The 72,089-nt window shown below is 46.6% G+C and overlaps 1 protein-coding gene and 1 long non-coding RNA gene across 2 annotated transcripts; one reads left to right on the forward strand and one right to left on the reverse strand.

Moving 5' to 3' along the window:
- The first annotated feature begins 10,052 nt into the window (after nt 1–10,052).
- On the forward strand, nt 10,053–23,088 carry LOC142764683 (uncharacterized). The gene is made up of 3 exons (XR_012883838.1): nt 10,053–10,100; nt 12,387–12,466; nt 22,964–23,088. It is a non-coding gene; the product is annotated as an uncharacterized LOC142764683 (long non-coding RNA).
- wg (Wnt family member 1 wingless) lies at nt 13,426–47,462 on the reverse strand. The gene is made up of 3 exons (XM_075865220.1): nt 47,187–47,462; nt 22,937–23,205; nt 13,426–15,005 (listed from the first exon to the last, which is right to left on the reverse strand). The coding sequence occupies exons 1-3, from the start codon at nt 47,395–47,397 to the stop codon at nt 14,496–14,498; spliced, it is 990 nt and encodes a 329-aa protein (XP_075721335.1). The 5' UTR covers nt 47,398–47,462; the 3' UTR covers nt 13,426–14,495.
- Nucleotides 47,463–72,089: the final 24,627 nt, after the last annotated feature.

Here is a 72,089-nt window from a genome sequence, read left to right on the forward strand (position 1 = left end):
CTCGCACGATGTCGGAGCGGCTCGTCTGCCCAAACGTGCGGCGGCGTTTCATTGCCTCCGTCGCTCTTTCTCAGAAGGTTTCACAGTAAATGAGTAAAACCGTGTGGCGGGCGAGTTTTTGTAGGTGCAGAGCACCCCACCCCAGATGAATTATTAGACATCCCTAGACGTTTCAGCCGCCACACTAACGAGGAACCTTGCCATTTTCTAACCGAAACAGAAAAGCGAAGATCATCGTACCACACGTACAACGACGCAAATGACAACAGTGGTCTTCTGCTTACTTTACCGAGAGTGATGAGCAAGTAAGCCAACTATGGCGCTTACGTCGGTGCGCAAAATACGAATAACTGGAGAGCCACATAAACACTCAGTCGACAGGTGGGTGTCCCAACCATACAAATTGCTTACACTTTTTACTCTTTCCGCCACGTGGGCGTCTTCCCTAAGACAGAGGCCGTGGACAAAGGGTCGTGGGGTTCACATATGCGTGAGTGGGGTCCGATGGTTTAATGGGTCGTCGACGCCGTCGCATACCGTACTGAAGTTCCATTTTCGAAGCTCTCTATGTATAGGCGCGGCGTTGTTGTCGCTCTGCAAACTCTAGTTCGCGTGACTCCCCAAAAATGCACTGCCGAGGCTGGGACGTCAACTTCTGTACTCTCCTGCAACAACCCAGAAAAGAGGAAGTCCTCCTTTCCGTAAAAAAAGGCCCATAAGCACTCGATCTTGACTACCAAGTAGTGCTGGTGGGAGATTTCTCCTGTGCATTGTTGAACAATGGGAATGAGCCTGTCCAGAGTTACAGCGCCACCATTCGTTGCTTTAGCTACCTATATATACGGGGTGGCCAGAAAACAGTCGTGCATCGCAAGCAGTCGGCGTTTAGGGGCGAAGCTCTTTAAGCCACGGTCGTGCGTCGCTTATTTATGTGGAAGTAGTGGAAGTAGTGGAAGTAGTGGAAGTAGTGGAAGTAGTGGAAGTAGTGGAAGTAGTAGTAGTAGTAGTAGTAGTAGTAGTAGTAGTAGTAGTAGTAGTAGTAGCAGTAGTAGGTAGCCCGCTCTCATTCAGTCTTTGGAATGTCCGCTGGATGACAGTACTTGCACATGATGAAAAGATGCGAGATGGTCGTACTTGGAGTGTTCACTAGATCGACGGACGGACGGACGGATGGACACACGCACAGACGGACGGACAGACGAATGCACGCAGGGAAGGGCGGACGGATAGACGTACAGATGGTTGCACGAACGGACGGAAGCATGGATGGACTGACATATGCTTCGCCCCACTCATCATCATTCACTCCGTGGATAAGCTGCGATTTTTTTTAAATTAAGAAACTCGCTAGCAGACTCTGCCTGCGTCGGCGTAGACAGGCGAACGAGTGGCGCAGCTTAGAATATTAGGGGGAGGGGGCGCGCATGCGCAATGGTGGTGTAAACGCCGCGAGGAGGGACATCAAGTGGAGAGAGGGGGAGCGAGCGTAGACTAGCAGATGCTGCCTGCGTTTGCGTTGCGAAGCTAGAGTGGGGGATGCGTAGGAGAGGAGAGAGGGGGAGGGGCGCACATGCGCAGTAAATGTAGTCACGCCGCACACCACATTGAAGTCAGCCATATGATGCTTCACATCTAAAACACTCAGGTTTGTTCAGAAGTAGCGCAGCGATCTTTTCCACCCAGGAGTGGCTCCTCTGGCAGTGCATATAACTAAATTTGCATTAGAAACAAGGCACAAAATAAGTGAGCCATTGATGGGATCACATTCTGCAATATTATTTACGCATGGTTCATTCCAGCCCTATATTATAGGCATAAAAGAGTATTACGTTGTGCTAGTTGGTGCATAGCTCAGCGAAAGAGTTGCATAGCTTAACGGAAGACAATGGGAAGCGTGTTAACTTGAGGTTGCTGTTACATATTCATAATAAAATAAAGAAAACCCTAAAACAACAGACAAGACGTATGAAACACAAGTGCTGGCAGATCATGTCTTACACCTGTTTACTTTTTTTTCCCGTTCCGTTTGCGCCACGGTCGAACTTGAAGTTTATTTTGCTTCCATTACAGAAACAACGTGTTTTCCTTGCGGGTGGCCTAAAGTACGCCGGTGCATGCATCCGCGCCGACACGCATCTTTAAGCTATCCTGATACTCGAGCTGTTGCGTGTTGCAGTATGTTGCTTTGTTTTACGCAGCACTCGCAAAACTTGCATTTATGCTTGGGTGTTGTCCCTTGTGTCAAGTTTGAGCTGGCGTTTTAGTTCACCCGCAACATAGGTTGCCCTATGTGGCCCGCACCCTTGAATTTTGAGACGTTCGTTAAACTTGAACTGCATTCCAATAAATACTTCATGTCTATTCACGACCGAATCACTGTAACTTAAGTGTGCGCTCTTAAAAAATTGCAGAAAGCTTGTAACCACAAGCAAAGAGTTATAGTAGGAGCTGTTACTAACTTTTGTGAGCTTGCAGACACTTAAAGGTCGAAACAGCTCTTTTGCGCACTGTTACTAATTTTTGCCATGCAGCTCTTTAACGGATTTGTAGAACAAAGCTTTGATGTAATTATTACGAGCGTCTGACAATTTATTGCTATTACGGGGATACGTTCAAGTTCATTGAGGCGCTATATGTAAGCTTATGCCCAGCTTGGGTCTTGTCTATTAGGCCATGTTGAGATGGTATTATGCAAAGTAGACATAACATATTCTTTGTAATAATATTTGATTTAAATTCCCACGCTGCGTTATACTCCAGCACCTAACATAATTGTACACTGTCTAAACAAAGAGGTAAATTTAAACCATTTATTCTAAAGCATAGTCGTCCACTTCAGCACCAGCACCAGACGTACCACTATGAGGGCTCCTAGAAGCACTTGCAAGCTGAACGGGTCGTGTGGACTTGTCGTTGTGTGAGATGATCAGAGTCTATCAATTCAAGCTGGCGCTATGCGGTGAGTGATGCAAACACGTCATTACTTCCGAACAAAGTTTGTTGCCTTTCGCCGCTCTCTATAAGTAGAAATAATTCACTCCTTACCTTTTTACCCACAATTGTACGTTATTATTAGGCTAGCCGTAGATGTAATTACCATAGTACGTATATCTGACTCCTGCCTGAGGACCACTACAATATTTGTCTACCAGAGTGTTAATTGCTACTCCAAAGCACCAACAAAATTGGATACTTCCTTAACGGCAGCGCCAGTCTATTTAGCAGTGGAAAATTTTCGCGTTTACTCTTCACGCACTCCAGCCGCCCACGACGTATACGCTCAACGTAACAACCACATAGAAGTATACCCGATTGGTTCGCAAAACAGGAGCACGCAACTCGTCAGTTGCCTGGAAACGTCAAATAGGAGTGCGATCACTCGAATTAGCGAAACTCCGCTGCATTGAGGACTCTTTGAAGCCAACAATATCAAAATTGAACGAGACCTACAGGACGAAGTTTGGAAAGAATAAACGCGTGAGAAGAAGGGTCATCCAGGGCACTAAGCCAGCCTAAGCTCGCAAGGCCAGAGGTTCGAAACTAGGCCGGTGTTTGTTCTTCTTTTAAATGTAACTTGTGTTAAGGGGGGGCGGTTTATTTTGCGTAAATGAGTCGCACAACAATGGAAGGACATGTCGTCAACTCTCATGTAACAGTGCTATAAAGCAAAGCTCTCCATAGATCCGAACCTGTATTAGCCTTTTCTAAGTGGTGGCGGAATCTTTCACCTCGATTAATTTCTTCGCTCACAGATAGCCCTGACTCACATATGGTCTCCAGGCTATGTCTCTATACCTAAGAAGCCTAAGACTACAGGGTCGCACGCAGCCCCTCGTGTTATAGATGAGAAGCGCTTACTTAGCTCAATTCTAAGCTCGACAAATGGCACAACCGTGAACAAGAACGCTTCTCACTTCGAGCAATCCGCTTGCCCCCGTTTCCCGCTACGCCTATTTTCCAATCAAGTCCGTCGGGCTCCGCGCATCACTGCGCACGCAGAACAAAGCACTCCCCGTGCGCGCAGTTCACGGCTCCATCCTCGCGCGCGGCTCGAATCGAACTCGGTGATGAAAACACAGCGGAGAAAGAGAGGGGAAGAAGAAAGGAAATGTCGATGAAAGCCGACCACTTTGGAAGGCGCTCATTCCTGCGTTAGGGAAGCGAATGAAGAGCCTGTGCTCAACCGACGGTCGCCGCTGCAGGATGACACAAAAGCCCCCGCGGGTGAAGAAAGCCCACAAGCAACATAACCCCCTCATCGGTTTCTTTCTGTTTCGACTGCACTGCTACCACGCGGCGGCGACGGCTGCAAAGCGAGGGGGGAGAAAACGCCGCGAAGGGCAAGAAACAAACAAAGAAACAGGGACTCGACTGTAAAAACAAGAAAGCTGGCAGGTATAGGTGTATATATATGGTCGGAGGGAGGGGGGGGGACAAGCAATTGGGGGGAGATAAACAGCACTTCTTCTCGCGTCGGCCGGCGTTATCGGTAATTTCCGACGCCTTCAACGGGGGTCCGACACCTCGCGCGGCGGGCAAGCCGGTTCATGCGCGCCTCATGCCGCCCTGTGTGGCCCGCCGGAGGTGTCCCCCCTCGCCATCCCCGCGCGGCAGTCACGCCTCTCGCGAGGCAATCGCCTTCTACCACAGTGAGCGCAGTTCCTGTTGTGCTGGCCGCGCCGCCGGTGGTGTTGCCCGGACACCACTCGAAGAGGTAAGAATGGGGGAGGAGGGGGGGAGACTAATAAATTTTCCCGCCTGCTCTCAGCCCCCGGGCAAGGGCGGTTATTAGGCAGCGGGCTTCCCTAAGCGCCCGCCGAAATGGACGGGGCGGGCGGCATCGTGCGCAGAGAAGAAGCGCGCCTGCGTGTCGTGTGTGTGTGTGTTGCGCTTCTGTTGCTGCTGCTGGCCGCGGACCTTGTACAGAGGCGCATGCATTGCCCGACGAGCTGCCCCGGGCTCGAAAATCGCTGATGTGTCAATTCTGCGGCTGACAGGAGCGAGACCCGGCCGGCCGTCCAGATCGGAATGCTGTCGAGGCGGCCCTGCCTTTTCGCCGTGCGCTTGTTCCCTGCAGTGCTGTCCGAGCGAGGCGGTGGAGAGGGCGACGCACAAAAACGCAACTTGTCGTCGTCGCTTGTCCGTGTACAACGTGCCCTTCGTATGTACTGGCACGAGAGTCGAGGTGGGCGCTGGGACGTTTCTGAGCAACGACTTCGTACGGAATTTGAGTGAAGGCCGTTTCAAGAAGTCTCGCCAGATCGCGCTGTGTGAGACGGTGCGCGTAAACCCGACCTGCGAATCAAAAGAGACGTCAACCACGACGCTCTGGGTTGATGTTGCCGAGCGTGTCCCAGACAGTCGCGATTTCTAGCTACACTTTATCTGCCACTGAATAACCTACTCATCGTACTTCTTTCGCTCGTACTTTCCCTGTATAAAACGTATTCAAGTGGTTCTCACAAAGTGTCAACAGCAACAATGTGCTGCTACATCTTTCGCAATTACTTCATTAGAAAGCATATTTCATTACGGAAACTAATGCAGGCAGAGGAGGCTGGTGGGAAATCACCTTAGTAATTACTGAAACGCAATATACTTCTATTATGGTAATTTTCTCTAAAATTTCATTATATATATATATATATATATATATATATATATATATATATATATATATATATATATATATATATATATATATATATATATATATACCACTTACTCAGCCACTATACCACTTACCACTTATACCACTTACCACTTATATATACCACTTACTATATATATATATATATATATATATATACCACGTACTTCGTACGTCATCTGCAATTCTAATTCTTCGCTTATACGTTTATACGTTTACCTTCAGCAACAACTAGCTTCCCAAATTTTCGTTGGTCTTCGCTGACTTGCGAAGCTGCGAGACTCGAAAGTTACCATGTATGCTCCCCGGCGGGGAGGATGATGTCCCGTGGGCCCAAGGTAGTGCCGCGTCTGGGTGCTCTCTGAATAGCAGTGCTTCCTTCTTATTGGGGCTCGGAGAAAGCCAATGAAATGCAGACAGAGGTTGGTGATGTCTTGGTATCGACGTCTGGTATCTATGGCAACGCAGGCTCATTTATGGAAACGCTGAGTTGTACGTAGCAGTCGATTTGCTGCCGACTCCTAGTGATATATACCTTGAATGTATGAAGATGTGACTGGCGCAATTAAATTTAAGTTAGACTGAATGCTTCTCTGTAAACCTTCAATCGCCTCGTTAACAACCGACTTCGTATTTGTCACTTTCTTTACGCTTTGGCTATAACATCACTTAACGTTTCACCGAAACGATCATGTTCAAAGTATAGAAATGATTCAGATTCAAAAACTTCGGCTCAAAGGAACATCCCCGCTTAATCTCACTTATGACAGCAAGGCTGATTTAGCTGGCCGTCCACTCAATGTTGTGCAGATATGGAGTAGTGATTGATACCCGTCTGCCTGGTGTCACTCACATTCAGAAAAAAAAAAACGTACTTCTAGAATAAAAATAATATAACATTAGCAATAATTTCCGATAGGCTACTGACGTTTATCACTGTAAACAAAAGCTGCGAATCATTGCAGTTCTAACGATATTACGCAAAATCTTCCTTTAAAGCCAATTCATGAAACATTTTGGCTAACGCCATCTGACAGACCTAAACGACGCGCGATATAAATTAATATGCTGCCTACGAAAGTAAGCGAGCGATCCATTTTAACAGTACACATATAAGGCAAGGACTTTGTAGAAAATAAAGGTTTTCGTTCGCCCTATGGAGCGCACATGACACGCACTCAATCTGAGCGAGAATACTCGTAGCGGTACTTACGGTGCACGGCGGGAGTTCGCACAGACGAAAGGTAAAGGCGAATGTGCGAGCCCCTCTTTCCCCTCCGCTATGTCTGCACAACACATTTGCTGAGCCGTCTCGCGTGATCCAAATGTGGAGCCGCACTCGTGTGCTGGCGCTTGTTCCTTTGAACAGCTTTGGGAACAACCCCACAAAACCAACAGATTACGAGAGATGCCTTCAGCAACTTCGACTGCCCGGTGTTCTTGAACGTCCACTGAGATGCCCCGATACACCTAGCATTTCTCATCCACCAAACGGCGACCATCGCTGCCGAAATCGAACCCGCGACTACTGAGCCATTCGCGCACATCCACACCATGAGCCATTCGTGTTTGGGTGTGTGAACGTATGTGCCTTGTGTTCGCGCTCGGAGTAATTTTGAGATGATTACTGGGTCAGCAGCCAAGCAGCATGAACTCATGGATGCACTAATTTGTCGCGGTGCGTGGGCTCGTCTCTCGCGCATGATTTCATAACAAAACTCATGGCCTCGTTTTTTCCGTCACTCATCACCACTGCGGTGACCGACTGCTCGCCTGAAAGTCGCGGGATCGAATCCCGATCGTGCCGGCTGCATTTTAGATGAAGGCGAAAACGCTTGAAGCATATTCGCATATATTTATGTGCAATTCCGGGTGGTATATAATTTTCTTGAGGCCTTCACTGCAGCGTCCTTAATAATCAAATTATGGTTGCGGGACGTTAAACGTAAACAATAATTGGTTCTTTTCATCGTAAAGCTAGAGAAAACGCAGTCACTCGCATATGTGGCGAGTAGAAAGATGTCTTCAAGTTAGTTCACTGCGCCGCGAGAATTTTGTGTGTGTAGAATTATGAAATAAAAAAAAACAATATCGGTATGCCTCTCATAGCAACAGAAAGTTAAGCCTATATAGTTGGTGAGGATTTATCTTTAAAGAAATTGCAGTGCTTTGCGAATGCTGTGGAGACGGCGAAGCCGATATAGCCCGTCCTTGATCAGGCTATATCGTGCTTCTTTTCAAGTTTTCCAGTTGATTGGCGCTAAGCTTCGGTCTTTCTTGCGCGAACTACTCGGCGACGACATGCCCTCTCTTGCTCTCTTCGACGCTGACGGCGGGCGGCTTCTTCACCGGGAGAACGAGTGATGTTCACTATCTGAACACTGCGCTTCGCCGCCACCCCGTCGGGTAGCGCTGCTCAAAGGTTCGCCCGCTCTCCGTCGCCTGCCGCAGCAAACCTTCGCCTCTCTCAGAGCGGCGCAGCTTTCCATTTCTTACTATCTCCCGCCAAAATATGAGGTCACGTGATCAGCTCTACGCCGAACCCGAACATGAATGCCTCGACTAAAACAGCTTCTGTCTGAAAAAAAAAAAAGTGAGATGTGCGAGCGTGCTTGCAAGAGAAGAGAGAGGGACAACTCGGCAGGCTCGTTCACAGCTGCACGTGCCAGTCACCTAACCAAGTCAGTCGCAAAGACGGTCGCAAATTGCCGTGGTTGCAAAGCGACGGCTTTGGATCAGTTCCTCGCTGCTCTATTCTTCAGCCGCGCAGCTGTAGTCGCAAGCCACTGAACCTTTCAGATGCTTGGGAACAGGACGTGAGGGTCACTTTGCGGGCCAATATCAATGCGAGCATGATGCGAGTTCTCAGAGGCGATGGGTCGAACGCAGGCGTACACGGCGGACGAGTCGCTTCCGAGTTGCTTCCGAGTCGCCAGTCGAACGTGGTCACGCGACCATTGCTAGTCGTGAGTTGCCGCGGTGATGTAACGGTGCTCGGCTGCTGACCCGAAGGTCGCGGGTTCGACCTCGCATTTCGTTCGAGGGGAAATGCTGGAGGCCCGTGCACTTCGAAGCACCTCGGGTAATTTTCGGAGCTCTCCACTGTACGGTCATAATCTGGCACGATCATAATCATAAGCTGTCAAAGGGACTCTTGAGAAGCGCAAACTTTGGGGGCGAAGGAATGCGGCACACAAGGCTGGAAAAGCGCTCACGGAGCATCGAGTGCGCTTGACAATGACTCGGCTGTTTATTCGCTTCCTTTAACATGTGGCAGCAGATATGTGGGACAGACCGGGCGCGTCTCAGGGAGGACGCGTGTACAATGTCAAGGTCACGTGACGCACTGCCGAAGCTGTAGTTGTACATCATGATTGCAAAAACATGTGAAGTACTTTCACTTCTGCCAACCAAAAAAATGTGAGGAATGGTTGAAGCAGCTGAGTTGGCCAAGGATGGTAGCCAGTGCATTAGCGTGCATTCCATTGCAGCGTCAAAAAAAAAAAAAAAAGAATTTCAATTTTAGGTGTACCGCCTTATAGTGCCTTGTGATTTCATACCTTTCATGTTTATGCCCCGCCGCGGTGGTCTAGTGGCTAAGGTACTCGGCCGCTGATCCGCAGGTCGCAGGATCGAATCCCGGCTGCGGCGGCTGCATTTTCGATGGAGGTGAAAATTCTGTAGGCCCGTGTGCTCAGATTTGGGTGCACGTTAAAGAACTCCAGGTGGTCGAAATTTCCGGAGCCCTCCACTACGGCGTCTCTCATAATCACATGGTGGTTCTGGGACGTTAAATCGCACATATCAATCAACTTTCGTGTTTATATATTTTTACGTAACTGTTGATGAGCTTTTCACTTTGGGGAGTCGTTGTTTTGTATAAATGTGAAGTCGCGCGGTTATTATTTCTCGATAAAAATTTAGTCACAGTTTAGCGTCTCTCTCGTCATTGAAGTTCGCGCTAATGGAGTGCCCTAACATAGTAAAACGATGAATTTATCTAGATTGAAAATGTGTTCTCTGAGAACTGTAATGTTGTTAATATTATCAGCATCAGTTCATTATTAGAGGGACATATCAAGGTCAAAGTACTATATTTGTTTCGCGCCGACACCTGCGTATGTGACATCACTAATTTCAAAGCGGGGGATGTCACGAAATTGGCTCAGATCCCGAAACTTGTTATTTTGAGGCTCTGGCTCTATCAGCAGACATTGTGTTTCATTTGTACCTAAGACGAGCTTAGTGAACAGTGTCAAAATTTATGACGTCCAAAAATTTGGCGTCGCCACCCACATTTTCTTTTTGCGTGTTTTCTCGCTTACCAAGTGTCTTCTCGCGGTGAGCGATTGTGTAAGGGTACTTTACTAATAAAAGAAAATTTGTTTTTGTTTTCTCTTTAGATGTCCTTTTAACGCCAACTGAGAGGTCCACTGTGTCGGAAGAAAAGGTACGCCACAAAACTTGTCTGCGCATGCTCAGATACGCTAGCACCATCTATCGGCGGGGCACATGCGCAGGTATACGTGCGAACCAACTGTTCGACCATTTCATTCCTTCTTTATACGCTAGGCAATCTGTGGCTGTCTCATCCTGTGCCACTTTCAGGGGATATATCCGGCGTTTGTGTTGGCTGACTATCACTTGTTGCATCAATGTCACCACACCTCATAGTTCCTCCCGTGGTGTATTAATTCGTCCGTTGCCCTCTTTACTTTTTGCAAGCATATCTGCTTTCAATATCAGTTATTTGTACATCAAACGGTGGAATAAAAAGCAATTGTAACGAACAGTTCTAGCATAATTTATTTTCAAAGCAGGTGCCGTAAAGGAAAAGAAGCAAACAAACATGAGACAAGTTTTACTATACAGAAGACCGACAGCGATTTATCAAACAGCTACAATTTCTTATCCGGTTTTTTAAGAAGAACGAGCAGCAAAGCGTGCAGTCTAAAAAATAGATAAGCACTGATGTCTACGTCACCGTATCACGCATAAACGTCAATAAGGCTCGAAGTTGTTTAGATGTGAGGAACATTGTGCACGCATAATTATATCATAGTGCGCATGTAATTCGCATAAAAAAGTGCGTGAAGACAGGTAGAGGCGCCTTGTCTGCCCGAAGGAACATTCAGCCAAAAGTTTAAAATAGGAACAATCAACGAGCGAACGGTAAAAGGCGATACAATCATGTCACTGATGGCACGTTTTGGGTTCGCGACACAATTCACAAAACAAGAATAAGTTAGGCGAGATGGGGATCAAGTGGTATCCTTGATCTACAGCAGATGGGTTGATGAAGTGAAACGTGACGTACATGCTTCTCAACATACGAGGCATGCGTAGTAGCTTTGGTTTGTTGAATCTGGCATGAAGTGGTCTGTACGAAGTTGCCATCAATGTGTCGCGTGACCCAAACTTAAGCAGTTCTCATTGTACAATGTGTTAAGAGACACTAAAGAACAATGACCTGGTTTATATTGGCAAAATGCACTCTGAGAACTATAATACCATATTTTCACAATCACAAGTTCATTATTAACGGAGAAGATCAAGGTTGAAGTTTCATTTTTAAATTTGACGCCAAGATCTCCGCGAGTGACTTCCGACGTTTCAGAATGGATACTTTGTATATTTCGTATTATTGTGACGTTGGAGTGATGAAATTTTTCGAAATTTCATGTGCTAGGTCATTGGCACTCGCAAATAACAATGCATTTCATTTTTTATTGATCAGAAACTACTTGGGATCCAGCCTTCAAAATTTATGACGTCACTGTGTTTAGTGCGGCAGTCTCGAAGTGGCGTCTCCACTTTCTTTTCATGCGTTTTATCGCTTACCAAGCGTTTTCAGGATTGTGAAATTATACTTTACTAATACGCGAAAAGTGTTTTGCTCTTTAATGTCCCTACAATATTCTCCAAACAGCTTTCTTGGATTACTCAGCAGTGCTTATTTTCATACAATAAAACTAATATTTCAATACAAATAAATGTTCTACTCCACGTAACAACAGTGTCAAAAAATTTGCATAGCAAATTTCCTCAAATTATGTATCTACTGCAAGGTTTCTAAAAAAAATATTGCATGTACATTTATGGCATATACCTGATGCCACAATATATGACGTCGTTTGTTTCATTCAGTACGCAGTTTATACTTTGTTCACGCATTACTTGAGCGTGATGTCGTTGTGAGCATGATCGTCACAACTATGACCTTACACTTCAGGCACTCGTGATTTGTCACAGAAAGTCCGAAAGGCCATAGATCACTCCTGCACGAAGAAACTGAACATTTTCGCCAATGAGGCCAACGGTGCTTGATTCCAGGGCATTTGAAGAGTGTATAATGAAAAGGGAGTCGTATGCCTTTTATTTTTCTCGGGAGGCAGGCACTCGGTCGTGTATTGCATGCTGCTAAAGAGAGAGAACGATAAATGAAAACGACTACCAATGAATCGGAAGAACATTTACAAGACACAGTTGAATGACCATACTGAATATGTACATAGTATAATCTTAATATTAATAATCAAAATAAATTAACTCGCATGCATCCGAGTAATGATATACTGCACTGCGTTGAATGGGTCTATCGAACTGCGCCAGTCAGTTCGCGTCCACTTATACGTGTACTCGAAGCATTCCTCACATTGTGCGATGGCTGCGGGTTATTACGAACAGGGAATAGCAACAAGTCATCGAACACGAAGACGATTTGATTCTATTGCAGCGCGAACACTGGGCTCAGCGAGCAGCGATGCTTTCGGACTTCACCGCTGAGCTAGGAAGTCCACTTCTCGGCAAGCACAGGTGAGTTCGCAACATTTGCTCGCAACAAAACATGTCGCCAGCCGCTACGTCAATCATCTACCCTCTTTGTGTGCTACTCGGTCATCTTCACTTTTATTTTTTATGCTACATTCGACTGGTCGTTTGGGAGAGCTCCGATTGCGTTTGAAAGGGTTGATTTTGACAGATTCAAAGCTCTTTGACGAGAGCAAAGAAGTGTGCAAAATATTTGTATTCTCCCTGATCATGCTTTTATGCGATAATGTTACGGTAGCAACATTTAGTTGTTATTTTACGTAACGTCTTAGCGCATGTAGCAATGCAGCTTTAATCTGCATGTGTAGATCGTCATTTCCCAACGTCGCCAAACATATGTCTATGAACAAGGGGAGGGAGAATGATTAGCACAGGCCCATATAAGGTGTCATGGTGTAGCATGGAAATCGCTATATATCCGCGCATGCTGCTAAAGTCTGTCTACAAGTATCTGCTCAATCCTGAGATCTGGTCTATATTGGCGGAAATGGGCTCTCGAAAACGAATCGGGATATGTATTTCAATTTGTGGATCGAAAAAAAAAATGTTATGACGCAAGCTAAGGAGTTGATGAAAAATAGGAGTATTTAAAACATTTTAATGCTACAATGTACATCTAAAAAAGGATTCATTTTAGTCTCTTGAACGATAAAGAATTTTTATGGGACACAAATTACTTTTTTGATTGTTCTTTGTTTCTTTTTGCGTAAAGATTGCGATGTATGTAGGATTGACATTACGTGAAGAAATTCAATCTTGTACATTCTGCACAAAAGAAATGCCAAATGTTATTCGCATGCACTTTGCTCTCTGAATATATGAAGAAATGCCAAGTGTCACCACTTGGCATTTCAATGATATATATATATATATATATATATATATATATATATATATATATATATATATATATATATATATATATATATATATATATATATATATATATGTGTGTGTGTGTGTGTGTGTGTGTGTGTGTTTGTATATGTGTGTGTGTGTTACGGAGCTCTTTATGCATAAACATTGTTTGATATTGGCCGGCTAATAATGCTTCCGATATGCAGATTGGCTAGCATCTACTCTAAAAAGGAATTCTATCTTAAGGGCTTTTTTTTATGCGTATGCGGCGACGCTGTTTGTTTCAACAAAACTCATCCGGACTTGTTGAATGAAAAAAAAAAAAACATCGGTCACGACGCGCGCCTTCTGAGCATGCCAAGTGGTGGCGTGCTCCCAAATAAGTTACGCCTTTCCGCAAAATTGGGTCCTCCTATATAAATATGCTGGTAATAAACAGATGGCACATCATTCCCCCATGCTTCACAATTTGTAACACAAGTGCACGGCAAGCGAAGGGGAAGAAGAAGAAAGCAGTTTTCAATCTTCCTGGGAAGCACCCCCTTCACAATTTACCCCACTTGGTCCATTATAAACACAAACTGTCACCAATTCCTTGTCACACGATGTGCATCGGCACATGCCACAACAGCTCACCGGCCAGGTCTGTCGACAACAATCGCGCGCATGGACGAAAACAGTCTTGGTAACATAAAGCTTGTAAACGAAGGTGCACGCCAAGAAGCGGCTTTCCACTTTCAAGCTGTTCCACCAGGACAGGCGATGGAGATCCACAAGTTCAGAACACGTCACCGTCACATGGAGTCGTATCTGGAGGTCGCGGTGACAAGGAGACCAGAAGAGCAAGGCGACAAGCGCATGCGCCTATTCCACAACGGGCCGTCTAGGCGCAGCCTTTGAACTCAATCAAGGAGCCCCTTCATGCGCCCACCAGTCCACACCAGAGAGAACTTTACAACATCTGTACTGACCCAGCTTCGGTCATCCACCATAATTACATGAGCTAGTTAAGCCACGCGTCAAATGCGTCTGATGGGTCTTAGCTAGCATGCGCGCAGCTAACAAGTGGCATGGACGTGTGTAGTAACTTTCATGTAAAGCACTCTGAAGACTCGGCAGGCCATCGTCCTCCCGTGTCTGGCATTGGCGGGTCGTTTCACAGGCACGTATGGACGGTGCGGCGAACCTTGCACACCTTGCACTTGACCTGACAGCACCAATGGAACGTGCAGGCGCAGCGCTCCAAGTCCTCGCGGACCTCGGTCCGGTGACCGCGGCCGCAGCACATGAGCTCGCAGCCGTCCACGCCGGCCGACGACTCGTTGCAGTGACGGCCCCGCGTGCCGTGCACGCCGAGCCGAGCGTTGGGCACGCAGAAGTCGGGCGAGTTCTCGAAATACACAAGGTCCTTGCGCGACGGCGGCCTGTGGTCCGGGTAGAAGGGCTTCAAGTGGAACGAGCGCGGCTGCCCCTTGCGCCGGCGGCCCCGGAAGCCCCGGATGTTGCCCTGGTTGCTGAGCAGCACCCGCGATGCGCCGTCGAAGCGTTCCTTCAGCTGGTTGCCCACGTCACGGAACAACGGAAGCCGCATCCAGCAGGTCTTCACCGTGCAGCTGCCGGACATGCCGTGACACTTGCACTCGCGCCGCGTCTCGGTCGTCACCTGCTGTAAAGCGAGGAAACAGATCGACAGTCAGGAAAATGTTGAGGGAATAAACGACATTGCATCGTATGCAGTCCCACGCAGGCAGCGCATTGACGTATTCGTGGAGGGCAGCAACTAACCATTGTGTTTAAGCCAGGTTGAAGACGTGGCCCTGGTAAGGCTCAGAAGGACCTCGCCACCACGCATACGTCTAAACAAAAGCTGAATAGGCCGTATGTTTGTGAACTTTAATGTACAGAAAACATATGAGACTGAGCGGTGCACCTCTACTAATCTTGAAGGCAATGTCTCACGGACAAGGCCGACATGTGAGTTTGCCACTGTTGAAGACATTGCAGTTTCGGTTTCTTTTTTTTCCTTATTTTGTGAACCATTCGTACTTCATCTGTTATTAGATACAGCATTCAATTATGATAATCTGCACTCGCTTTTAAAGATATATGCCATTGCGTCATTTATCAGGCACTTTTTCATAGCATTCATGGTGTCATTGGGTTCATTAACTTCCCAGCATGTTCACAAAGTGCTTGCCGATCGGAAAATGCAGTTACTACATCAAGTAAACGCATTGCATCATTACCATCCGAAAGATAACTTTTTAAACCCATGTGTGGGACAGGTTACACCACAATAGGATAAATAGTTAAACAAGTTATATTGAATGAATCAGGCAATGAATGAGGGAAGCTCGTTTATTTGTCTCGTTCGCTTTTATAAATGGAAGTGAACCAGGAATTTCGTAATCATGTAGCCACAAAGCGGTAAATACACTGGCCCATGCATGAAAAAGCTCGTGTCTTTTTTTCCTAATACCTCTTTTTGGGGGGAGGGGGGGCGAGAGAAGATCTGCTCCACGCTCCACCATGGCCTTCATCGAACACCCGATTCACCTCCTCCGTATACAGAGCAGTCAGGTGAAGTGCCCACCTTGTACAGTTCCTCAAAACTAGCTTCGACATGCTCGGAATGCCAAACCGGCAGCGCCCATATGCTCTCATTGCGATAAGGTAAAAGCGATGATGTTCGCTGCAGGCGGCCAGACTTGTCTTATTCATCGGACATAGCACACCACAACGCGTCCAGACTACGAACGGTCAAGAAGGGCCATTCTGAAAGTGCGTTACGACGCAATGTATACCTGACGCAAGCTGTGGCACAGAAAAAGGGAGAAAAGAAAAAGCGGATAGGCGTCGTGTGCATCCGTTTCTCGTGCATCGCATCAATCACGACAGGGGAAGGAGGGCGCCCTGACGGCCAGTGTTTCGCCACTATCAGTCATACAGCCGGCCATTAACGAAGTTCGGGTCGCGAGGTGACGCTTCCTCGATAAAAGAAAACGCGAATGGGACAAACGCTGACACCGGCTCGACACAACCGAAGAGCTGTTTTGTCAAGTTAGCCCTGTAAGGGGGTCTCCGGAGACCCATAAGGTCCCCCACGAAGAGCGTGACTCCGCCACTTAGTTATCTCACAGTCCAAGCGGCCTTCCTCTCGTTCGCTCCTCGCATTCCAAGGTGAACGAAAATGAGAGAAGGAAAACAATTAATGGACACAGAAGGAAGAACCAAGAAAGTCGGCGACAACACGTCGCAGCAGAAGAAGACGCATTACTCCCACCCACACAACCACTTACGCAACGCTTGTCATCGACTACAAGATGACCGCAGAGGGGTACAGCAGGATGGAGGGATGCAGCTACAAGTTCTCTGTACAAGGAAAGGTCAGTGACAGCTCCTCCCAGGAATGAAAGATAAAAGAAAGAGCAAAGGTGACGGCAAAGACAAGACAAAAAGAAAATGGAACGTCTGCGTATGGCATTCCTTTCGCTTGCAACCCCCCCCCCCCCCTCTCTCCCCGAAATCACCCGCGTTCCCTTCGCATCTTGTGCCCTCCACCCCGATGCGTTCCTTGCGAGTCTTACCGTCCATCGCGAAAGCTGAGAAAGGTGACCTCCTCTACCTCAAACGGATCTCAGTGATGGCGCCTAGGCCCACATGCGCGCACCAAAATACAGCACCGCGAACTCAATACTGCCGAGTCCAACAGCCACGTCTCAGCGTTCCCTTCACCTACAGTTTATTTCGTGTGGTCTGCACTGTCTCTTTTCTTCCTCACCCACATTGCGGCCAGCCACCGTGTCGATAGAGTCTCTTCAATTTAGCGACTCCGTGTCGTGCGAGGGAGAGTAGCAACCTGGCGAACGACGACGAAGGACCAAACCTGGGGAGTCAGCAAAACAAGACCGAGTGTTTCTCCCCGCTGCTACCTCATACAGGAAAAAAAAAAGTTAGAAAGAGCGCTGTCAGGTGCGTGTAGGAGAACCAGAAAGACGAAATATTAAAGACCGCGAAAAGTCCTGAGTGAAGAGGAAAGAAGAAAGGGGAAGAGAGTCCAAAGACGGGCCTCGATGCGAGTGGGCAAGAGCCACCCGGGAGCAGGATTTCGGTGACACATTGAGTTATGGCCGCCGCTGGGCCCCGGCGGTCGGCAAGTCCACGGGGGGTTCGCCAGTCCGCGCTTTTCGACGGGGTCCTCGCTTCCGAAACCCAATCCGCGATTCTTCATGGCCTCGTGGCGCGAGAGGGGGGCGCCTAAAGAGCCCCCATTTGGAGTCACCCTGCCGCGCCGCCGCAAGACGTGCGCTGTGTTATACTGCCCTGGCCCGTTCACCGTCGAGTGTGAAGGCGGCATAGAAACCTGTTCACTGGTTGCGCATCAACGCGGTCGTTGCGCACGGCGGACGCTGTCGCCGACGCGGCGGCCAGAGCTGTGTCAATGGCAAGCGCGCAGCCCAGCAGTGGCGTAGCCAGGGTGAAGGAAAGGGGGGGGGGGGTTCAAACCCCCCACCAAAATTTTTCGTGCGACCCCCCCCCCCCTCCCCTTCGCCCGGCCATGTACCCACCGCTCTTTTTTTCTTCGTGACTTCGCGCTGACACGATTTAGAAACTAAGCGGTGCTACTATCACAATATCGTTCTTGGGCACTTTTAGAGTGAATAATGTCTGCATACGGAAAAGCGTGTCGTGGTGTTCGTCAAGGCTTTGATACTCCGAGATTTTGGGTAGGATTCACGGTCGCGAGCGTTTTAAGTTGGCTCGGCGACGGGATTAATGCTGCAGCGGGATTAATTAATGCTTGCCTTAGCTTTGCCCTAACTGCCTTAACTGAACTTGCCTTAACTGACATGTGTGCTAAAAAGGCACACATGTCTTGCTCCTTCCTGATCTTTAAATACACCAGCAGCCAGGAAAAGATTTCTTGCCAGTGAGGTTGGAACTTCAGTTTCCGCTGAATAACTGAGGAAACGCTGTAGTTAGCGCCTGGTTTCCATGTCATTAGCAAACGTCGTCTATAGTCTCGTCTTGTTGCAAATCCTGGCGTCTTGGCCCATTAAACACGCAAAGAACAATGCCGTTGTCGGGAATCATGGCTTCCGTGCATGCATAATCTCCGATCGGTTTTCAGGAGTTCTTTCGGCACCTGAGTCGTATTCAGGCAGCGCAGAACTACAGCTGGGAACTGTTTCTTTGGTTCCTGTAGCTTTTTTGCCAGTTGTCGAGTCGGCACTGGGAGAAGCGTTGCCTTTCGTGAAATAATCATTAAACGTTAACTTACGGCATTTTGGCGGTGTCATCGAGTCTCATAAAAAGACGCAGACTGACACAGAGCACGAACTACCTAGCAATACGTGTAGGTGGTGCATTTTAAAGGGGTGACTTCGCATTTATAGGAAGCAACGTGCTCAGCAAAGTTCAGGCAGTGACACTGAATGCGAGGAACGAGAACTTCACCGATTATACATGTCGGTTGATAAAGTTCTGCCTCGACTACTAGCGCTTGTTTCTCCCCTGGTGGAAATATTCGTGGGTATACATTTTCCCCGCTTCCCTTCAGGGGCTGGTAAGGTCACCCTTGTCCAGTATATTACAGCAACGTGCTCAGCAAAGTTCAGGCAGTGACACTGAATGCGAGGAACGAGAGCTGTACCGATGATACATGTCGGTTGATAAAGTTCCGCCTCAAACACTAGCGCTCGTTTCTCCCCTGGCGGAAGTATTCGTGGCTATACATTTTCCCCGCTTCCCTTCAGGGGCTGGTAAGGTCACGCTCGTCCAGTATATTACTCTCTGCTCGAAACGTCTCGCGTTTGTGACTGCGCTCCTACGGAAGGCTGGTAGTTTCTTTTGCATTGGGATCCAATACCAGAAACGTGAATGAACGCGAAGGAATCAATGCTAGCATGTGAAATTCCCGTGACTCGCATCAGAACCGACAGGCACAGATGGTGCACAGTAGCCTAAGTAAACTCGTGCTGCATGCGCTGGCAGTTTTCGTCGGAGTTCACGCGTTCTCAGAAATTGAATATGGTGCACTGTGATCTGAACAAGACCTGAGTTCGTTCCTTCATCACTGGTAAACCGATCACTCGGAATTTGGTGTGGTGGGAAGCTGCTCTTGTTCACGCCACTGTAAGTGCTTCAAACACGAATGGGCGTACTGGTTAGAACAGTGTATACATATATGTATGCTGCGCGGTGAAATATTCTGTACAGTTCTGAATCTGATGACGGAAAGAAAAATGACGGCTGCAAGTTTGCAAACAATAGAAGACACCTTGCCGCAACACTATCGTTTTAGGAAGAAGAGCGACGAAAGCTATGAAAAAAAAAATCGAGAACATTACGCGTCTTTGCGCATATTTAAGTTCCCTATAGCGCATATACGCAACATAGATGCAGCAAACCAGCTATTTCTATATGAGTAGGCGTAGTCCGGTCCCAGCTGCATTTTCGATTGAGACCAAGTGAACATTTCTCAAGAACGACTACTTTGCCCTCGCTCATTGCGGAATAGAACCCCTCTACGATTCGAGTACTTCATTGCTATCAAAAGTCACAGTGCAACTGTAATGTCAACCAAGGTTGCGAGGAAGTCTGCCCAAAAGATAACGTGAGGGAAATCTTGTTGCCAACGTGCAGCATAACTTATGACAAAAAAAAATACTTATTGCGTATCGCAAGCATGCTTCAACGCGCGCATGCAGTACGGAAAATAAAAAAAAAGATGTTCACTAAAAGCTATAACTGTGACCAGGTCTGCTTGACATATGGAGCCTAACATTAAAAAAATCATTCCCATAGGCATGCAGTCACAAGCATCGTCAGTAAGAAATTCGCTCAGCATAATAAGCGAAACCAAAATGCAATTGTGGATGTACAAAAACATTCTGCGTGTCCCTCTCATTCCACTTTGTGAGCGGAGTCGTCCTTGACTTCTGAAACGCACCTCGACTCGACGAGGACGCCATCTATGCTTAACAGAGATTGACGATGTCTTCTCAGATCGGGCGGGTCGTCGCAATGATGCGTTTTCTAAGACTAGTTCATTCAATGGCGCCGTTGATTCAGAGGCCATTCAGAGGCCGTTGATTCAAATGGCCACTGTACCTGTCGTTTACTCCTTCCTTATGCGATTACTTCACAGTTACATACTCTCTTCGCAAGCATACGCATAAGGAAGGGGGGAATCTCATCACTTTCACATACATGTACACAATCTGCTCAAACTACCGCCGATAGTCACGTCAGAGAGGAAAGCTGATGCCGCCCCTGCAGCCCTGGCCTTCCTATGGACAGATGAACATTCGTTACGACCAAACTTGACTACAGTAGGAGTCACATTGACTGATAAAACACATTGGTCGACTTGTACTACTGGAAGCGCCTTGAACAGAGGCATGCCTGTGGGGTTAGAGATCAAGTCTGCATGTGTCGTGCCCTCCTTTTTGCACCAGTTGTGTGTGCCCTGTTTACCCACCACAGCGGAACCTATTAGCACATATCCGCACGTCGCCTAATTTCTGTTAACGGCATATCCCGTTTCACTTTACGTACATTCTTGCGTGCCTCTTGTTTTTAGATACCGTGCGGGCTCTCCTTAGGGCGGCCTTTGCCAATAAAAGTCAATTTCCCGTGCCACGAATCCGATTTAGTTGTTATGTTTTCTCGGACGTGCTTTAGCTATAGTGTTAGGCTTTCGGCTCCCACTTTCTCGGAATTACTAATTGCTCAATGTCTCCGAACGACCGACAAATGAAGGAAGCCCATTTCATTTGATCCGTCATCTACTCACCGGCCTTGTATAGCCGCTCTCCTAGTTGATTACCTGCTGACTAGCCGGTCAATGAACAGCCGATTTGTAGGCGCAAAGCTCGTTAGCATATGTGAGCAGCCTTCGCTTCAACCCGGCTTAATTGGTGAGTAGCACGTTGAACGGCATCGCAGTCATAGAGTTTCTCAAAATTAACTAGAGGGCACTCTGGCGCTGCGATCGTTCAGCGACCATGGGAATGATGGGTAGTACACACATTTGCCATGTACACACATGGGTAGTTTACACACGCCGCCCGCAAGTCTTCGTACTTGCGGGCGGCGAATCGTACTTGCGGCTTTGTTTATTACTGGTTACGGTTTTGTTTTGAAAGAAAGAACAAATTCTTTTGAACTTAGGGACTTGATTCGAAATAGTAAGCTTAAATGAATAAGGTTGTGAAGCGCAAACGGTGAACATTTGCTAATTTATGTTTTCGTGAAGAAAAAAAACAGCTCCAAGCCACACGAACACACACGAAGCCAGAAGCAGGCCAGAAGTTCGAAAATTAGACAAATGTGTGTACTACCCATCATTCCCATGCTCGTTGAAGCGCCGTGTGTTGCAACTCCCATTGACACTAGCGCCAGAGTTCTCTCTAGTAAGTATTGTGGGAAACTATGATCGCAGTGGTCGTGCACAACGGTTTTTCAGAGCCGCGCATGCGTAAGTAAGGTACCAGGTGCTCACATTGTGGACACCGCGACTCCCCATAAAAAATGGACAGATTAATCTTTATCACTAAACGAGAGCCTTTAATTTTTCATCAAACACAAAAATGGACCGTCGGCGTCCCTCGGCCTCAACGCGAGCGATGTAAAAGATCATCCCGTGATGACGTAAGCTTGACGTCACTAATAAACGATTTTTGGGACGTCACCTAATGACCTAAAAAATGGCATCGTCACTTTCAGAGATGGGCCGATCACAGAGGCAGTGCAGAAGCTGGTAAGGTGCAGAAAGCATGCAGTGCCTCCGAAACAGTGATCCGAGAGGGACGTGCAGTGCAGAGGCACACACGTGGTGGTTCCTTAGCTTCATACAAGTAACCCTCGCTTTTTGATGTTACGCGTTTATACCATGTACGACACAACGCATGGAAACATTACATTCGAGCGCAGCCTGATGACTATCTTTTCTGTAAGGCAAGCAAGCTGCAGAGAGAAGCAGCTTGCTAATGGAATGGGGAGTACAAATACTCAAGGTTACCACATCGTCCACATTGTATGTACATGCGCGGTGAAAAAAGAAAAACAGTTAGCGAGCAGACAGATAGATAATTGAAAGAACTGTAGTAATGTCCAATAGGTTGCGCTAGTGTCTGACAAGGTGAAATTATAGACGTAGCTCGAACACATAATTATTCGGAGATTAAGTGTACAAAAGCTTCACATTCATTCTCTTGTGCTTTACCTACAACATTACTAAATGAAACTATTTGAGGTGTATGCTGAATCAGAACTTTGCATGTTCCCTTTTAACAATATTTTAGACGCAAACAGCCTCGATTTTTTTTCCCTGTTGCGCAGCAGCAATGTTCGATCCGCTTGGAGGACATTGATTATGTTTTCGAGTGGACTGCCTCGGTGTTTTACTTTAGACGTGATGTGCAAACAGAGTGGAAGATCAGGAACAGAAGAAACATTTTTGTACTCCCGTTCTTTCTGCTTGCGCATCACGTCTCAATTGTGAACCAAGAAGTCTGCACGGAAGTTTGGCCTCGGCGATGTACTGTGGGCGTGCATGTAGAAGAAGGCGTGTTCCAAACTTTACCCACGTACCAGCCTGCCGGCTTCGTTGTTGTGCAGGTTGATGACGAAGCGCAGGTCCCTCCCCCTCTCGGCGGCGTCGACGAAGGCTCGCGCGAACTTGTAGCCGAAGTGCACGTTGTCCGAGCAGCCGCCCCACTGCCAGTCGAGCCCCGAGGGAGGACCCCGCTGCCGGTAGTCGCAGGTGCAGGTGTCGATGGCGCCCTCGCTGCACGCCCGAGACACGGCGTGCGCCACGCCCGCGCTCGTCACCGCGTACACGAACGCCGTCTCGCGGCAGCCTGCGAAAGCAGACGCACTGAAAACGCTGCGGCACCTACAAACACGGAGCACTGCACAGTAATCGACATGCTCGCCATGCTTACGCCGTGGGTCCGCCTAACTTCACTCAACGTTCACTTCATTGGCCTTGGTGTTGCTTTGAACCGTGCGTACAACCAAAGCGCCTGTGCATTGCTTCTTTTATATATGGATTGTTTTTTGCTTTGCATGAGTGTAAGAGGATATTGGTCTACTCAGGTCAAAGAGAGAGGGTGTGTGTGTGAGGGGGGTTCTGGCTACGCCCCGGCAAGATGATATAAATATGTGCACTTGAAATTCTGTAGGTAAATAAAAGAAATAAATGTCTTCCTGTGCCGTTTTCTTGGAGAATTTTCAGAACGCTGTGTTGAAAGTGCCAAACCAGTCCAGTCCAGTGCCAAACCAGCGAAAGTTTATATATATATTGACATGTCGCCTTAGAAGACGACATTAACGAAGTGCGCGCGGGGCACTGGCGCTGTGGCACGAGCGCGAGCCTGGCGTCGAACGCTGGCCAGGAGTGACTCCAACGCCTGGGCTACGCTTTTGAACTTGTTCACGTTTCCAGTCCTTTAATAAATCGTCTACAGTCACAAGCGGCTGTACAGACGTAACAGTTGGCGACGAGGAAGACTGGATCGACTCATCGGCACTCCACCGACGTCAAGGAAATAACATGGCGACGCCCGACTTCGGTCGGCTACCCGAATTCAGCGGCAGCCCCAGCTCCTGGAGATCCTGGTATGGGAGGCTACAGTTCTTCTTCGAGGCTAACGAGATTACGGACGCATCGAAGAAACGTGCTCATCTGCTAACGCTGTGCGGGGAACAGACTTATGACATCGTCTGCGCCCTCGTTCAACCCAAGCAGCCCAACCAAGTGAGCTACGAGGACATAGTCAAGATGCTCAAGGCTCACTTCGATCCACAACCGTCTGAGGTCTTCTGCAGGGCACGATTCCAGCGACGTGACCAAAAGCACGACGAAACGGTCAGTGATTACGTCACGGCGCTCAAGAAGCTAGCAGCAGATTGCAATTTCGGGACAAGCGCAGACACTGCAGCGAATCCGACAATGCTGCCTATGGACGTCATGCTGCGTGATCGTTTCGTTTGCGGTCTTCGGAACGAGCAGGTCCAGCAACGGCTCTTCGCAGAAAAGGACTTGACGTTCAAGAAAGCTTTCGACCTTGCACTGCGAGCTGAAAACGCCATCGAAGACCAGAAACGCGTGAAAACCGAATTTAAAGAGTTTCACGAATCCTGCATAAGCACATGCAAGATAGACAACCAAGGTCACTCTAGTGCCTCTGCCCAAAAGAAGAAACAACGCTGTTGGCGTTGTAACGCGCTACATAATCCGGACACTTGCAAGTTCCAGACAGTCTCCTGCAACTACTGCAAGAAACGCGGACACATTGAAAAAGCCTGTCTGAAAAAGCGGAAAGAAGCAAAAACGAGCAACAGCATCGAATATCCCCAACAAGGAACTTCGACAGCTGCCTCAGCACCAGTGTCGACTCAGCAGGACTCATCAGACGTGGCCCTTTACGAGCTCAACACCGTAACCAACGCGTTCAGCACACAGAAGGTCATGACTCGGCTACGCGTACATGGCAAGTTCTTGGATTTTGAAGTCGACTCGGGTGCAGCCTGCACACTCATCAGTGAGGTCACGTTCAAAGCTACGTGGACAGATGATCGACCACGGCTTCAGACCGACAACATGCTCCTACGCACATGGTCAGGACAGTCTCTTCGAGTTCTCGGATGTGCAACGGTGATTGTTACGCACGGAAACAAAACCATGACACTACCACTTGTTGTCATCAAGGGAGCAGGTTGTAACCTCCTTGGACGAAACTGGTTTCCTCACCTGGGTATACAGATCACGGGCATCAATGATGTATCCGGCGATGAACTTGTTTCGAAGCTTCTCGACAAGTACCAATCTGTATTCGACGAGGACATATCAGGACACATCGGTCCAGCGGTACAACTAGACCTCGTGGAAGGAGCGAAACCAAAGTTCCTAAAAGCACGGCCGGTTCCTTTCGCGCTCCGGTCAGCTGTAGAAGCAGAATTGGATCGACTGCAAAGTCAAGGCATAATCGAGCCAGCACAGCATTCGGATTGGGCAACGCCTCTCGTACTGGTTCGAAAGAAGAATGGCTCGTTGCGAATATGCGGCGACTACCGTTGCACAGTGAACCAGGTATCAAAGAAGGCAGACTACCCACTTCCCTCAACTGATGAAGTGCTCAGCCACTTGAGGGGAGGCAAGGTCTTCAGCACCCTGGATTTAGCACAAGCGTACCAGCAACTTCACGTGACGCCAGAGACAGCAGAGATATTGACCCTGAACACGCTGAAGGGACTATACAGGGTCAAGAGATTGCCTTTCGGAATTTCTGCAGCCCCAGCCATTTTTCAACGTTTTATGGAGACAATGCTGTCAGGCATCACAGGCGTGTGCGCATACCTAGATGACGTGATCATCAGTGGGAAAGACGCCACGGAACACGCCGAGAGACTGGAAGAAGTGCTGAAGAGGCTACGAAACTACAATCTGCGCCTCGGAAAAAACAAGTGCTGCTTTGCGGTGCGACAAGTTTTCTTTCTGGGACACCGAATCGACGAGACAGGCGTCCACACAAACGAAGAGAAAGTTCGAGCCATAACGGACGCTCCAGCACCAAACTGCAAACAAGCGCTTCAATCATTTCTCGGAATGCTGGCTTTCTACGACAGATTCTTGAAGAACAGGGCAACAGTTGCCAGCTGCCTATACCAGCTTCTTCAGAAGGACGCCACGTGGAGATGGGAGACAAAGCATCAAGAAGCCTTTGACAAGCTTAAGGCATTGCTGCTCAGTCAGACCGTACTGGCACACTACGACGAACAGAAGGAGCTTCTTGTCTCTTGTGATGCTTCACCATATGGCATAGGAGCTGTTCTGTCTCAACGTGATGACCAGAATAGAGAGGCGCCAATCGCTTTTGCATCTCGGACGCTAGGGCCGGCAGAACGCAAATATGCTCAATTGGACAGAGAAGGCCTTGCTGTGGTGTTTGCAGCCCACAAGTTCCACAAGTATATTGCGGGAAGAAAGGTGACTTTCGTCACTGACCACCAACCACTGCTCGGCATACTGGGTCCACAAAAGCCAACGGCTCAAGTCCTTTCTCCACGGATGATCAGATGGTGCATCAAGTTATCGGCGTATGACTACAGCATAATCTACAGGCGTGGCAAGAACCATCAAAACGCGGATGCGTTGAGCCGTTTGCCATTACAAGAACGTCTCGATGAACCCTGGCCTCCAGGTGACGTACTATTGTTCGAAGCGTTATCGAGACCTCCGTTGACTGCTGCCGAGATAGCACGCCTGACACAACAAGACAGCATCATGCAGAGGTTGTACAAGGCAGTGCAGGATGGTACAGTGGAGAAACTCACTGGAGATGAGTTTGCTCCTTACCGACGACGAGCGACCGCACTAGCACTACAGCGCGAGTGCATCACAAAAGAAAACGAGACCCTAGATGCCCCTTTTCTTCTACATGATATGAAGGCGGCAATGGCTAAAATGCGTAGAGGAACAGCCCCTGGTAAGGATAAAATCACGGTCAAGACGCTGGCAAATTTGGCCGATCCTGCGCTGGCACACCTCTTGGAATACATCAACGCCATCTGGAGTGGTCGGATATCGGTCCCTTCAGAGTGGAAGACATCACTGGTCACATTCATTCCCAAACCGGGGAAGCCAGTAAACATAGACAACCTTCGCCCCATCTCTCTAACGTCTTGCGTTGGCAAGTTGATGGAGACGATGGTGCGGGACAGACTTTCGGAATATCTTGAACAGAAAGGGGCTTTCGCCCCTACCATGTTCGGATTCCGTCCTCACAAATCGGCACAGGATGTACTCCTGCAACTACACCGAGAGGTCATCCAACCGGTGGCGATGAAACATAACGACAGGGTCATCCTCGCCTTAGATCTGAAGGGGGCCTTTGACAATGTTAAACACAGCGTCATACTCGAACACCTAAGCCTCACTAACTGTGGTCAGAACACATTTAATTACGTCAAGGACTTTTTATCGGACAGAGCCGCCCTGCTCCGCATTGAAGACTCCGAATTCGGGCCGTATCAAATGGGTACCAGAGGGACACCGCAAGGGGCTGTTCTCTCCCCCATTCTATTTAACGTCGCAATGATGCACCTGCCACGTCAGCTGGCGGCCATAGAGGGCATTCATCATGCCCTCTATGCCGATGACATTACGGTATGGGCAACTCAAGGGAACTTAGGTGCCATTGAGACCAGTCTGCAACAGGCTGCCGAAATTGTACACACCTACGCGGCGCGTTGCGGACTCGAATGCGCACCCAACAAATCCGAATTCCTTCACATTAGAGGCATGCCTAAAGACAACACAGATATCTCCATCACTCTTCCTGCGGGCCCAATCAGACGAGCGGAGGAGATCAGGGTCCTGGGCCTATACATTCACCAGCAGCTCCGGATTGACACAACATTGACGAAATTAAGGAAGATAGGAGACCAGGTGGGTCGCATGATCCGCAGGGTCTCCAACAAGAGGGGGGGACTTCGGTGCACAGATGCGTTGCGGCTAGCGCACGCTTTTGTCACCAGCAGGGTCATGTACTCCGTCCCTTACCTCTCCCTCCGCAAACATGAGGAAGAACGAATCGAGGCAATCATTAAAAAGACAATAAAGCGGGCTCTTGATCTTCCGATCTCTACATCCAACAGCCGTCTCAAGGCATTGGGTGTGATTAATTCATACCAAGAGCTGAAGGAAGCCCATCTTTTAAACCAGTACACACGGCTAGCCCAAACCAACTCTGGCCAACGCCTGCTTGCACGTCTGCACATAAGACATGATTTCGAACAACAGGAACGGGTCAAAGTGCCAGAACTGTGGCGCACAGCCCTTCTGGTCCGACCTCTACCCACTAAAATGGACAGAGATGAACACACAGCGCGACGTGACGCACGCGCTCGGGCGCTGGAACGACAATTTGGACAGAAGCCAGGTGTGTACTACGTGGACGTTGCTGGCCCCACCTCCAAGGGGTGGTACACGGCGGCTGCTATTCACGAGGGCACACAGGTGGATGGGCTAACCTTTAGGGCGTATTCTGTAACACAGGCTGAGGAGGTCGCCATTGCCCTTGCGGCCTCTCACAGTAATTCCCGGTATATTATCACGGATTCGCGCCGAGCGTGTCGTAATTATACAGCCGGGTACATATCACCGTTAGCCGAGACAATACTGCGCAACTGCATAAGAGACACGGACCCTCATCCGAAACGCATTATATGGACACCGGGCCATCAGGGATTGCGGGGAAATGAGGCTGCAGATGCGGCTGCCCGAGCGCTCATTTCCGGGCTACCTTCGTCAATGCCGATGGAGACCGATGAGGAGGGTTACCCTCTCCTCCGATATAAGGAAATTCTTTATTATTATCGGGAAAGTCATCGCCGCTACCCTCCCCCCGCACGGGGGTTGAAGAAAGCAGAGGAGCGCATTTTGCTTCGCCTCCAGACGAATACATTGCTATGTCCTGCCATAGTCAAACATTTCGACCCTACGGTCACAGGACAGTGCCAGCACTGTGGGGAGGTGGCAGACACCTACCACATGGTGTGGGCCTGCCAAGCTAACGCAGCCATTACTCCTAACCCAAACCCTAGGCGAGAGGACTGGGAGGCGGCCCTGCTCGGCTGCTCAGACCTTCAGGCCCAGCAGGCCTTGGTCCAGAGAGCCAAGACGGCGGCTTTAACCAATGGGGTCCCGGAATAGAGACTCCACCTAGTCTGTAGGGGCCTCTACAGAGGTCCTACACCTCTCTTTTGTAAATAAATGTTTTTCACCACCACCACCAGTGCATCACACTTGGATCCCGAGTGATCATACCGAGCTCAGCACGATCCCGTGTTCTGGCACTTCTGCATGCGGGTCACAGAGGCATGGTAGCCATGAAGAAGTGCGCAAGGAGCTACGTATGGTGGCCCGGAATGGACAAGGTGATCGAGGAAACGGTGCGACAGTGCCGTGAATGCCAAGCAACGCAAAAGAGCCCACCCAAAGCTCCTATTCCTACGTGGGACCGTCCCCAGACAGCATGGAACACGGTGCACGTTGACTTCGCGGGGCCACTACTCGGACGCACCTACTTAGTTGTTGTGGACGCATACACAAAGTGGGTGGAAGTCCGGCACGTGACACAAGCAACATCCGCGGCTGTAATCGACGTGCTCCGAAGCCTCTTTGCAACGTTCGGCATTCCCCGAAAGGTCATCTCCGACAACGGAAAAGCATTCATCTCCAACGAGATCAAGCAGTTCTATGCGTCGAACGGCATACAGGCTGCAACCTCACCAGCATATCATCCGGCAACAAACGGCCAGGCAGAACGCTATGTGGCGGAGCTGAAAAGAGCGCTGTTGAAAGATGCAGACAAGTCCATACAGTGCCGACTTGCAAGATTTCTGTATCGGCAGCACACGACAATACACACTACCACAGGTATGACACCGGCGAGAGCGATGTTCGGACGAGAATTGCTCTGCCCTCTCGATCTTCTTAAGCGGGAGACGGATAAGCGAAGTCCTGAGAGCCAGGAGGCATTGCAAAAATCACGCCGCTTCGCTATAGGCGATAGAGTGCTTATCCGGCAGTTTTTGAAAAAGCCAGATTGGATTGAAGGCGAAATACTGCGCCGCGTCGGACCACGATCCTGGCTTGTAAAAAGCGACCAAGGAAAGGTTCGGCGTCACCTCAATCACATGAGGAAAACGAGTCAGACCAGACAAACAACCCAATCGCGGACAGATTGGAGCGCAGCTGACGATCTCTTGGACGCAACGCCAGAAGAGACGCCATCGAGCTCAGCTGCTCAACCGCCTGAATCGCCCGAGATGCAAGATCACACTCCCTCGCAACCGTCGACGTCACAGGCAGTGGCCACTCGGCAACTGCGACCACCAGAGGTTAGGCGACCTCCAGACCGCTATGGAGACTTCGTCTAAGGGAGGAAGAGTGACATGTCGCCTTAGAAGACGACATTAACGAAGTGCGCGCGGGGCACTGGCGCTGTGGCACGAGCGCGAGCCTGGCGTCGAACGCTGGCCAGGAGTGACTCCAACGCCTGGGCTACGCTTTTGAACTTGTTCACGTTTCCAGTCCTTTAATAAATCGTCTACAGTCACAAGCGGCTGTACAGACGTAACATATATATATATATATATATATATATATATATATATATAGTATAAGGGCAAGACGTGTATACCTAAAGGCTCGTTTTTCTGTGTTTTGACACCATGATAATGAAATCTAACAGACTCCTAGGAGGGAGAGCCGCCGTGATAGCTCAGTGGCTAGATCATCGAACGCGTTATTCGAAGGTCGTAGGTTCGATTACTGCTCACGGCAAGTTATTTTCTCACCCACTTTTCTTTCTTCTTATTTAGATTACATTTGCTCTAATATCTTCGCCTATACATTCCTTGGCATTATTGTCTCTTAGGTATATATATATATATATATATATATATATATATATATATATATATATATATATATATATATATATATATATATATATATATATATATATATATATATATATATATATATATTTGTGTGTGTGTCTACAACACACTGATAAACTGATAAAAAATTAGAGGACGCTTGAGCTGCACCTATAGGTTGCGATAGCGGGCTTCGTGCACATCATCGCCTTGTCAATTGCTTCTCGTTTCGGGGCATGCCTCAACCGTGCCCCGAAGAATGAGCGTAGCATTGTCCGTTTCAAAGTATGATTGAATGCATATGCAAGAAGAGCTGCTAAGTGCCCAATACGGCAGAGTTAATTCTATGACGTAGGGCAACACGCCAACCTATGCTGCTTTTCTTACTTTCTTAATGGTTCAGCTGCTGCTGATGATCAAATATGTCTGAGCATTGTGCACTGGGTTGGCCTTTAAAGCACATCCACTCGTTGCTCAGTTCGTATCTTTTGACGCTTGGCACGATTCTGCCACGGAATGCATTGAGGAGACTCCTCTCACGACATGACACTCATATACTGCGTGTGTTTCAAAGCACTTTCAACAAATTTTGTGGCTCTGGGGTAAAAAAAACCTGCTTGGCACACAGACGGCCTGGATTTGATCCCTACTCGTACAGGAAATCTGTATTATTTATTTTATTTGCGTTTTTCTCGATTTTAGGTCACGGACGAGGTGATGAATTTTTCGCTCACAACCAACGACGCCATCGCCGACACCGGAAATTCTCTTTAAATTCTCTTTAAAGAGCGAAACGAGCTCTTTAACGCTATCGCGTACTGCGCGGTAGCGTCATCGACGCTGGCGGCTGATCGCGAACAGTGGAGCACGAAACCGAGGCGTCCGGCACGAGTCAATAAGCTGGTCACCTGCGGCGCCAAGGATAGCTGGTGCGTGCGTCGCTTGTTCGCCGGCGCGGGGATTCACATCCTGCTCGCCGGAGAGCGAACAAGCACACAAGAAAGCAGGGCACAGAGTAAACGAGCAGGGCCTCCGAGAGCGAGCAAATGTGTACACATACAGCACGCTCCCAGCGCAACTGTCCTTCAAGCGCAGAAGTGAGCTCAGACAAAAGAGGAATCACGGTTGCTGGAGGAGGCGAGGCGAGCTGCAGAAGCCGATCTGCGCTCGCAGTCGCCGCATCGACCGGGCTTTCGGCACGGACGAAATCTCGTCAAAAAAGGAAGCGAAAGGAGAGGGGTCCATGTCTGTGTGTAAGCAAGCAAGAATCACGGTGCGCGCGCAGGAAGCGGCGAGTTTGCGCTGTGGGCGGGGTGCCCTTCGTGGATGCGTGTGTGCTTTTGGGGCGGACCGTGTGAGCTTCGCGACTGGTGGTGGGCTGTCTGCCTATTCACCACCCCCTCCCTGAACGTCGTCTAACCCCCCTAGGTATGGTTTACGAATGCTCCGACAGAAAAAGCACGCTTTTGGGTGTCTGCCTCCGAATCGTGGTAGCCATTACGTCAGACTATGTTGTCACTCCTCTAGACCATCTACGCAGATAGTGGGAAACCCATTCACTCTCGCTTCGTGCCATCGGCGGCAAAAAAAGGGCGGGGGGGGGGTCAATTGATCCTTTTCGAAAACTTTCTATTTTACATGTGTACATATGCAAAGGCTCAATGCATTGTGTCATTGTGAAGTAATGAAGTGTTCAATGCTTTCTTTCTCGAAGACAGGTCATATACAAGGAGCGGCGAAGTTAGTTATGTCGTGTTCGACGTCATTCTATATTTTATAGCAGAAATTGATTCACCATATGTCATGCATCATTGTACTTTATTCTTCAAGTCCGCTCAGACATACAACCTATGCCGCCACCACTTGTAGTTCCTAGATGCGCCATTGGGCTTTCAAAGATTGAACAGAAGAGAAAGGCATGCTTCTTTAGTTGAAGGATATGATTTTGTATATAAAAGCTTCAGCAGAAGAAAGAACGACAAACAAACATTTTCTCCCTGTACCTGCCAAAATCACACGGCGCAATCAAAGCCATCTGCGTACTGACATTGATCATTTTCATTCTCTCCATGTAGTGCTTCCAACGGCTAAATACGGAAGAGGAGGCCCACGCATATTTATAGTCACTGCAGCTGTAGCTTTAACCGCGCGTCTGTAGTTTGTCTTGTGCTTTTGATAGCTTACAGGAGCCCATAAATGCTAAAATACCGGTAGATCGCGCCTATACGTACGACCATAAAAACCGTATAAGGCGTTCCACCTCTTTCATTGAGCAGTTTCGTAACAGAAGGCCATCACGATCACCACCGTAATTATCTTCTTCATCGCCGTCATCCACGTCGGCTCGTTAGAGTTTCTTGCACGTGGTTTAACGTTCGAGGTGAGATACCGCGAGAAAAAGGCTGACTGCAGGCGTGCGCAGGCGTGATGTTAGTGCGCAGAGTCAGACCCTCCGAGCGCAGCGTCGTCGTCCCCGAAACGCCTCTCCATACACAAGCGCCCTCTGGCGCACAGTTCGCGCGTACAACATTAACGAGGCCTGGCAAGCCAAGCAGTGCCACCACGCTTGCTTGCGTGAGGATGTACAGAGAGGCGCAACAAGAAGAGTGCGCCGCTGGTACAAACAGACTTCTCAGCACACACGTCTGACCGCTTAATTACACAGCGCATCGGTGCCCGCGATGCGTGCGAGGAACGCGCGCGCCGGGAGCGTCGTATATTATCCGCCTCGTGCGCGAGAAGTGAGCCCGCCCCGAAGTGGCGCCCTCTCCGAGGTGTTGTCCCCGAACAGCGCTCCGTCCACCTGGGGGGCCGCTCGGCAATTAAGCTGTAGCGGCGGTGATCGGCCACTCTTTAAACCGGTCCACGTCCGAGCAGCGCCACCTGGACGAAGATGCGCCGTTAGGCCTAACACTCGTCGAGTAAGAAGCGCCGCTGCGCCCCCCGGGACGTTGGGAAACGTACTCCTCTCAGTCTGCACTTTCGTGTCGGGGAGGGAGGAAGGGCATCGCGAAATACGCCTGTATTTCCCTAATTTCTCATACGAGGAGATGGCCACCTTGCACTGCAGGGGAGTGAAAAGGGGAGGAAAGAAACTCGTAATACAAGGGAATCTACGCCGTCCGCACAACCACCAACGTTTGTATAGCTTGAGTCGAAAGGTGCATTTTATATAGTATGCGAGTCGGACAAAGCAAACTTCCATGCGGCCTACACAGAGTGAGAACGCTCGAAAACGCTCTTGTTTTGCAAATCGAAAGCATTGTTTCGAAATCGTGGGCATTTCGGGCGTATACCTGTGACACTCTGAAGTTAAGGTCTCAAGTTAAGGCCGTTAGTGGCTACTTTGCGCCATATTGGCTACTTCCAGTGTCGATCAGGTTACGAAAATTTCGGTTTGACGCCATGTCTACTTTCTGGCTATCTTGAACTTCTGTTTTGGCGCATTTATTGGTCATTTGTCTGTAATATGTAAAAGATAAAACAGCAAGCATGTCTAAAGGATAACGAATCATCGCAAGCTTCTCCGCCGTGTTGGCCTACGCGTGCAAGTGTCCTTGCCCCGCCATCAGTGGTCGGGGCTCACCGAGGAGCCCCGACTAAGACGATGCAGGAACGCTCGCAAATAAACACTTGGCACAGTGCTGACACCAGATTCTCAGACTAAAATGCAGGGCGTCAAAGGGATGTTCGCAACAAAATGAAGCTGGACTGTCCAGCTTCGATCAGATCTTTCTACTTGAAGTTGGACTGGAATTATTGTCACTTTCTACAGTCTCGGTTTATGGCTCCAAGGAAAGGAAATCAGCTTCAACGTTTTTTGTGTCTGTTGAGTTGGTTGGCCAAATTAACTTTGGAAGAGGTCTATCTATTGTAGACAAACTATTGGCATGTGTTATGGAAGGTTAATAACCTATTATTTATGGGTAACTTACCCGTGGCTTGGACACCAATCAACAGGGAAAACAACACTGTGTTCATTATACTTCGTTTATGCTTAAATAAAATTGTTATTTGCTGTTGAATACTAACAACCCTACACGTATTGTCTTTTTCTTTCTATTTAGCGGCAAGTATGCGCTAAAATAAAGGGCATGGCTACTTGGCTATATTTACCGTCAGTTCTGGCTCCTTTTAGAATCTACCCAGCGGCAAGCATGACTGGAGAAGCAAAAATATTTCTGGATGCGCACATAGAAGCAGAAAGAGAACAGATTTGAATTTTTGTGCCCTTGTTAATTCACAAGTGGAGGTTAGAAAAATTACTGCTGTCCACATAGTTGCAGGACCGATATATTGACTCAGCGATATTGAACAAGAGTCACAAAACCATTCTATTTTGATTCACGCAGCGTCACCGTCTATTACTCGCAAACAGCTCCCGGGTATTCTGTGGAGTTATGCAAACTTAACGCAGCTGTCAAAAAATGTACAGATTTAGTTAATAATTGGGGATTCATTGCGTGCTGCAAGAATAGGTTATAATGCGGTGCAAGTAAGCGCGGCAATCTGACCTTCCCTTCTCTTCAAACACTCGTATATTGAAATGCAGGTGGTGCTGTTAATTATGAGCATAGAATTATGCACTGAAGACCGTATTTCCTTGTGCTAAGGCTGATGCACATTCACCGTGACGTGGGTCGTTTGATAAGCTTGTGAAAGTACAATATGGTTTGTAGCCTTGCCTCCATGACATTGAATCGGGCATTACTGGAGAACCAAAATTGGTTTTGATGCCTTCTAGATATGCTTTTATGAGATTTTTTAGGTAAACAAGACAGTGAGTTTCAGAACACTCATAATAAGAGAGCAGGCCAGCTGGGGCTTCTGCAAAAGCCATCATAGAAGGCGAGAGTACTGTATGTCACGTAGCGCGAGCATGGCGCGGGGTGGAGGTGGATTCGCCGACAGCCACCTATCCGCAATGTAGGCTCCAAAAATGTACAAGAAAGTAAAAAAAGAAAGAAAGATAAGAAAGAAAGAAAAAGAGAGAAAGAAACGAGGCTAAGGACTCATTGGCACTGTAGAAAGCTGCGAAAGGCAGCTGGCAAATGCTTCGTCGAAGTGAAAGGCATCATCCTCCCTTTCCGATGAGACTACAATGACGTAAATAATGCATCCGAAAACAACGAACCAGCTCGGCAGCTTTCTGCCAACAACTGCCAGGAACAACTGCCCCCCGGAGGCAGCTGTTCCCCAAACCGAAACAGCACTGAACTGTCAAGCTACAATGCCTTCTTTCTTTTCGTTGGCCGTATAACCTTCGCAATCAACGCCCACTGAAAAGCGCTGGGGAGTAATAGCGCGTGCGCGCCGGGCCAACAATGAACGCCGTGGCGAATAGGCTACGGCCTTATTGTACGCATATACACAGACGTAGTGTGTTGGCGTAGAAAGGGTTCCTCATTCCTGGGGCACTTGTACACCCTCCGGCAATATACCGTCGTTTGTCTGCGTGAAGTGTTGATGGAAATATGCGAGCTGTGCGGGAAACGACGAGAGATTCGTGTTTTACAGCACGCACGGGCTGCCTAAGTGAGACTGATGCAGAAATATAGTTATCTGGTGGTTTAATAGCCTGTAAGAGGACACACAAAAAAAAAACCAGTAAGAAAGGAACAAAGCTGTCCTCGTGCGTTGACTTTGGAGCACAGTGCCTCGCGTTTCGTTGCTCTCTGCAAACTTATATTCACAAACAGTGAGGAGAAAAAAAGCTGACGGAAGCGAGAGAGAGAAAGAAGAAAGAAGTGAGGACACCGCATCCCACCAGGCGGCCTCTCGGCAACAGTCGCGGGTCGCTCGTCCGCAGCGCACCATGCTCGGCAGAGGAGATGCCTTTCTGGAGCTGTCGACGCCCCTTCTCAGGGCAGTCCAGGTGCCCTTTTAATGGCCCTAATAATGACAACTGCCCCAAGTTTTTTACGATCAGGCCCGCAAACTCCTTCGTTTTCTCACCCCCGCGCTTGTAGCTTCGCTTTTTGGTCTTGTATCCGGCATCGCCTGGGCGCGCGAGTCCCGAATAAACGCCCCCCGCTGACTGCGTGGGCGCTGTGTTCCGACGCAGCAATGGGGTCTTCGAGGGTGCTTGTGGTGGGGCCTCGCACACCGAGTCCTTTTGCGTGGTCAGCGTGTGGTCGGCATGTTTGGACGCGGAACTGGCTGCTGCTTTTTCCCCTCTGGCTTGTGGTGGTGGTCTCTCTACATCTACATTGTCCAGACTTCAAATGGGACATAAACCACACACTGTTGCTCGCCGCACGTTCTTGTACACCTTCTTTCTCTACACCCACCCTCTTTTTTTTTACGTTCGATGTTTCTTGCTTCTTGAGTAAGAAAATCACCCGATGTGTTGAGCACGTGACTTTAAAGCAGTAAAAGTAACTGGGTAGTCAAATTTAATAACTACTTGTGATAACCATGTAGATGGGCACTTAGTTGCGGCTCGTAAAATTCGAACGCATCATTAAAGTACAGCTGTTCAGTTGTTTTATTTCACGTATTAATGACATCACTTCTCAATCTAACAGTGATATATCGAATGCCTTATTTTCCACGTAAAATGCGAATGCATCATAAAAGTACAATTGTTCAAATGTTTTATTTCACGTATTAATGACATAACTTCTCAATCTAACAGTGATATATCGAATGCCTTATTTTCCACACTACTCTGTACCCTTTTCAAAAGTGCGTTCACTCAACAGTGCCAAAATCCCCACCCCTTCTGGATTGCTTGCACCACACTACTCATAACTACATCATAACTACCTGTTACACCATATCTACCTGTGCTACCATGTATAACTACATCAGCTTTCCCAGTAAAATGAAAATATCCAAGGTAACAGTGAACTACAAGAAGGGGAATTGAAATGAATTGGGAAACTACTACCCTCTGTCTATATTGCCTATTTTTTTCTCGTGAGAAACTAATTCATTGTAGGCTCTTAATTTTTTTTTGAGAACTCCAATGTATTGACACCACATCAGTTTTGCTTCCGGAAGAACAGATCCACAGAATTAGCGTTGCTTCACCAGAAATAATATATTTTACAGGAATTTCAAAGCAAGAAAATAGTAATCGGTTTATTGTTTGATTTTCCAAGGACTTTGACTTGGTTAATCATGAGGTATTGTTAAGAAAGTTAGATATTCATGGAGTTTGTGGTTGTGGGTTAAACTTACTGCGGTCATACCTGTCTGATCGGCGACAAGTTGTCCTAATAAATAACTTGCGATCCCAAATACTGCATCACACTGCTTTTCGGTGTTCCACAGGGCAGCATTCTGTGACCTTTGCTTTTCAATCTCTACATTAATGACATCGTTAACATTAATGATGACGCCATGTTTATCATATATGCAGACGACGCAACCATATTTTTTTCTGGAAACAGCATCGACCACCTCATCTCAAATTGCAATGGCACCTTAATTAAACTGCAATAGTGCCCTTTATTCAACTCCATGTAGATTAATTAAAACAAAACAAAGGCGGTTATATTTCGAGCCAAGAGTAAGCCAATCCCTCCTCGAGCGGACATAATTTTTAATTCCCGCCCAGTTTTTACTGTCGACCACCTTGAATGCCTTGGTGTTCTATTTAGTGCACACATGTCTTGGGAAGCTCATGTGAATTCAGAGTCTAAGAAAATTAGCACGAATAACGGGCGTAGTCGGTGGGCTCAAAAATATTCTCGCTCCAAAACTTAAAATTCAAGTCTACAATTCTCTTTTCTATTCACATTTTGACTATTGTCAACTTGTTTGGGGTACGACTTCATTCTGTAATCTACAAAAAGTTTGCGTTATGCAGAAACTGAGTTTTTTTTCTTATTTCAACATTGTTACTGACACTGGCGGCGGCAGCCAACTGCGGCACCACGCGTGACCCGTGTTGTGATGTCATAAGAGCTTTCACTGTAAAAAAAAAATACCACTTGACAAACTCACTGGCACGTCTGACGTGTTGGTGTATCTTTAAACTCTGGCTAAATATAGCTGGGGCACCCTGTATATTCGAGAAGTGCAAGCAGGATGAAAAATGCAATGTGTCGCCATCGGCGGTGAAGTCTTATGATGTCGTATACGTATCGACATCTATCCATGCGTTACGTTAAAGCGAATTCGGAGTGACAATGAATATGGTTCGATCCGATGTGATTATGTAGGCACGGTGAGGCAGTGTCGCTTGACTTCAATTTTTCTCCTTGGATGGAACGAGGACTGGAAACTGCAGACGTTTGGCAAAGGCAGTAGAGTCTGTATCAGTGAGTCTGAGTACGCCAGGAGCGAAGAAACGGCCCTCTGACGGCCGCGAGTGAAACTTTTCTAAAGTTGACTCTCACACATTGTGCATGCGATCGTGTCCTAGTGTGCGACACGCTTTCCTCTAAAAAGGAACAAATACGCAAGCACACACACACACACACCCGCGCAAAATAATTGTGTTTAAATGTGTTTATTTTCCGCGTGTTTGTGTCTTTTAAGCGGAATTTTCGTTATGCAGCAAAAACAAGCTTCTCCGGTGTCCTCGTAATTAAAGCATCTGTTCTTACGGTCAAAGAAAAAAAAAATGGCTCCTTAGCTTTTTATTGAATAGACGTAGCGAGTGACAATGACAGTGGTCAACTCTGTATTCCCCCCAAAATCGCAAGCATGTTCCAAAGGACGCTCCGCACCTAATATGAACAGATTGATCGTGTGCAATAAAAAAAAATATATCATGAGTTGCTCTCATATAAAAGTCGCGATAAATCAGCCGTTAAACGTAACAAAGCAAATCTCTGCCATATAGCCATATTAAATGATATCGCAAAAAAAGACCATCAATACACGCGAATTTCTTCTGTTATGACAACCATGTACGATACAGTTAAGCTGAATAGTCTGTGGTGTGGCGGTATACCCTCGCGTCGCTTCGGTTCTCCATCGCCGAGGGGCGCTTCACACAGCGATTCGACCTTTCGCGGTTGCGACGTCTGTACGCATGCATATTTCAACGCAGCGTGGTGGGGAGAGAGACCCACGGGGAAGCAGGACCGGAGGGTAGCAGTGAAAAAGCTGTCCCTTAATGGCGGCGATTTGACGACGACCGTGGTCACGACGTATAGTATATGGTCAATGCTCAAAATGACGGGGAGAAAGGGGGGCGATTTAATGTTGGGCGGAGACCATTTTCCTGCGCTTCTCTTTGCCCTGCTCTCTTCCTCCTGCCCTCCTCGCTGCTATCAACTCTCCCAGCCGTTCAGCGCCTCCCATGTGGGCACGTCAGTCCCTCTGTTGTTGGCCAACACAAAGGTTACCCCCTGGTTGGAGCGCGATGACCGTTGGCGAGTCGACGGATAGGCGCTTCTGAGCGAACTTTTTTAGATAATGACTTGGAGCGGTGGCGAAAGGTTGACCTCTGACCTCTTTTGTCGCCTCTCCGACCTAAAGTTTTCACAACGTCTTCCTACGACTTTCACTTATGCCGAATCTTTCTGTTTTGCTTTATTCCAATCGGTGGGCTTCACTACCGACTCTACAGGAATGGAATAAGAAGAAAAAAATTATTGTCGAGGCGAAAATTTTACAACTTAGTCACGGAGCAAAGTGTCATGATTCTGGGAGAGCTTCACGACAATGCAACTGCATGCAGTCAATACTGTGCCCTTTCACTGTTCTTCTGAGTGGCTTCATACGATTTCTCTTCGCGCGTACAGAAAGTAGATAAAAATTTCAGACATCATTGCAACCGCCCAAGTCAGACTGGAACAACCTGTTCCTTCCAGCATTGCGGTGGTTTTCTGAAAACAAACACAAATTGGCCGTGTAAAGTGACGTTGACAGCGAAAATTCTGCTCCAGAGAGACTATTACAATTTGTCCTATTAAAACTATAGGTGCCTCATCAAGCTCGAAAATTGACCGTCGCCGCCCCGCAGGGTTGGCCTGAACATGAGCGCAGGAAAAGTCATCATCACGAGATGACGTCCTTCATGACGTCACAGATAACCAAAATTTATGACGTCATCACGTGACACCATCGCTTGCTCAAAGGTGGGCTGATCAAGGAAGCAATGAGAAATGGCGTTAGGTGCGGGTAGCTCTCTGAGGGTGGGAAGGATTGATACACATACCGACTGAGAAGCACCTTAAAATGGCGGCTGCCAAGTTCGAGTCTTCTCAGGACATAGAGTTTCATACAATAATACCTAGAGAGGAATCTGGCACTGCGATCGTGTACCCTCTTGGGAATTATAGGAAGCACATGCTTCGGATTGGATTGCGTCAGCTAGAGAACTGTCTACGAATCTTTTCCCACAGTTTCAGTTTCGTTCTTCGCGCAGCGTGGGTAGTGGGGTGCGGCGAAAAGCACTGAAGCAGCGCCTTTGTTGTTCAAAGAGGCTGAAGACCACTATGTCTGAGATTTGCTGCGACCTTGGAATTCTACAAGCCACATTCAGCTGTTTAAGCGAAGCGTCGTCTACTCACCGCTGCGTATAGATGTAGCGTCTCTTGTCAGTGCAGAATGTTACATCGAGTTCACGGTTTTTTCGTTCGCGCGTGTTGCGAAAACCCATTTAAATCGACTGCGAAGCTAACTAGACGCACTGTCACGCTCCTCTGACTCGACTTGACACAACAAAACGAGAGGTGCGTTGGGGGCAGCCCATTTGGACAGACGCACCTGGCATCGCAGCAGACGAAACGTTACGCGTTTCTCAGTTAATATTGTATACTGTTATTTCCACTTATAGAACGTAATCCGTCCAAAAACGATCCGAAGCCTGTACTTCCTATAACTTTAATGAAGGTACAGACGCCGCTGAAGGAGCCCGCGTAGACACTAGCGCCAGATTACCCTCTATAGGCATTAAAGTATACGAAACACTACGTCTCAGGAGAATGCTCCGAGGACCCTGGGAGTTGTTTTTTTCTTTCTTTCTCTCGCTGTGTGCATTCCCAACTTCATTCCTCCGGTGCAACGTACAATCGTCTATATATTCCAGCTGATGATTATTGTGTTTTCAACAAACATCCTTTACAGGAGCCCGTATCGGACATGGACGGAGCTCCTCTAGTGCTTCACGCACACCACGCTTAACGAATGCCACTGACTTGTCGGCTTTAGTAGCTGTTTTCTTTGGATACTATATCTGCACGCATTTCATTCAAGAAAATAAATAACACGCACTGCTTGAATATGAGTTTTTCTGCGAATCATTGACATTTCGATCAAGGTACAGGAGACGTGTAAGTATGCAGTGCGTTATAACGATGTACATGTCGGCTCGGGGTTTCGACTTAGTGACCAGAATTCGTTTTCTGCGAATCTCTGCTGAGTATTTCAATTTTCGGAGTATACACTTGCTTGTCCCCGGTTTCCACTGTTCATTTTGTTTTTCGAAATCGTAACACCTTCGGTTTCGTCTTTGTTATAAACATACTGTATTTAAAGCGCGACCTTTTTGTGAGAACTTGTGTTGTCTTCTCCGTTCGCGTTTTAGCGTATACACGAAGCGCATACTATATGAGACTTGGTGCTTCTCCACAACACCAGACCGCGATCCTTAGAGAACCGCAGCGGAGTCTGTTATTTTCTCACGATCGAGAGGCTGCAGCTTTCGTTATGTCAGGAAAGAAAGAAAAAAAGACAAAAAAAAACACTAAAGCTCTCTAATGCTGGTTTTTATTGCCCCGAGAGGCGCTCACACACATTTCGCAAAGTCGTGAGCGACCTGTATTTTTGGGCACCTTTTAAAACTCCTAAAAACAAAAGAAAACAAGAGTGTGTGCGTGTAATGGACAAATAATAATAAGAAGACCGGGTAAGAGGAGGAAAAACCAAGTCCGTCACGACTCTCACATTGCGAATCATTCTGAGGGAATCACGCACGCTTTGTATACTTTTCCCGGTTGTTTTTCAGACTCTCCGGAAAACGCAAGAAAGGTTCTGTTTGGCCGAGAAGTCTCGATCATCTCTAATCTGCGCTATACGCCACCTTACTGAATTCTTTCGCCGGGGAGAGATAGCAGAATTTCGACAGAGAAGCTTCAAGCACGCTCACACCTAGTGAAATCCAAATGTATAAATGAAGAGCACGTTTTGAAATAACTTTTACGTCTTAAATAACATCTCATGTTCATATGCCTATTTTGTTTCGTTATACAAGTGCAAAATGAAACACTGCAGCTTAGCAGTACCAACACATCGAAATTAGGAAGTATACATAATTGACGATGTTTGTCACGAGTTGTACAAGCCGTTTTTTTCCTTTACTATGTGCCACTTATCTGTTTCCCCTTTGCTGTTTTATATAGCCTGATTGGAACTGAGAAATAACGTTGCATAATTGAATTTCTCCTCACAATCTATGATGTGACGCAATAGGGGCCGAAAAGAAAACACTGACATTTATTATTAATGATGTCCAGCAATCATGTCTGGACCTGAAAATTAGGCCGTGCCCATTAAAATTCTGTCGGCTCTCAAGTGTAGACAAACAGGCAATAAAACTTTGGTTTGGGCCACTTGGTTGGCCGCTAAAAACAACGACGAGCAGCATCGAGGAGGGGGACACTGTATAGAACGCTGGACGGGTGCACAACTCTAATTCAGAAAGCCATCACAAACCTATACATACGAAGGATGTGCATATTATATAGCAGTATGTTTGTAGTGGCTCCCTTAAGTATACTAATTTCGGATGGGACTGGCCAGCAGTCCAAGACGTGATAACACGTAGCTGCGAGGAAACGATCACCCATCTTCTCTGTGAGTGTCCTCGCTTCTGTGTGCCTAAAAAAGTACTTTCGGGTGTGGCACATAGCGTTCACAATCGCCCATTGTCAAAAAAAAAACGAAAAGACACCAGCTGAGACAGTGCTCAGCACAAGTTTTTTATAGCGTTCTCATATTCCTCCCGGAGAGGTGTTCATACAGAGGCATTCTTAAAGGAAGGTCTTATTCTCCTTTGCTTTTGTCCCCTTTTCGCTTTTCTTGGCGTTCTTGTGCGAAATCTCATTTTTATCATCTTTTATTCTCCTTACCCCCTTCCCCGAACACATGGTAGCCAGCCTGTTTGTATTCTTGTGCCGTCACTGTCTTCGTTTTTAGCTCTATTCGTTAACGGTTTCAAATACGCAATGTCGGTTTAACCCACCAGCTGTCTGGTGGCTTTTTAACGGCGAGGCTGTTTAAGCTAGCCGTAATTTGTACGGCCTAGCACGATACTGTCATAAGCATGAACGGGTATGGTCCACAGAAATTCAGTAAATGTCCTTACTCGCCACTGGTTCACTTGAAATAAAGCAAGCCACAACAAGCCTCCCCCCCCCCCCCCCAAAAAGAAAGGCTGCGAAGCCACGGCAGCCAGCCGAACCATGACCCCGAGTATGTACAAGGCGATAATACAACGGCAAATGCAATGGCAGCGGCGAGAAGACCCCCCCCCCCCCCCCCCCCCCTAGGAGGCGATGGAAGGCCTAAGCCAACGGTAGGTTTATATGAGAGGGGCGAACGCTTGGTTTCAGCGTGAAGTTCTGTCTCTGTAGATCCGGGTTATGTCACGCCGGAAATCAACGACCTAGCATAACCCAGATAAAACTTGGAAACAATCTAGAAGAAATAACTTGCCTGAAGCCTAGAAAGAACATAGAATCTACCAGGTTTCGCCCTGGTTTCCTTGTATTAGAGTTGCTGTTCCCTCATGCTACTGCTGGTGAAGCCTGTAGTATGCTTCTAATTTCATGTATTCTGCATTATTTTTCTCATAATTATGCGTTTATATCTATGGTACCCTTCGTCGTTAAATTATTTATATATATGCTTCTGTACATTTATTTTTGTTTCTTTATTTTTTGTTTGCACAATGATTCGCTATGGTGTGTGCTATTGATCTTCATGTGTATGTGTTTATGTATGTTCCCTTGATGCTCCCATAAATTGCTACTAACTGTACGCTTTGAATTTTTTGCTTCCCCCTTCCCCCACTGTAACGCCATGTTGCACTGACCACTATCTTTCATCTCCGCCATCCCTCTCCCATGCGCAGGGTAGCAAACCGGCTGCCTATAGGCTGGTTAACCTCCCTGCCGTTCTTTTCCCCCTATTTTCCTTCCTTCCTTCCTTTCATGTGGCACTGTGGCTATGAAATAAATAAATAAATAAATAAATAAATAAATAAATAAATAAATAAATAAATAAATAAATAAATAAATAGTTACTCTTCGGAGAGGTGCAGCCTTGCGCGACTTCGTCTGCACCTATAGAGCCCACGTTAAAGTAGCGTGCACTGGGCTGGACTTTCTCCAAAGTCGGCGCGGGAGTGGGATCGGGCTGCGGGGAAGCAGTGCACGCTGTAAACGAGGCTCGGCGCGTGCTCTGCGATCGGTCATTAAGATAGACGGCGGCCGTATCGGGAGCATGCGGAGAGGTCTTCCCTGCTCTCGGAGCTGGCGGCTTGCATGTTGCAACTACCTGATTTACACCGTGTCCCTAAGAGCTCTGCTCGCCATGCGCGTGCGGCATGTGCGCGTCTATCTGCGTCGTGTCTTACGCACGGCGCGTTGCTCCCGTTTCGGCGACAGCGCATCGTCTTTTTCTTTTGTGCGTATATGAGCACGCGTTCCACGTGCACGTGTGCAGGTCACGCGTGCGTACGGGCTCACGTATTTTACATTTTTAATGGCGAAGTCCCCCAGGCTCCAGCAAAAGCATTGTGTGAAGGAGGGGGAGGGATATGCGATATCTGCGTTTCATAAGTGTAAACACTAAAGGGTGAAAAAAAAAAAAGTTCCGTGAGAATGGTCGCATCGTTATCGGGCATAAATAAAACAACACGTCCTTATATAAAAATTAGCAGGAGAAAACTGTGAATTACCACTAATAAGCATGTGCTAACATGTAATACACTAATAAGATTTACAGCGGTTGGTGAGCAGTGTGTACGTGATACAAAGCTACCCGTCTCGTATTTGTATGTGTTTTACTGGTGCTTATTAAATGCGAAGCATTTCTTAGCGAACTTTGGTGACAGTGGTCGTATCTATCTATCTATCTATCTATCTATCTATCTATCTATCTATCTATCTATCTATCTATCTATCTATCTATCTATCTATCTATCTATCTATCTATCTATCTATCTATCTATCTATCTATCTATCTATCTATCTATCTATCTATCTATCTATCTATCTATCTATCTATCTATCTATCTATCTATCTATCTATCTATCTATCTATCTGTCTGTCTGTCTGTCTGTCTGTCTGTCTGTCTGTCTGTCTGTCTGTCTGTCTGTCTGTCTGTCTGTCTGTCTGTCTGTCTGTCTGTCTGTCTGTCTGTCTGTCTGTCTGTCTGTCTGTCTGTCTGTCTGTCTGTCTGTCTATCTATCTATCTATCTATCTATCTATCTATCTATCTATCTATCTATCTATCTATCTATCTATCTATCTATCTATCTATCTATCTATCTATCTATCTATCTATCTATCTATCTATCTATCTATCTATCTATCTATCTATCTGTCTATCTATCTGTCTGTCTGTCTGTCTGTCTGTCTGTCTGTCTGTCTGTCTGTCTGTCTGTCTGTCTGTCTGTCACTTACGACTCTTCGCTCTCCTGGCCCCTCTACAATGGTATCAATACCGAAATTGGTGTGACAGAACATGACTGTATGACTAGCATAATATACTAGTCATAACATGAAAATCATGACATGTATGTCATGAATGTCATGATTAACATTTCATGGTCTAGCTACTTTCGCGAGGTTTGGTTTCCAAGACATTTTGCAAAACTTGTACGGTATGACATGACTGCATAGCGAACATAAGGGACAGACCCTAATGTCGAAATAATGACATGCAAGTCATAATTTTCATATTCTGACTAGTCATGACTACACGCCACGCTCAAGGTCTACACGCCACGCCACGCTCGTGCGTTTAAACTTTCGGTATCAAATAGCAAAAAGTAAATCTTGAGGCTTACGCCGTGCGTCCCTTCGAGCGCCAGTGTTTTTTGGGGAATTCGATGCTAAAGGAAGAGTGAATGACTTCGTCGAAGGCATTACTTTTGCAAGATAACATTCGCAAGTTATTGGTGTGAAGATATCCTGAAGACAAACAGCGCGAGAAGCTACAAAAGGGCATGCGCTGTGTCTTGTGCGTTCCCCTTTCGTACCGTACTTTTTTTGCGCAGTTCATCCTAAGCGTGAGCTATAGCCCAGATTTTAATAAGGTGTGCAGATACTTTAGAAGCAATCTGTGCTTAATATATTTTATTGGTAAACCAATAAGAGAACCAAATACACGCTAAGAGGTATCCGGTTATGAAAGGTATAATTTATGCGCACGTGTTCCTTGGTGTATATAAGCACCGTTCGGAGATAACAGACTCACCCCTGTGGACGATCTTTCCGAAGAGCGACTTGCCGCGCATGTACTCGGGCGTGGGGCAGTTCCAGCGCCGATTGCGGAACTGGTGCTTGCACTCGGCGATCGCGAGTCTCATGCCCCTGGCGATGGCCTGCAGGGAGCCCGGGTTGGCGCGCACCAGGCCCCGCTGCTTCCTCCTGAGCGGCACGCTCAGCTGCAGCTGCGTGCCGCTCATCACGGCACTGCCCAGCGCCGTGGCCACCACCGCGTTGTTGGGCTCCTCGGGACCTCCCGACGCCAGGCCCCTGCACACGGAGCGACAACGGGACAAGTCGTTACGTCGGCTTGGCACGCCTCTCGTCTGGTGGTACTAGTTTATCTCATAATCGCAATGCAACATAACATGAACCGTCTTTGTAACATTTCCGTGTAAGCATATGGCGTTACATGGCGCAAAGTTCAGCACAGAAGAAGACTGGAAGAGGGTTCTTAAAAGCGTCGAACTCTCAGTCCTATACTCGGCAGTCCAGGAGGCCTGCGAACGGACGGAAAGCCACGGTCTTCCAGTCCTGGCGTGGATGCGGCCAGCAACTGCGGCGGCCGGACACCTCTTAGGGGGTGTCCGCCACAGTTGCTGGCCGCGTCCACTTATTATTATTTATTTATTTCACAATACTGCAGGCCAATGTGCTGGCCCAAGCAGGAGTGGATACATCAAAACGTAATTGTAGAAAACAACAGACTTAGGGGGTGTCTGACCAGTTCTCCAGGACAAAATAAAGTTCATCTCACTTCATATGGAGACTCCCATTAGTGGTCCGTTTCTACAGGCAACTCCCACGCGAACGCACGGGAAAACTAGACGTGTCCGCCCTTAGAACATATGGATCAAGGCTTACGAAAAGAAAGTGTACCAGCGCCCGCTTGTCGCACGAAGCCACCAGGAAATCCATACCAATTCATCATAGAGAAAGCCCGTTTACCCTTCCGCAACTTTGCGGGACACCGCAGAAGTGATTTGCAGCAATGCCTGCATGCGGGACATTGCATGGCGTTCTTGTCTCGAGTATAATTATCAGCTGCTGCAGCATATGCTATACAGAAGGATGCGTGTGAAGGTGCAGGCCAGCTTGCCGAATGCGGGTATATCGTGATACCGCAAAGCCACATTATTTACAAATGTGTAAACATGCTGCATTGCCGTGATACGCCAAAAAATGCGATATCACATTATCTCACTCGTGGGAATACGTCTAACGTAACGTCCGTATCCCACGATAACGATGCTATAATCGCCATAATATATACACATCACGTCTCAAGGCTTTCATTTGACAAATATGGGAATCGAAAGATACTACACCATTTTTAAACACCGTGAAACGTGAGATATATAAATGATGAGAGCAGGAAAAAGAACATACAGAGTGCAAGAAGTGGCATACGTCTGTCGTACTGTTCTGAAAAAATGAAACCAGGAGCAAGAGCTTCCATTGGTGTGGCGAATGCTTGGCATGTTTTATCGAAAACGGACCACCAAGAAACCACAAAAAAAACAAATGGCGTTCCATTCCTCAACAGCTCCGCTCTTGATGCTCGTCGACACGTGTTTTCTCAAGGGTACTCAGCGCACAAGTCTTGCTCAGAGTAGAGAGAAGCCAAGCACGGAAAGACGCGCACCCGGAGCGAAGAAGAGCGTGAATTGTGCCCTCCTAAACGAGAGCTGCAGGCGAGGCATGAGCACGCAAGACAACGTTGCAGATGTTATCGTCACCTCGGCTTGTCAACTGTCGGACAAGCGTCATCGAATGCCTCCCATCAAAGGAAGGCATCTCCGTATACACGCACGGCCCACGTTCACGCCCGAACTCGCGTCAAGCGGCCAGGCCCATCGTGGCGAGTCCGCTGTTCACGCGTTCAAGTGGCTTCCGAATCGGGAGACCGTGCTGCTTTTAACTCGGTGCTGTTCGTCGCATATCTTCGCGCTTCCTGTACGCGAGATGCCTTCGTCTGTTTGAGTGGCCATTACGAGAAGAGAAGGGCGCACTTCGATCGGCAGCTCCACCTCTTCCATCAACGACCAGACGCTCGCTTCCCCCCTCCGCCTCTTCATTCTTGAGCCCGCCCTTCGCTTTGCCCAAGCAGAGTGTTTCTCCTGCAACGTTCCCGAAGAGCGATCGTGGCACTAACGTTACGGAAAACATTCGCCCTGTGAACGAGAAACAAAAGAGCAAACTGGTCGAAAGAGAAAAAAAAGCGGCCAAAGCACGGACTTGGAAACGCGAGACAGGTTATGTAAGGTGTCTCCCGGCGCTGGGACTTTTAAAGCGCCACTCTTCCTGGTTTTTTTCCCTCTGCGGCCAGCGTGCATGTGCTTATCGTGAAAGCACATCGCTCGCTTCTCTGCATGCCTGCGCAAACACAGGGGCACGCGATGTCGCGCTTTGGTTTCTTTTAGATGATCGGGGAAGGCCCCTCCGCAGCTTGCGTGGCCGTCGTCCGAGAAGCGCGCGCACTTCCCATATTGCAGGGGCGCCCCTGCATGCGGCTTGGGATGCGCGCGGCACAGGTCGATGCTGTCCGATTTTATCGCGCTCAGTCTGAAGAGCTTTCCAAGTTGTGTGCGAGCGCATTCCGCTGATCACCATCCAAACGAACGACAATGTAAGCAGAGAAAGGAACGAAATTCTATCGAATGTACCTGCGTTGTTTGCGAATGAAGTGACGTTTGGAAAGGCGCGATTTCTATCGCGCTCGTATAACAAATTAGCAGCCTTTCAATTCCGCCTCGATGCGAACTGATGCTCCCTTAACGAGCATGTGGAGGCTTTCCCGGGCATAGATCCTCCCTGTCTGCCTTTCCGAGTGATCTGCGTGCTCACTTATCATTTTTGTGTGTGTGTGTCTGTGAACTCAAGAGCCATTCACTCGAGTACGCTAGCCATCCGTCTTGTTGAACGAGATAAGGGTCGGCCGTGTCGGTTACCATTCTTCTTCATTTAAAATTAGGAAGGAGCAAAAAAGACTTTTCAGCAGGGTGCAATCGAGATCGAATCTGAAGCTCTTCCATGAGCTGAGCTTTGAAATGCTCACTCCGTCGCCCAGGCTGGCGGATAATCGTGCACACATGTCGTTATGTCAGGCATGCGGCAACTTCGATCAACCTTGAGCGCCGGAGAGAAGCGAATACCACTTCCATGACGAGCAGCACAAGCGGAAAGAAATGCGAACACAGCTAGAGGAAACTCGTAAGGCTGATTACAGTAAACGATTGCGGGAGGCTTTCAGACTATTAGTAAAATGCAAAGCGAAAAATTAGGTGAGCGCCACAGGAGAACACAAAGCACAGGGCCGTACTGCGTGTGTTTGTCTATGTCCCGTACCTTAATTGTGATACGCAGTTTACTATAGGGAACTAACCAGGCCAATACCAAAAAAAAACACACAGCAATGCATCACGTAACAGGTAACAATGCCTAATTTTTTTTAAAAGCCTGCTCGTGCTTAGTCAAAAAACAAAGGACATTAGCTACAACTAGCAAAGAGAAAACCGGGCGGGGAAATTGCCTGCAAATTATGCAAGGCTAGATCCGCCGGCTACCTACAACATCCTCAACCTCATCCTCAACCTCACAAATACGCATTCAGAAAAAAAAATATATGGATGAGCTCGTCAATAACGTAGCATATGTATTCGTGCGATGACATACTCACGACGAGTCAGTTTGCTTCCGGGGTATGCATGCTTGAAAATAAATTTTTTTTTTTGTGCTGCACATTCGTCACGTTGTGCGCGATAGTCTGGACACATGTGTTCCCGGTACGCGCAAAAGGTGCGTGGCAAAGCCTCGCCACGGAGAACCAAGACTTAGCATGTCCTCGTGACGTGACGCATTCTTCCTCGGAATCGTATTCCAGCTCAGACGTGCGTCACTGGGCCAGCAACGCTTTTCTCTCCCCACACTCTCTCGCCGAACTCGTACCGCGTCCTATACACACGCAAACTTTATGAACGCCTGGCGAGACACCGTGCAAAAAGGAATGCGCGGCGTCTGAATTTCTAGAGCCGCATTTCGGCAACGAACGGGGCTGGAGTGAGCACGCTCTACCGAGCGGCTGATCTACTGGACGGGCCGAAAGACCGAACGAGCCACGAGATCTCTGCGCGGCGCATGTTAAGGAACGGGCGTTCCGTGTCACAAGATGTTTGCTTAGCGGCTCGAGTACACACTGAGCCTCCGTGTGTGCACAGATGCGGAGCTTTGTTTCTCGGAAGCAAAGCGCATGGCGAGGCCGCAGAGCACCGTCTTTTCCCACGGCACGCGGGCCGGGGAGTCCTCTGCATTGTTGCGCGACACTATGCAGAGTCGCGGTTCATCGTTTCACAAGAGGACGGTGCGATCATCGAAGATAGAAAGCAGGTTAAAAAAATAAAGTAACGAGTGTAAGTTCACTGGACTTCTTAGCAGCAAATGGGAACATTATTTACCTAAACTTATTCACACTTCACCTAAAGCCCTACAATATAAATATTGTAGGACCACATTTTGTCCATACTTCACTTGAGGTAGGAGATGGACCAAAAAGGCGTTTATTTTTGTTTCGTTACTAAAAACTGACACCCATTCTTAAAATCAAAACCGATTACTATGTCAGGTTTAACGTCCCAAAACCACCACATGATTGTGAGAGACGCCAGGGCTCCGGAAATTTCGACCCCCTGGGTTTTTTAACGTGCACTCAAATCTTAGCACACGGGCCTACAGCATTTTCGCCTCCGTCGAAAATGCAGCCACCGCCGGCGGGATTCGATCCCGCGACTTGCGGGTCAGCATCCGAGTACCTCGACCACTAAGACCACCGCGGCGGGGCAATACTACAGCTATACCTTTCCTCATAATTTCTTTGTGTTCAATATAGTATGTTGCCTTATAGAGACTGCAGTTAACTAAAAGAGAACCTTGTTTATTTTGCTGGTTAAATAATAGATTGCGTAATACGAAATTGTAAAACATGTTTACTTGCTCAATTTTCACAAATAAAACTGGCACTGCATCAGAGATTCTGGGCGCAATACTTTAGCGAAAATACAAGCAACTGAATCTTCAGCAATCACGCAGTATACTTATAATAATTCAGATTCAATTTAAGTTTCAGGCTATTGCAATTGAACTTGCAATGATCGGTACAAAAAAAATATGCAGACGAAGGTTCCAAAGCCAGTGACTGCAAACGGGATTCTCGATTAAAAATACAAAAAAGAAGGTGTACAGTAAAAACAGCAAAAAAATATAGGATACAACTCAGAAATAAAGAAACATCAAAAAGGAACACAAGACATCTGTAACACAAAGAAACATCCAACGATCAACATTATATACCTAGAAAAGATCAAAATCGAAACACAAATACGATCAAAATGAAAGCGAAACATTCGTAAAGCTATCAATGAAGCTATCTACAAAGAATATAAAGCTTTAATTCATGCCTAAATGTGTTTGAAGAAGTTAGCCGTTCAAGTGATAATAGAAAGTTATTCCAAATGTTAAGCGAGGAAAATGATTATACCATTTTACCGTAGTTGGTGTTACATCGAGAAAGCAGAAAATTAAGATTGTGTGCAAGCCTGTGGTGCAGTCATTGGTACACAACCAGCCATCAATAAATAGATAAGGTAGACGATTATGTAGTCATTAAAAAAAGAGAGAATATTTGAATGATATTTGAACAATCCAGGAATTGGTAAAATGAAGTTATTCAGAAGAAGGTTGCAATTGCATGGGCTTTACGTGCCAAAACTATGGTACGTTTGTGAAGCGCGCCATACAGGAGGACTGGACTGGGAAAACTATACAGGCTATACAGCACGCGCTTAACGCTCCCATTCGCTGTCATGGCAGAGAAGGGTGCTGAAAATTTGAATCACGTGGGGCTCTTTCACGCAAATTTACACATATTTACCCGCGCCTAAATCTAAGTACTCTATGATATTGGCCTATATGCTAGAGCCACGGTCACTACCGAATCCGTGTCCCGTCTGATTGACAGCAGAGCGCCGTAATCACCAACAGCAATGGCGTACAGAAAGGAAAAAAAGTATATATATATATATATATATATATATATATATATATATATATATATATATATATATATATATATATATATATATATATATATATATATATATATATATATATATATATATATTGGAGATTTGAGCCCGCGCCGCACTGACCACTTACTAGGTGTCAGATTAGTCACTCAAGCATCTCGGCCATCGTGCCCAGTTTTGTTTTTGTTACAATGTCAATACGCTTTATACATATAAACTTATGTCACGCATCACTCACCAGTGTGCGTAAGGCTGGCTATATTTACTTATGTACCTTTAGCGCTTTCAATGAGTCTTATGTACTAAGAATTTCATCACTTGCCCTTCGGTACTCCAGCACTTCTCTTAGCATCGTTACCTGTTCAACGAAATGGGCGTTAACCGATCGCGCTTGGGGCTCGGCATTTCGTACATCCATACGTGACCTCCGTATGTTACGAAGACATAGAAGCATTAAAAGGTCATGCGGGGCACAATTTCCTTGAACAGACAGAAAACGAGTACCACATAGGCGTAGCCCCTTTCTCGAAAGATCTCTACAGGAAATAAAACACAGCATCCCTACAGTCAATAACCACATGCCGGTCACTGCTTTGTTAGATAAAATACAGTTCATTCCCCACGTCAGAAATATACCTCGTTGTTCAAGCCGTTTTTTCGCAGGTATATTGTGCCCGTGTAAAGTTTCAAGAAAAAAAATTGCCCGCAGCTTCCCTCGGGGGAACACTGAGGAGGATGCGGACCATATAATTGGTTAACGGGGTGTTAAAGTGCGACTTACTTGGGTCGATGGCTAAATTGGTTAACGTGGTTGTGAAATGGGGTGTTAAATTGCGACTTACTTGGGTCGATGGCTAAATTGGTTAACGTGGTTGTAGGAGGGGGTGTTAAAAGAGTGAACACGTACACACGTATGCGAAAGGGCGGCGCTGGTCGAAGGGACGTCGATCATTGTGTTTGTGGATTCGTTGGAATTCATTTCACCGCGACCTTGGACGTCGACGCGCCGTACAAACCAACCGACGAGCGGCAACTGAGCGAGCGAGCGCCGACCTTGAGTATATATACAGCGCGACGGCGCATGCACTGTCAGCTGTTGAATGTTCTCGAAGCGCGACGCCACATGCGCGTCCACTGGAGAATCAGGAGAATTGTAGATGTCGAACGCGGTGTGTAGAGGAGGAAGGGTGCACAGATGGTGGAGGAGTGAAGCGCGCGCGGTGTGTAGAGGAGGAAGGGATGCACAGATGGTGGAAGAGTGGGCGACGGCGCATGCGCGCGCGTCAGCTGTCGAATGTTCGAGAAGCGGTGCGGACGGCGCGGACGGCACGGACGGCGCACTACAAGGCGCGAGTATAAGATGCTTCCGCATCTAAAAACGTCTTAGCCCCACGTGGAACTAACATCTTAAGGACATCGCTTTCGATCCCTCCCCGTAAATTGTTCTGTATAGAGTGGGGTTGGAAAAACTATGTCTACCAGCTCTTTTCATGGGTGATTCTAAAGGCACGCTGTTGAAGTATTACATAAAAAATTACTTATTTGGAACCTATAGGAAGAGACCACCCCGCATACGAAGCAAAACAATTTATACGAATTTTAGGGGCGAAGCTCCTTATAGCGGCACCCTTTCGTCTTCCGTAGTATGTAACAAGTATAACATTTTGACCTCCAAGGTGGTGCAGGTGAGAGACTTCTTCTGTGCGTTGTTGAACAATAAAAAATAGTGCTCAATGTACATGTCAATGGCTGCTAATGGGGAATGAGAGACAGGAGCATTCGGCTTTTAGTTAACGTGCAGGCTGCGATCTCCATTAGCAGCCATTGGCATGTACATTGAGCACTATCTGACAAGAAAGGGTTGCTACGTTATACTTGCTGGGTGTAACCTCCTTAGCTTTAGAAAGGTTTAGCGAACGTTGAGCCGCAGTGCCATGAATACAATGAACTTGTATATACCATGAATGAACTCGAGGTGGTTAAAAATGGGAAGTAGATACGAAGCGCAAGCCGTAAGAAAGTAAAAGCCGAATTCTCCGCCTCTCATTTCCCATTAGCAGCCATTGGCATGTACATTGAGCACTATCTGACTGAAAAAGTTTGCTACGTCATACTCGCTGCACGTAACCTCCTTGGTTTTCGAAAGGTTTAGCGAGCGTTCGGCTGCAGTGCCATGAATACAGTGAACTAGTATATACCATTAACTCGAGGTGGTTAAAGGTGGGAAGTGGACCCGAAGCGCAAGCCGTAAGAAAGTGTGCGTGTGCCACCTCTCGTTTAGTCATTGGAATGTCCGCTGGATGGCGGTGCTTCTATATGGGGAATATATGATGAAAAGATGCGAGATGGTTGTACTTGGAGTGTTGAATAGATGGACGAACGGACACATAGACAAATGCATGTATGGACGCATTAACGGACGCAGGGGCTGCTGCATGGACGAACGCAGGGACGGACGCACGAACAGACGCACGCACGGACGGGCTGATGGACGCATGGATGGTCACACTGACGGACGCATGGACGGACGGAAGCAAGAACGAATGGACGGACGAATTCTTCGCCCCACTCTCCGTCATTCACTCCGTGGATATGCTGCCATTTTTTTGTTCATGGTGGAGACTGAAAATTCTGGTACAGCTCCCGGTAACATGATCTGAATTATCATGATATGATCTTTTAAGAATAAGAATCTACTGATCACCTGTTCTTGACCCTCAACGTTCTCTGACTTTACAGAAAAAGATTGGTCCTAGACGTTCGCTCATATTTAGAGTTCCAGACATATGTTGCAAAAATCCTATGAAACCACTGAATATTACTTCTTATGCTGTAGAGAAGCTGGAGAAGGTATCATATTTTAGCTGCCCCCTGCCCCCTAAAAAAAGATACATACCATTGAACTCGCAAATATTGACACATCCCGCCTACACCAGCATAAAGTCTTCGTTGCCATTTCATACACCTAGCTTGTCTCTCGAAAATTGCGTATTTTCTCTATATAAAGCTAATGGTACCCCTAGGTATTTGTTGGATACAGTGCTTTGCTGCAGTTTCTCAAAGACAGCAGGTGTGTGCTGCCACGAACCATGCCATAATCTAAAGCCTTTGTCTATATTCAATAGTTTGGTCGCGAAAACTGCGTGATCTGCAGTTAACACTTTCTTTCTTTCTTTCTTTCTTTCTTTCTTTCTTTCTTTCTTTCTTTCTTTCTTTCTTTCTTTCTTTCTTTCTTTCTTTCTTTCTTTCTTATTATTGCACAATCCTTCCTCCTCACTGGGAATCACACCTTAATTCATGTGCAGTGCTAAGCAGGCGACCACGGTGGTCGCACGTTCGAATCCATGCAACAATAACATGCGCCAACATAAAAGTAGAAGTAGAATTAATAAATTATGTTATTGCTATATGATAAACGGCTGATTGTCGACAAGCCCACGATCGAGAGAGCGTCAGTTATTCGAAGACACCGTGCGCAAGTATGCATGTGACCCACAATACAGAAATGTATGAGTTATAGAATCTTCCTATAGAAGAAAAGGGGCGAGTTCAAGTGATTCTATATGTGCGTCAAAGAAGGGGTCCTTATAGCGCAGCCCCTCGCTCTGCATACTCCCAGCGTCACTGATGATGCAAGGCGCATTCCTGTACGTACCGTGTCGCCGTTCGTCGTCGCTTACACGGGCAGTCGTCCGCTGCATGCCGAACACATGCTAGACGAGACGGATTATCCCTCCGGTATCAGCAACCTTGTTTATGCGCGTGTCGTACAAGCCACGGCGAGGGTTTTTTTTTTTGTTTTCTTTTCAGACGTGGACTTCCCCGCTAAGCGCGAGACGATGCGTTCCCGACAGTAGTGTGCACCGTGGTGTAGCTGTGTAGGCGCTGTCACGGATAGCGATAGGCGCGGTGGCGTGCATGTATCAATTTATGCGCCCCTTATCAGCACACCGCCACTCGGGAATGATTTACGGCGCGCATTGGCCGTGACAAACTGAGTCACGGGCAGGCTTGAGGGAGCGTCCAAGTAGAACTGGTTTTTTTCTTTATTTTTTTTTGCCCCTGAAAGCATTTATGAAAAAAAAAAATGACAGAAAAAACACGAGGAGAAAGAGGGATTGCGTATGGTGGAGGGAAATGTAGAACGCATTTTTAACAACCCTCGAGAGTGAGGGACGGAGAAGCGCGGTAGCTGATAAGCAAGTGTAAATGACTTCCAATTTTCGAGAAGCCGAGCCAAGCTTATCGCTACAAAAAGCTTCCGCCCCCCCCCCCCGCCACTTTTTGATTTTTTTTTTGCGTTTTTGTTGCGCGAAAGGGGATAAACATTGATTTAGTCAAGGGTATATTGAAGAATGTAAGTGGAAGAACGTACCACAACATCGGCAATGCGGCGCTACATTGGCATGCATATACAAATGGTCACCGGTGCCAAGACATCATCATCACGCATTCGCTTCTGTGCACACGTGTATAGCACGACCCACCCTCTAAAATAAGAGGGAAATGTGCCCATATATGAGCATTTGAACAAATATAAATTGCAGCGTGGGCCAGCATCAGCCAATTAACGCGTTCGCTACAAATGCTGACTTCTTGGCTTAGTTGGAATGGGACGTTTTCGTGCTAAAGTTATGAGAGAGGGGGTTGCAGTGAGCACTTCATTTTGTGGTTTGCACATAGCGAGATGCTTTAGATAGCTATTAATAAAATCTGAAAATGGTAGTACTGTGCACTAATAGTTTTAGGATGAGAAATAAATAAATAAATAAATAAATAAATAAATAAATAAATAAATAAGTGTGGTGTGTTAGATATGCAGGTGAAAGGCTCCGCTTTGCCCTCTTTCTCTCGATTGGAAAAGGGCTCTTGAATTTCTTTCTGGAATAAAATGACCATCTTTCCAGCTTCGTGCAAGTCATTGCAGCAGCTCACTGAGGGACGGAGTTATACTGTCAGTTGTAGAACATTAATTTAGCATGCGGCACTGTAAGCTTCTGTATTTGCTAAGCCTAAAGAGGAAACTTGCTAAGAAGAATCGCTGGAAAGCAAGGACAGGCTGGTGGCGACACCTCTGTGAAATTACGGTATTCGTGGTGACGACATATGCAAAGTTTTCGCTGTTGTCTGTACTCAGCTGGTTATCGGTAATCATAACACTACGTTTAATTTTAAGGGCTCGTTTTTCTTTTGTAAGACACAACATTAATGAAAAATAACAGACAATAATGTCAGAAAAAGTATGAGGGATGTTATTAGAAGTAATTGCACATGACTGGCTTGAGAAAGCTGCCAGAAGCAAGGGGGAAAAGTTGAAGAATGAAAAGAACATATCACGTCAGTTCCATGCTTCAGAATCCATGAACGATGAAATGTTCAGCCATTGTCTCTGAAACGCATGCTTGTTCACTCACACAGTAAGTTTCAGGTCTCATTGCTAGATTGATTGATTTGTGGGGTTTAACGTCCCAAAACTACCATATGATTATGAGAGACGCCGTAGTGGAGGGCTCCGAAAATTTAGACCACCTGGGGTTCTTTAACGTGCACGCAAATCTGAGCACACGGGCCTACAACATTTCCGCCTCCATCGGAATGCAGCCGCCGCAGCTCTCATTGCTAGTGTACGCTGATATATGCAACACGCTTCCAGACAATCAAACTGCATAATGTGCCGTGCACTTGTCTCCTGATTCGCAGAACATTCGCGATGTCTATTTTTGTTTCTAATATTTGGGAGCTTTGTTGAGAACAAACACTGTAACCAATGAAAAGTGAGTACATGAGCGGCCGGTGTATTAGTGCTTGCCCATTCCTGAAAGCTGTAGAAAGGAGCCTCGACTCCTGTGCAACAGTCGTCATCGCATATTACATAACAAACACAAGGCTATACAAAGGCACGTAGCACACCACTTACGCACTTAGTCCGTTCACACCGTTCACACCACACAAAAATTAAAAAAAAAACAAGTGATCGCGCAATTGAAATGTCTACACAAAATAAGAAAGTTTACTGAAATGTTGTCAAAGGCGATCTCGTCTCTCGAGAGCAGTCTGTTAAATGCTGCACTGTTTTAGTAGCCGGCGCCTTAAATTGGCATGAACTGCTTTTTGAATAATAATAATAATAATAATAATAATAATATTAATAATAATAATAATAATAATAATAATAATAATAATAATAATAATAATAATAATAATAATAATAATAATAATAATAATAATAATAATAATAAAACCAATTCTGCATTATTACTTAAACTACAGTTAAGATATCTCTGGCAACTGCGTTTAGACCAACTTGGTCTTCTACATTTCTTGCTTGAATGCTCTTTCCCCCTCGCTGTAGTTCACTCTTCTAATACTTTTTTTTAATATGTCATCTTCCATCGCGTCGGTACCCTTCTGTTGACATTATACAAGTAGCAAATCCGTACAAGGCTTAAACTAAGTCGTTCACCGCCTAGACCGTCTATAGAGATAAGGGTCTTTCTTCGCTATTTCATTTAAATAATGATTCTGGGGTTTACGTGCCGACACTGCGATCTGATAACGAGGAACGCTATGTAGTGGGAGACTATGAATTAAACTTGGCTACTCGGGTTTCGCAAACGTACATGCAGATCTATCTATGCTCGGTTATTTTTGCCACGATTTGAGTGCGTTCACCACGTGCACATTGAACCGGACTTCCCGAGCTAAGCAGGAAAACGCCATATTACCTCGAGGTACATTGCCTCGTTCTCCGTTTCTTTCTTTCTTTTTCTTGCTGATTCAATTTAGCCCTCTTTATTTTGTTTGGCAAGCCCCCGGTTACAACTCTTATTAGAGATGCACGTCAACTCTCCGTGGAGGTTAGTAGGGGGGAAGCCTCAGAAGCTCACCAAACGCGTAAATTGACCGGCCTACCACGTCGGCGTGTACTGTCGACGCGAGTGAGGCAAAAGTCATCACGTGATGGTGTCATCATATGACGTTATTATGGCATTGAAGATCGCCCGGATTTTGAACGTCATCGTGACGTGACGTTACGCAACTTTACATGGGGATGTCATCACATGACGTCGTCATATGAGGACGCCCTCACAGCACAGATCACCAAGACGGTGCACAACCAGGCGAAGTGACTTCGAGCCCCGCAGTCGCTGGAAAACCAGACTGCCGGCGCAGGGAGGGTTTAGGGGGGCAACGTCAACACATCAACTGACGAAGAAGTTGGCCTTCCCGTCGCGTTGGGCGAGCTAGCCTGTGAGGGTTATTTTTTTTTTAAACGCTATTCGGGGCTTCGTGGGAGGCGCGACTCTCCGAAAGAGAGTTGACGTGTACACATGAAAAAACCTGCATGCGTGACAAGTCGGAACACACAACAAAGAATAAGAACTACTCTTTCTTTTTTTTAGACAATAAAGTAACAAAGCTTGTCAACGAATGCATGCCTGCAGTCGAGATATTTTCGATTTAAAACACATATAAAAAGGTCCGTAATCAGGTATTCTTTTTCGGGGGGGGGGGGGGGCACTCTTTGAAGGGCATCTATTAAACATCTATTTTTATTATTAGCCCTCAGAAAAACACGTTCCATTTATTGGAATTCTGAATTTTTCGTAGAAGGGGAAGCCAGCCCCCTCTCCCCCTTCCGCTGGCTACGAGCCTGAATAAAAATATGCTAAAGACACTGAGAGAGAACCAAATGATGAACTCGGTTGTACTTCTAAGTGTCGAGTCAACGTTTGTTATGTTGTTGGATCGCGCCCCGCCGCGGTGGTCTAGTGGATAAGGTACTCGGCTGCTGACCCGCAGGTCGTGGGTTCGATTCCCGGCTGCGGCGGCTGCATTTCCGATGGAGGCGGAAATGTTGTAGGCCCGTGTGCTCAGATTTGGGTGCACGTTAAAGAACCCCAGGTGGTCGAAATTTCCGGAGCCCTCCACTACGGCGTCTCTCATAATCATATGGTGGTTTTGGGACGTTAAACCCCACAAATCAATCAATGTTGTTGGATCGCGGAAATACGGCACTAGCTCAGTCGAGAGTGGAAGTGCAACTCTTTGTTCTTCAGATACAGATTAGGGACACGTAACGTAAGTGACGCTAGTTGTCGATTTAGGCCAAGGGTATATGAACATTCGAGGGAATATATGGCAGGAGCATAGGAAGCGATAATAATACCGTTCGCATATATAGGGCACTTTGCCGATTGCAAAGTGTATTGGGCAAAGGCCCACTGAGACGGGTTCGGTCTTGCATGACGGGAGACGTTACAGGGGGCGACGTCGTGGGCGCCATCCGGGAACCGAGGCGTCTATCGCGTTCTCCACTGTGCCGTGATTGCTGAGAGAAGAGGAGGCATTTCGTTCTGATGACGAAGCTTAAATGATCTGTCGAAGCGCCTCTTTTTTCTTTCTTTATTGCCTTCTTGACTACAGGTCAAGATAATATGACAATCACTATCACACGTGTTTCATGCGTGATAACGCGTCAAACAAAGATATTACGTCTTCAACACAGTCGGCAGTCTTATACACATCTCGCACTTTTATAACAGCTTCCACGAAAAACTCATTAACGAATAAAACTCTCACATCACAGTGTCTGTACGATAGCATACTACGCCAAACCAAATGAAGACCAAGTAGAAATATAACATCCAAATTTTGCACAGAACTATCACAAGGCAAAAAACGAATTCCATATGAAGTAAGAGGTAAATCTTTTTTCAAAGTCCTCTGTCGAAGCGCCTCCTATTGTAGCTTTTCGATCACTATCTTTGAGAAATACTTTGAGAATATTAGGCACGAATTTCAGGGTTGGTGCGCCTTCATGCTTGTGTTGGTATCGTTACGGACAAAAAAAAAAATAAAGAGGTGCTAGTGCAAGTGCGGAGACTCTTCGAAGTATACCAGCATCCAGGGCACGGACGGACGGCCACCGTGAGACATTAAATGCTTAAAACGCGGTTGTGACGTGTTCATCTGAGTGCGGCTTTGCCGTCACGGTTGTAGGGAACTCTTACAGCTCTCCCATATAGCACACAGTGGAGTACAGTAAGTCGTCTACTGTTTGCTCTAACACAAAAGGGAAGTTATGTGGCCCACGTCCAGCCAGGCAGTGTGCTAGCAGCGTGTTTTGTTTTTGTTTTTGTTTCCCTGGGATGTTGGCTCATACCCACTCAGGGGGATTGGCCAAGAAAGTGTAGTGCAGTTTTTCTGTGATCATTTTAACTATGTGTAATGAATTGGTATTATAATAAGACTAATGTGAAAATAAAAACAACATAAGAAGAGCAAACATAAAAAAAATCAAGTTGAGCAATTTTGAGATTTGAGGTGTTATAATTACTACTCATCTGCGTTTACTTCACTCTGCCCTGGGGAGTAATAAATAGTTTTTTTTTTTATTGAAGATCACAAAGCTATACGCTTGGTTGCCTGAATATAATCGCAAACGGCATTGAAAGCATCCCTGTGGCAATGGCAAGTTCAGTTACTTTCCACGTGCTATTGAAGATTAGAATATGCTGCCAGAGTCTATAATTGGTTGTTCCTCGCTTACATCATTTGAACAGAATCTAAAACGTTTATTTTCCGAATAACAGTGACATATGTTTTTTTTTTTTTTGCGTGTGTGTGTACTTTTTGTTGGTTGCATGATTCTGCAGTAGTTGTCTTTCAAATCTTCAGCGCGGTGCAAAAGTGCCGCCTCAAATGCGTCATGTGCTGTTCTGCGCGTATGTATTGCATCGCATGTGTGTTCCATTTATGTATGTTATGTATAACTTCGAGTTGCTGGTCACAATAATACCGAGAAATTATCTCGAGACCTGTACGGTACTTCTTTTTCGCAAATAATTGTTTGTACTTCCACCCTGTAACGGCCCACTTCTGGGCTAACAGTATAAATAAATGAAATGAAATGAAATGTCCCAAAACTGAGGCACCAAAGCTTAGCGCCGTTTCCGCCGTCAATCTAAGGCCTATTTTCCGAAATGGCATAACTAGTAACCTTTTTCTAAGTATATCGTAGCGGCGACAATACAAAAAATAATGATCTAGTGATTCCATTTCTCCGCAGAATGTGCAGAGGGGTGATGTTGTCTGACCAGCTCTGTGTAGATACAGGTTTAGGGGGGGGGGGGACACGACATCGAAATTTAGTAATTAAGACTTCGAGCTTTCTGGACTGACTCCAGTGGGGTTGCCATGGAAACATGAGGTGTTTATAGTCTGTCCATGTAGTTACTTTTTCTATCGTATCAGTGGAGATTGCTGATTTTCGATATCTTATTGCCGTGATATATTCCACATCTGGCAGTATGGACAAAACTGGCCCTTCAAGTGCGGCTCGTGCTAAGGAATCGGCCAATTCATTTAGTCTTAATCCACAGTGTCCCGGAACCCATAGTAATCTCAGGAGTCTCAACTGCGGGGGCACTAATGTTTTGAATGTGCTTAGAATTCGAGAGTTCTCTGAAGCTGTCAGAGCTGAACAAACGCTGCAGCGTGTAATTCAAACACATCTTTCTCTTCATGTCACGCATAGCACACGAGCGCGTCTGTTTATACGATTAAAGAAAGACAGGTGCACTGCTCTCTTTGCTCATATTTGTTTACTTTCCTCTCGCATGGAGATCGTAACGTCACATTTATCAATAAAGCTATCGATGAGTTAATCGACACTTGACAGCATGCAACGCTATTTCGCACGTGAACCCGTATGAGGCGCTCCAAAGCTTAACAATAAATTTGGTAACGATAGCAATCTCCGTTTCCCAAAATTAAAGAGGAACACTTAGGCGGGAAAGAACGTAATTATTAATTATCGGGCCCTGCAAAGAAATGAGCGCCACCGTTATATGCAAGAGATGCGTTCTTCTGACGCGTCTTATTGATCGACGCCTCGTAAGCAGTATGCTTTCCAATGAGCGCGCGGTGAAAATCAAACTTTCTTTGAAGTGCGTGTGTTTTTCGGAAAATAGGGTTCCTCCTGAAGGTGATGATATTGTTACGTAAAAATGCAGCTGCGTAGCAATATTGCAAGCGTACAAGGGGAACACACACTTTCTTTTTTAACATCATGGTGTATATCAACGCTCTACGTGATTGGTGAATGTGTTGTTCTGACTGTTCACCGGTTTGCTAAGTTGTATATTGTATGTGCTGTGGACCTGCTACGCTTAGAAGTTTAGGGCCCAATGTTCTCTCTATTAAACACCTCCCTTACTGAAAAGTAACCTGTGCCTTATATGTGCGCCAACATTTCTGTACACCAGGATACACGATTACAATAACACATGCACGCACTCACACACACACTAATGTAAGTCACATTCAACGGGTTTACTAAAGACGTTTGCTTCAATAAGGACACGATGTTATTTATTTCTGCTGGGCCATCCGATTGAGTTTCGTCGCAATGAAGCAAATAAACGGCAGTGACGAACTCCTCTATTCACTTCCTAATACCAAAGGGCGACATTTTGTTTCATTGCTCCGCTGAGGTATAGCTCATAGGCGAGGCGGTGAGCATACGGGCACAACATAGCTAATTATTTTCGCCATGCGATCCATTGGGGTGCGAAACGCGAGACGTTCGCGAAGCGCACGCTGATCAATCTTTCCACAAATATAGTCAATGCCTCCGTAAAGACACCACAGTGAGTACGGCAGTAAATAAACGCCGACACCGTGCGGAACCAGACTGAACACAGCTATGAAAGCACGAACCGTGGCATAATCATGGCACCGCGGGATGCGCCTACCGCCCTCGTGCAGCTTTAAGAGATTTATCGGGCCGCGCGCACACATACAAACAGAAACACGCGAGGCGCACCTCGAAAAGCGGGGCAGTCTGCAGCCGCCTTCTTCTAACGGGTCAGAGAGCGGAAATTGGCTAGGATTGACTGCGGCCGCTTGCGGGCTATGCACACACGTGCGTCGCTTCCTACATCACGCCCGCTCACGGCAGCGTGATCTCTCGAAAGAAAGGGCGCGGTTATTCAACAACGCCTGAACTTGAAATGCGGCGGCGCACGTAATAAGCCGCCGGGAGGAAGAGGGGGTTCGAAGTCATGATCGCGGATATATACGACGAGGGAGACACACGCGGTCGTGTGTATATACGATCAAATTGCCGGTCTTGGGGAGAAACGCAACGCACAGCGCGTCGTCCTCTTCACGAAGCGGCAACGCGCAGGACGCGACGAGAAGGACGGAGCCACGTGGGCACACGCACCTGCGACGTCTATAGCACTTCCGCACTCGACCCCCGGAGCATTCGGTCGTGTGTTGTACGCGGTCGCTAAGCCCTTTCGGGGCTTTTCAGCGACAGGTGCGGCGGCCCTGAGCGCCCTCTCGCCGAGAGGCAGCTGTACACCTTTCCGCGAAAAGCAAACCGTTATTATCCCCCATGGTCCGAGTCTCTCTTTCTCTCGCGAACTTGGAGCATCAACGCTGCAGCACAGCGGTTTCGTGCGTGGGGAGTCACTTGAGGATCCTTTCTTTGGATGCGATCATGAGCTCTGTGGAAACCGCGTAGCTGCTGTTCGCTTTGTTTATACTGTCGACTGCCCGTGTTTGAGGGCAAGTAAACGCGAGCCGTCATCGGCTTGCATCGCTCACTTTGGCGTGTAAACCACTTGACACGCGAGTGGGTTACCTGCCTCGGGCATACCAAGGAGCGGCGGTAAGTAGCAGTCGAGTTATACGGGAGGCCCGGCAAATAAGAGACGAGAGTCTCGGTGCAACAACAAGTTCACTTCACGACGGAGAACGAGCGAGAGAAAAGCAAGAGACAAATGGGAAACGGGAGCCGTTGTAAAGATGTTGTGAAGTGAAGCACTTCCACGGCCGCTGGATGAAAGTGCTCACGGGTGCTTTTTCATCCAGTGGCCGTGGCACTTCTATTCTACGTTGCACGATTTTTAAGAGGAGTATCTGCGCAGTCGGTGAAAGAAAATATTAGTTTTAGAAACGCGATGCCCCTTTTACACAATGTCAAATAAACAGTACCCGAAGAACGAGATTACTTTTTTAAAGCTGAAAACTGAACATTTTCCAATTTTCTTTTTTTTTGTCAAAGCGGCGTTTAGTTCCCAGGCACTCATGAGGAAATGTTGCTGGCCTATTTCGATGCGAACATTGGAGGAGGTTCCAAGCAGTGAAGATACTCGGCTCTGCGCGCCCCGCCGCGGTGGTATAGTGGCTAAGGTACTCGGCTGCTCACCCGCAGGTCGCGGGTTCGAATCCCGGCTGTGACGGCTACATTCACGATGGAGGCGGAAATGTTGTATAGGCCCGTGTGCTCAGATTTGGGTGCACGTTAAAGAACTCCAGGTGGTCGAAATTTCCGGAGCCCTCCACTACGGCGTCTCTCATAATCATATGGTGTTTTGGGACGTTAAACCCAACTTGTCAGTTACTCGGCACTGCGCTCACGTCTTTCTTTTAGCGAATACAATATAAGGCATTCATGTGAATAGCATATGCTTGCTTGAGGAGCGCTAAAGATGAACGACTTTCTTAGTTGTACGGTGTTTAGCATTTGGCGTTGTTGCCTCTTTATATTTATCCATTTTTACTTTGCGTTATCACCACACAACGTCTGTCTGAAAAGTTTTCAATAAGGCGGTACATCAGGCGCCTCCACATTCTGAAAGTATGGTAATATTTTTGATTGATATGTGGGGTTTAACGTCCCGAAACTACCACATGATTATGAGAGACGCCGTAGTGCAGGGCTCTGGAAATTTCGACCACCTGGGGTTCTTTAACGTGCACCCAAATCTGAGCACATGGGCCTACAACATTTCCACCTCCATCCGAAATGCAGCCGTCGCAGCCGGTATTTCATTTATGAGTCCTCCCGTTTATGAGTCCTACAAATTTAGATTTATGAGACTTCCAAATTTATGAGACCCAGAATATTTGTCTTTTTTTTTCAAAACATCTTAAAAGCATCAAAAGTGATGCCATTTACTTTTAGACTGTCATTACGCGCACTTGCAAGAATGACAGCTCATGAACGACTGTCCGCGAATGAATGATTTTTTTTTTTTCGTACCAAGATGCACAGTATGGGTAGTCACAACTCATCGTTTCGGGTACCGGACAGTGTGGATCACTGCACGTGTGACTCGTTCGCTAAAAAGCTGTTTCAGCTCAACATTCGTATAAATTAATCAAGACATTTTAAAAACTCTATTACGTGATGTGTACAGGTATGCAGACAGCATATTACGAGCGTAAGGTCAGGCACAACTTCGTGTGCGATTGCATCAACTCAAGTCAGGTCGACGCAAAAAGAAAAAGGAAGATGTTTGTGATAATCCAGAATAATTACGAATAAGTCGCTTCACAGAGTGAAAGCTCCCGTTTTGTTTACGCGAGAAACTAGAGAACACCGGGCAGGAGTATCATCCTAACTTGGTAACGAAAAAAAAAAAAGGATAGCCTCGTAGGCGCGCATATCCTTCGATGAGACGTTATCAAGACCAGCCCTATGCGAAACTTTCCTTCGACGAGAAATCCCACTCATTCAATCACCACTGTTTTGTCCGTGCAGCTACGCTGACACGAAACCTGCCGTGCTTATTCTCCTGCAATTCGCACGTCCATTCACAATGTTGTCATCTATCACGGAGCGCTTACAAATCGTCACCTTTAAAGAATGCGCGCTTTGTAGCTTCACTGTTACATGAGAACGTCTCTCCCTCTGCGAGGTATACGTGTGCGCACGCTAGTTTCTGCACTCATCCCATGCACTCCGGGGTACTCCATCATCATCAGAGCTGACAAGTGGCCCCCACAACAGCGTGCCCGGACAGATCTTCTTGCCTGTCTTTTCTTTTGTCGCCCTGTATACCTCTGTCTGCCGAGTTGATGATAGCCGCCTCAATGCGACGATTTACGCATTACTAGACACCCCAGTGTGCTTGAAAGACTGGAACTTTTTCGTTGTGCACGCTGTTTATATTTTTTAGGCATTGAATGACGGGCAATGCTGTGCGCGGAATAGCTTTCTATCCCGAAGAAGCTAATTATCTTTCTTTTGCCAACTTGTGTCATGGATAGATAGATAGATAGATAGATAGATAGATAGATAGATAGATAGATAGATAGATAGATAGATAGATAGATAGATAGATAGATAGATAGATAGATAGATAGATAGATAGATAGATAGATAGATAGATAGATAGATAGATAGATAGATAGATAGATAGATAGATAGATAGATAGATAGATAGATAGATAGATGGCTTTCACAGCCTAAATTCATGGCTCTTAGCTATGTTCAACTATAATCAACACACTTATGATCAAACCTCTCTTTCGACGGACATTTGACACACATCTAGATTTGTCAGAGTAACCAATTGAAAAATAAACACCGCATCATTTTTAGTATTGAGCATATCTCTTTGGCGACAACATATGATAGCCGGCTCATTACGAAATAGAAATTGAATTCATAACATTGTTGGCAAGCACTGAAGATCACACAGTAATAAACTGAGAAAACCCGTAATACGTTAACTCCCCGTATGACCATAAATATTTTAAAAAATGCTTGGCTCCTAACCTTGCCCACAGTTTCCCATTTTCTCCATTCAAAAATAATGTACCAACATGTATAGAACTTTCATCAGAATGTTGGTGCATACATACGCTTTGACGATATAATTTTGCAATCAACGAATTCTTCACTGCCATGATGAGGTCGTGATGGAATGTACCATAAAATTTTTGACACAAATCAACGCTTAGCCCGAATGAAAAAAAAAAGCTTACATTCGGGCTTACGTATACATATTTATTTATTTTTATTCACAATACTGTTGGCCATCGCGGGCTCTTACAGGGGTGGGAAAACAAACTATACAGTGCTATGTATTATTATGTTCTAGACGTCGCTGAAAAACTTCAGCTGACCCACAGGCAACAAATACACAGAAATCAAACTTGTTCCAGTCAAGAATCGTACGAGGCAAAAAAGAAAACTTGAATACATCAACTCTCGTGGCACATGACAAAATAGCATACACGAATGATTGATTCGCGTTGATGTTCTGGCTGAGCGGTGCAAGTACAAAGGTGAATCGATGTTTAGTGTGTTATTATACAGTTGATAAAGAAACTTGAAGCGTGCGATTTGTCTGCGCTCCGAGATCTTCTGAAGGTTGGCCCTTTAGAGCAGTGTGGTCACTGACCGCGTTCTCTGGTAGCACGAATAAATAAATCTGGCTGCGATTCGCTGGATCCGTTCCAGCTCATCAACAAGCTTCTCACTGTGTGGGTCCCAGATAATACTGGCTTATTCTAGTGTTGGACAAACTACTGTTTTATGAGCCATCAGCTTTGTTTCAGGCATGGCTTCTCTTAGTTTTCGATGCAGAGCACCCAGCTTACATTCGGCCAAACTACAAATATTTTCAATATGCTTGTTCCAAGTTAAGTTCGAAGTTATTGTAACACCGAGATACTTTACCTCACTAGCTCGTTTAACTTTTTATTTTATGCGTGAACGTTAATGGCGCTTTCTTTTTTGATACCGGCGTACGAGTAGCCTTGTTGAAATCAATTTTCATATCCCATTTTTCACACCACTTTTCAACAGCACACAAAGCGTCGTTGAGCAAAACCTGGTCTGCAATACTTCTTACTCTAGTAAGTGACATCCGCGAACAGTATCACATCAGCGGAAGAGTAAACAGTTTTTGCAATATCGTTAATATACAACGGAAATAAAATTGGACACAATATCGATCCCTGTGGTACTCCGGATGTCACAGGCAATGTGTGCGAGCGTGCTCCGGATATTTCTACGAAATGCTCCCTGTTATGCAAATAGGCAGTGACCCATTCGACAATCTCTGCAGCAACAGCAAGCTCGTCCATTTTGCCGATCAGTTTTTCGTGACAAACAGTGTCAAATGCTTTTGACAAATCTATTGCGATCATATCTATTTGCTCTCTAGAGTTAAGTGCAGTGGCAAATGTGCGTACTGTTTCAAAAAGCTAAGTGACAGTTGACAGGCGTTTGCGAAAGCCATGTTGATTCTTGTATAAGAGTTTATTATCCTCCATATACTGCACCAATTGTTTGGAAATAATATGCTATAGCATTTTACACACGGTACATGCGATAGAGATTGGACGGGGATTAGCTACATTGAGTTTGTCACCAGATTTTGATACAGGCACTACTCTGATGATCAGCCAGTTTTTTGGCACCTTTCCTTCTCGCCACAATACATTAAAAATTTTAAACAAAAATTGCATGACCCATTCACAGTAGTGTCTTGAAAACTCATTGGGTAGCATATCCGGGCCTAATGAATTTTTTTGTATCTAATTTTAGCAACAAGGACAGGATACTTTCTTGGGAAATTGTTCTTAGCTCATCATTTTTTTTTGTATGTCGCTCGTAATAGCAAGGGGTAGGTTGCTTGGACTTCGGGTCAATACTGAGCTAAAGTAATTATTAAATTCTTAAGCAATCAAGACGGAACCGTTACATGTGGCTCCATTTACAGTTATACCGCTTATAGTTATTTTAGAGCCTGACATATTTATCCGAAACTTCTGGGGTGAGCTTTTCATGTACTTTGTCAATATTCGCGATAAAAATGTTTTTTAGATGTAGTAAGGTTGGCAATATCCTCAGAATTTCTTGGAATTTTTCTGCCTGGCCCACCGGAGTCACCATTTTAAGTGGATAATATTGCGGGGTATCCAAGGATTACATTTCTGCAAGCGCTTAAACTTTGTTGCCATGAAAAGTGATAAGTGATATTTCACGAGCTTTTCATGTACTCTGTCAATGTTCGCGACAAAAATGTTTTTTAGCTGTAGTAAGGTTGGCAATGTCCTCAGAATTTCTTGGAATTTTTTGCCTGACCTGCCGGAGTCACCGTTTTAAGTGGATAATATTGTGAGTTATCCAAGGATTACATTTATGCAAGCGCTTAAACTTTGTTGTCACCAAAAGTGATAAGCGATCTTTCAGGACTGCCGTGAAATACTTCCATAGCGTATCTACACCGTTTGTGTCAGGAAGGGCATTGAAGGCCATTTGCAACTGGTAGGGAATGGAAGTGTCATCCGCATTATTGAAGTTATGAACTTGTTGGTTTGATTTCAAAGATGACCGAATAATACTTAGTGAAGCTACGACCAGCTTGTGATCAGAAATTCCATCTGTTACATCAGTTTTGCAACTAAAAGTATCTTGTGATAACAACCTGCCTACATCTTGCCTATGACACATAAAATTATCATCCAGAAACGTTGCACTGCTCTCCATGCCTGACACCGTAATATGTACATTGTGGTCAACTCCTTTTCATTTTCATACTTTGAATTTAGATATGTGAAGCAAAGCACAGAAACATTCAGCTGAACGAAAACTGAGAGAAGTATAGATAGATAACAAGATATGTACTTCCCTGCCCCAAACATTGAAGGAAAGGAGAAAACAAGAGGAAGGAGGCAGGGATGTTAACTAGACACATGCCCCGTTAGCTGCTATATAGGGAAGTGGGAAAGGGAAGTAGAAAAACAAAGGGGGCAGGGGTAGATTTAAGTTGAGGCTATGGGCTAATTTGCCGGTTTATTGACTGAACAGTCAAGAACGTCAACTGTGTCACAGTTTGCTCAATTACCAACTTTATTTTTCAGGAGGATGGAGTGCATCCTCGTATTGCACTGGGGGTCCCCGCAAATGTTGTACATGTTTTTGCAACAAAGCTAATAAGAAGATGTTTAGTTTACGTCCAACCGACTTCACATTGTTGGGAAATTGCGTCAGATGC

Source organism: Rhipicephalus microplus, chromosome 1 (assembly GCF_043290135.1).
Source record: "Rhipicephalus microplus isolate Deutch F79 chromosome 1, USDA_Rmic, whole genome shotgun sequence".
NCBI classification, from domain to species: Eukaryota; Metazoa; Arthropoda; class Arachnida; order Ixodida; family Ixodidae; genus Rhipicephalus; species Rhipicephalus microplus.

Coding starts and splice junctions, on each gene's coding strand:
- wg (XM_075865220.1), bottom strand. CDS start 47,397: ATGAGCGGCACGCAGCTGCAGCTGAGCGTGCCGCTCAGGAGGAAGCAG. Junction 23,206..47,186: donor CGGAAAGATCGTCCACAGGG/GTGAGTCTGTTA, acceptor CTGCTTTCGCAG/GCTGCCGCGAGACGGCGTTC. Junction 15,006..22,936: donor ACAACGAAGCCGGCAGGCTG/GTACGTGGGTAA, acceptor CTCGCTTTACAG/CAGGTGACGACCGAGACGCG.